Raw genomic sequence first — 67,293 nt, 5'->3', positions numbered from 1 at the left:
CCCTGGTTCCCCTAACTCTGCTGGGTATGTCCTGGCTCCAGTGCTGGGGCAGGGACCCAGGCACATTGTCAGACAGTGCTGAGGCTGCAGCTTCAGGGCACTGGCCTGGAGCAGCTGGGTGCCCCAGATGTCACAGCAACCTCTGTGTCGCCGGCAGGGAAAGGAGGGTTGCCAGATGTCAAATGGCTTCAAATCCCTGCCTGGAGCACACAGGTGGGAGGACGCTCATCTAGCTTGAGCAAAGGGTCCAGAGAGTGCAGGAGGTGTGGGATACAATGACCTAAGCTGGGGGCCCGTCAGGTCTAGGGCTGCCTGGATTCTGCCAATAGTGCAGGTGCTCCTGGGGGCAAGGCTGCAGCCTCTGGCCGCCTCATGCCTCTGCTTGCCGCTCAGCAGAGAGATGCAGCCCTTGCCCCACCCCTGGCGTGGAGTCCCTGCATGGAGGCTGTTTGAGTTTCCCATACATGGTAACATCCCAGCAGAATCACCGCAGCGTGGAGCAGGCGAAGCACTGCAGGTCTGGGAATCAGAGGCCGGAGGTCAACCCCTTCTTTGACACGATTAGCTCTGTGACCTTGGGAAAGCTACTTTTGCTCTCTGTGCCTCATTTCTTTATCTGTATAGTGGCAATAATAATACTAGTTTTGACTCCACAGGGCGGTTGTGAGGATCCAGGGAGATGATGCATGTGAAGGCAGTGTATGAACAACTCTCAGGAGAAAAAGGTCATTGGCAACACGTTGAAATGGTGCTGTCTGAAGCTGCCTCCTGCTGTAGCAACTAGGCCAGCAAAATGCAGCCTAAGGGCAGAGAGGAGGCGGTGGTCAGGAAGTCAGTCTCATGGACCCTTCCCCCAGGCTTTGCAGGCCTCCAGGCCCCTCCCCCTCCAAGGTCTGCACGGGGCAGCGAGAGGGGCTAAGTGATTGTGTAATGGCCACATCTGTCAGCACTGGCCAAATGGTTTTTCCAGGAGTCAGCGAGCTAATGGCCCCACAGCCAGCGGGGAGAGAGCTTCTCCTAAGTGGAGCACTTTATCTACCCGGGAACATAAGAGCTGCATGGCCCCAGGCGGTGGGGACTCAGAGAACAGCTGCTCTGCCCACAGCCTTGAATTAGCGCCCTGTCCCCATTGGCTTGCCTCCCACCTGCTGCCAGAGGCCAGTCTGTTGGTGGCAGCTGAGGTGGCTGGTAGGGAATACAGGAGCCCTGCTGGGTGGTGTCACCAGACCTGGCCGTGAATCCAGGACCCCGTACCACCCACTGGCTGTGGGACCTTGACAAGCCCCTTGCCCTCTCCAAGCCTCAGTTTCCTCATCTATAAAATGGAGGCAATGAGAATTAGGCGGGAAGAGATGATGCAGGGTTAGTGTGCCCGCACACGGCAGCTATTGCTATAGCGGGCCGTGAGCGCTCCCAGGTGATGGTGATGACAGAGGCTCAGACTGCTGAGGGCAGAAGAACCTGTGAGCTGAGGGAGAAGCCCTGTCAGCAGAAGGGATGTGGCACTGTGACGAGCCTGGGCACCGAGCGTGCGATACAGACAGACCTTGTGTTCACCTGGTGCACCTGGGAAGGCGGGAAAGCCCTGTGCACAGAAGTCCAGCTGCAACCGCATCTTATAAAGTGGGTTCTGTCTCCAGAGAGCTACAGATATCACAAATCCTCCATATATTGGGTATATATTTTTTAAAAAATCTTTTTATTTTGAAATAATTTTAGACTCGCACGTAAGTCGCAAAAATAGTAGAGTTCTCTTGTACCTGTCACCCACCCAGTTTCCCCCAAAGATAACATTGACATAACCCTAATCCAATGATCAAAACAAGGAAATTGGCATCAGCACAATACTATTAACTAAGCTACAGACCTTATTTGAATTTCACCAGTTTTTACATATGCTAATTTTGGGGGGGAGAGTGGATATTGAAACCTCATCACATGTATATTTTTCTGTAACTGTACCATAATCAGGATACAGAACTGCTTCCGCACCCAAAGAGACTCTCCCAACCCTAACCCCTGCACCCACTGGTCTGCTCACCTTCTATATACTTTTCTCATTTCAAGACTTAAGATATATGGGGTCATACAGTAGCTACATGCTTTTTACAAAACGAGTGTTAAACATGATGTGCTATTCACGATGATTTAGAACATTGACTATAAAGAGTCAACATTAACTATATACAACATAATTTCTAGGGGGCTCTGCAGATACCATGTGGTGACATTCATGAGAGAGGAAATTTATTTTTATTTGTTTAGTTTTATTGTGGTTAAATACATATAACACAAAATTTACCCTCTTAACAATTGTTATGCAAACAATCTCTAGAAGTTTTTCATTTTGCACAACTGCAACTCTTTACCCATTAAACAATGCCCTGTTTCCTTTCCCTGCCAGGCAACAGCCATCTTACTTTTCTGTTTCTATGAGTTTGACTACTGTAGGTACCTTATGAAGGTGGAATCATACAGTATTTGTCTTTTTGTGCCTGGCTTATTTCAGTTAACATAATGTCATCAAGGTTCATCCATGGCATAGCATGTATCAGAATTGCCTTCCTTTTTGAAACTGGATAATACCTCATTGTAGGAAAGACCACATTTTGTGTGTCCATTCATCCACTGATGGACACTTGGGTCACTTTCACTGTTGGCTATTGTGAATCATGCTGCTATGAACATGGGTGTTCATATATCTCTTCAAGACCCTGCTGTCAATTTTTTGGAGTATATACCTAGAAGTGGGATTGCTGGACCACATGGTGGTAGTTCTAGCTGTGCTTATTTGAGAAGACATCGTTTTCTACAGTGGCCACACTATCTTCCCACCAATAGTGCACGAGGTTTCCAATTTCTCCACATCCTCACCAACACTTGTTCTTCTGTCTCAGCAAAGGTTATCCTGAGGAATGTAATGTGTGTTTCTCTAATGATTAGTGATATTGGTCATCTTTTCATGTGCTCGTTGGAGAAAATTGTCTCTAATGTGAAAGTCTTGCTGATGGAGATTCTGGAAGGAATTGAGTGGATGATGTCGTATTATCTTTCTGGAATAATTTGTCAAGAGGGGATGGAATGCCAGCCAGCTTATCTTGGCCAAGGACTCTGTGGCAAGCTATATGTATACCAAAAGAACGCGTGAATTTCCTCTGTATTTGGATCATTACACTGCAACCTATAAGCATATAGGAAGAAAGAAAGGAAGGTGGTCAATTACATCTTCTCCCCATTGCTGACCTTCCCTGTTCTGTTTCTCTCTCTGGGGATGCTCACGGCAACTGGGTTCTGCATATCTGCCCAGAGATACGCATATGTACGTGTCCCTTTTCCTACATAAATAGCTGCATATCATACACACTATTTAGTCTTGCTTTTTTCTTCTTAAATACATATTTTGGGAAGAGTTCCATATTAATGTGTGTGTATCTGCTTCTGGAATGTTCTTCTGAAGCTAATTCTCAAGCCACATGTCTGCATTTTTAAGGGACTTATCCAGGTTTAAGGGACTTATCCAGGGTCATCAGCCAGTGATTGGTGGAGCCAGAATTTTCACTAGGGGTCATGTGACATTGATAGCCTGGCTCTGTGCTTGCTGCTACTATGCTTCCTTTCCTGTTGTAACTGTCTCATAGTGGAGGCCTGTTCCGTGGTGAGCACTAAACTGTTATGAGCCCTCTCACTTTGTTAGAGGGTGAAGAGTGTCTGCTGTCTGCGTGTTGGTTGGCAGATTGCATGGTGCACCTTCCCCATGGCTTCCAAGCAGAGGCAGGCCCGCAGCCCTGCCCATGCCATGGCACATGGCTTGATTCCCTCTCTGCTGGCACGAGCAGTCAGACACCCCACATCCCATCCCTCCAAGGTTGCTACAGGGATCAGTCCCCTGCCTGTGAGCAGACCGGGTGTCCCAAGCATGGAACTGGGCAGAGCTTCCTGGAGTGTGGGCTGCACTGCACACTGACAGCAGCCTGTGCAGGCAGCTGGGTACCTCTGCACAGCCATCTGATATGCCTGGCGGCTCAGCCTGTGGTCACTGGGGCTTCCTCCTCTTCTGTCCACTGTTACTCCTGCCCTGGCTCCACCAGCTCCCAACTCTGGGCTTATTCCAGCCCATCTCTATCAGTCAGGGCCCAGCAGGTACCTCCCATGGGTGATGGAGGAGAGCTTAAGTGGGCTATTTTCAAGCCCGGAGGTGGGGTGAAGGGAGGCCAACAAGAGGTGGTAAAGCACCAGGGGTTGGCGAGCGAGGAGAGCCATTCCCACCCCTGGGCCCAGTGGGAAGGCACTGACACTTGGAGAAGGCTCCTGGACAGCAGCCTTGCTCCTCAGGAGCGGAACCCAGCCGCTGCCAGCTCGCAGTCTCCCAGTGAGACAGCCAGGGGAATAAATATTCCTGCCACTTTCCTTCTGCTCCTGACTCCCTGCTAGTTCTCCATTGCCCCAACGGAAGCAAGAGGGCAGGGGAGTCCATGGATGCAGCAGAGTGGGCTGGAGAACGTGGAGAGGGGTGCTGGAGGCTGACTGGAAACCAGGCAGCACGCCATGCCTCTGGTGCCTTTGGGACATGGGTCTGATTCAGTCTCCTGGCCTGCCCTGGCTGGTCCTCCCACTGTCCTCTCATGGTGAAGAAAACTTGACCCTAGTCAGCCCTCCCCTGATTTGCTTGGAGGTTCGCAGGTAGGTGGTAAAATGGGGACAAATGTGGCAGTAAGCAGGAGAGCTCTGAGCAGAGTTACAAGGGTCTTTAGGGCGCCTCTATCCCATCTTTGGGGCACTGATGCTGCCTACCACCCTGGCTCTGTTAGTTTCCGGAGCTCTGGCTCCACTTTGCCCTTCCCTCATGGTTTCAGTGCTCATCAATTACTCATGGAAATGAATGGCATGTTCAGTCACTCACTTCCATTAATGTTTGTGTCTCTTTCTCTAGATGTCTGTTCAGAGCTGGCTCCCCAGTGCTGGTCTTGGGCCAAAGGGCCGTGTTCCTTCTGAGCTCTCGCCTCCTAGGAATGAGGCAGAGTGATAGCCGCTCTGGGGTGAACCTGTGTGGGGCCAGGGAGATGGAGACCTGAGGACAGGACAGTCTCATGAGATACCTCCAGCCAGGCACCAGCATTGCCTCGCCTGATTCCTGACTCACGGAACTGCGAGACAATAAATGATTATTGTTTTAGCTGCTAAGTTTTGGGATAATTTGTTATGCAACAGTAGTAGGGGAAACTCATTAAAACATGGAAAGGAGGAGGTGGATCTGGGTGTCAGATGGCAGGAGGAAGTGTGGGAGACCTGCCTGCCCCTCCAGGAGTGGGAGAGAGGGAGAGGACGCCTCCCCAACCTCTGAGCTATTATCAGCTGGAGCTCAATGACAAGGTTGAGTGACAGTGGAAGACTATTGGGGTGGAGGAGGCTGAGGTCCTTTTATTATCGACAGAGCTCAATGTCTATTTTATTAATAATCCCTGCCTGGTGCTGATGTCTGTGAATGAATGTTCGTCTCCCAAGTCTAATTGTTCTGCTGGCCGCCCCCCCCCCGCAGATTTATCATTCTGTTCTTTACTTAGTGGTTTTATTGCCAGGGATTAGTGATGGCATCCGTTGCAGTCCCTCTTTATGGGGAAGATTCATCTCCTCTTACTAGTGGGGTGAATTTGGAATGAGCAGGCTTGTGGGGGCAGGAGACTGTCCTCCCGCTGGCTCCCTTGCCCAGCAGCTCAGGTCCCCTGGTGTCTACACCACCTCAGCTTTCTCCCCTCCTGGCTGGGCCCCTGCAAGCTTGGTTCTGTCTCATTGTCATCCAGAGGCAGAGAGCGTGAACAGTTTCTCGCTTTTCTCTCCCTCTGCCCCAGTTTAGGGCAACTTAGAATCCTAACACCCCTGAGCTTCCCTTCCTGCCCCTCCCCTAGCACCATCTGCATCACACTCTTAGGAGACTTTTGAAGCTGGAAGATGCCCCTGTGGCAGACCTGGGGGTGTGGGCCGTTTGCTGCCAACATGCAATCTAATATTCTCCTCTGCCTGGCCCACTATTGCTGCCTGAGCAGCCTGTGTCCCAGGGATGGAGCTTTCTAACTTTGGGTGGGCCTCAGCTTCTGTTGCAGCATCCCTTGATGACAACTACGCCTCTGGGCATTGCCTGGAACCCATACGACCCAAGGCCAAGGTCTAACATGTGGGGTTCTCATCCCCAGTATAACCGGCCCAGGCATGGTGACTCTTTCCTGATGTACCTGTTTCCTGTCTGATTCCTAAGACCTAAAGGGGCCAGAAGGGGAGCCCTTCCTGTTCTTACGGAGCAAGTGTGTGGAGAGTTGCAGGGGTGAGCAGGTTGGCAGTGAGGGGTTTGTGGGAAGGAGCATGTTCCGTGGGTGGATGGAGGTAAGTCTGCTTGTGGGGGGAGTGGAGGGGCTGCGCAGTAGTTCTTCAGGTTGGCTCCCGGACTGGCTTCCCCTTGCACTTTTAGGCTCCCCCATCCCCCACCCCTCCTGCACTGGTGCAGGCGTGGCTGGGCTGTTCTGTGATCTACAGTGTTGGTGAAGCAGCTTGGGCTTTGCTGTTGGACAAACCTGGGATTCAGTTTCCAGGTCCATTCTGTGTATGCACTGATCGCAGGGTTTTCTTCAGCACAACAGAGATAATAATAGTGTAAGGGGCTCACCAGATTCCTAAAAAGTGAGCCCAGCCCTTTGAGGTCAGGAAGTCTGGCTGGCCAAAGCCCCCGAGGTTTCCCTTGCTGCTCTCTTACTGGTAACCTGCCTCTTCCACGCTGCCCACGAAGGGTGCTTCCCTTTATTCTAAGCATGGACACTATCTTTCCCTGTCCTCTATAGTACAACGGAGCACAGCAGAGACCAGCTGGAATAATCCCTTGTTTTGGCGTCCATGGCCCAAATTTAGTGGCTTAAGATGCTAATACTCGACTCCATGGGTTCATTGGGGCAGGAATTCAGGAACAGCTTGGCTGGTGGCGGTGGCTCTTGTTCTCTCAGGCAGTTGCCCTGGGACAGTCAGTGGCTGGAGCTGACAGGTCAAGGCCTGAGGTGGCGTGGTGGTGGCTGGGCATCCCTATCCTATCACCATGTGGACTCAGGGCCTTTCCATGGGGCCTGTCATGTGAGCTAGTCGGGCTTCCTCACAACACGGTGGCCTCTGGCATCTTACTCGGTGGCCCCGGGCTCCAAAACATCCAGAGAGAGCTGGGTGGAAGCTGCATGACCTTCTGTGACCTGGTCTCTGAGGTCACATAGTCACTTCCACCATCTGTGAGGGGGGCTGTCACAGTGGCCCGATCAGGGCAAGGGGAGGGGCCACAGACTCCCTCTCTTAATGGGAGAACGGCAAGCTTTCAGGGGAGCCTGGGGGATAGGAAATACTTTTGCAACATTTTTGAGAAAATACAATCTGACACTCATCATATAGGGCAATGGACTGCAAAGAGACCTGAAGGGACGTAGGGCCATTAGAGCACAGGATACCACACCTTCTTCAGCTTGGAGGCTGCCATGACTTTCCCTCATCCCTTTGTCCTACCCAATGACCTCCACCATAGGTGCAGCTTGGTAATTCCCACTGGGACAGTCCAAGTCTTCAGGAGGTCTGAGAGCCAGCCAGGCCTTGTCTACCTGTTCCAGGCCTTCCTTTCAGGATCCACTTCCTGTCGGAGGACCTGCCTCTTTCCCCATGATTGACACCAGGAAAACCCCTCCACATAAGAAGACCTGTTCTGACCATAGGCATGTGGACTGACCCTGTGGCCTCCCCCGGCCAGGGAGTGTTGGTCCAGCAGGGCATGCAGCTTCATCCTCAGACCCCACAGAGTGTGCCGGACCTCTCACCTGACCAGTGCACAGCACAAGCAGGGAAAAAAGCTCTTACTCCTCTGTAGTTCTGACAGTTTCCCACAGTGAGGCCCACAGCCTTCTCCCTTCCACCTGGTTCTGACCATGACCTTTCCACCTTGCCCGGGGCCTGAGTGTGTGGTGCTTCTGCTGGCCTATCAAGATGCCCTCTGGTATCTTTCTTCCCTTCTCCTTCTCCTTCTTCTTCTTTTCCTCCCTCCCTCCCTCCCTCCCTCCTTCCTTCCCTCCTTCCCTTCCTTCCTTCCTTCCTTCCTTCCTTCCTTCCTTCCTTCCTTCCTTCCTTCTTCCTTTCTCTTTTTTGCCTCCCTCCTTTCCTTCCTCCCCTTCCTTCTCTCTTCAACACATATTCACTGAGCATCTACTATGTTCTAAGTGCTGTGGGTGAAGCAGAAAACAAAATGATAAAGATCCCTGCTCTGTGGATTATATTATCACAGAGGTGAAAGAGACAATAAATAACAGAAATGATTTAATTCTAAATTACTTCGTGTGTTAGCAGGTGATAAGCACTGGGGAAAGAGTCACAAAGAGGAATAAGGGAAGGAGGCTTGGTGTGGGGTGGCAGTGGGCTGGTTTTGGTGAAAATCAGAGTAGTCAGAGTTGGCCTGGTCCAGAAGGTGTGATAAGAGGGAAGCCTTGAAGGAGGAGAATGAAGGAACCAAGTGGATACCTGGGGAAGAACATTCTTAGCAAAGGAAATAGCTGTAGCAGCCAGTGCAAAGGTCCTGAGGCCACAGCTTCAGAGGAACAACAGGAGGCCACTGTGGCTGGGTATGATCCAGGAATGACTAAAGACAAAGTCAGAGAGTGACCGAGAGGACTGGGGGGCTTCATGGGCGGGCTGTGGGGCCTGGTGGGAGCCTGAATCCCTCTGGCACCTGGTTTTTCTCACACCAGACACTGGGAACTCCAAAGCCTGCTCCGGGAACTTTGGGTGGAGTATTATCCTCCATCTATCAGTGAGTGCGTCTCACAGAGATCTCGAGGCGGTTCTCTGCCCAGAGCCTGAGCTTGGGCCCTGGACATCGTTCCAGGAGCAGGGCTCTGGCCAGGCCACAGACAGATAGGGCAGTGTCTCCAGTTCTGCCCCCGGAGCAAGGCTGCTCCTGGAGGCCGTAGCCACCTGCCATGCTTGCTTCTCAGATTCTGGTCTTAAAGTTGGCACACAGAAGGAGGGAGTAACTTTTTCCAGTTAAGCTGCATTCGCTTTGTCATCTCAATCCAATTCCCCTCTAGTCCCCCAGTCTAGTAGTCGTCCATTATTGAACTTGGCCTTCCCTGTGCGCGTGAGTCTAGGACTGCAGAACTGGGAGTCCCGCAGCACCATGCATCATTGCCTCCTGGAGGTTTTCCTTTTGCAGCTTTTTCCAGCCTGCTTGGTGGGAGGAAGCCAGTGAAAAATGACCTCCTCGACATCCAGGAATGGTAGCTGTTGGTACCCCTGGCCCAGCCTGCAGAGCCCTGTGGGGTTATTTGCCGCCAGGCCACCCCCAGACCGATGGGCCTCTGCTGAGCACTGAGGGGCTATGGTCAAGGGAACCAGATTGATGAGCACTTAAGTGGGTGCTAGGCAATGGGCTAAGTGCTTTACGTGTATCAACTCACCTAATTCTCATTATCATATGAGGCTGGGATTAGAATGGTCTCCATTTTACAGATGAGGATACTGAGGGTCAGAGTGGCCTCTCAATCACTGAGTAAGTGGTCCGATGCAGATGAGAATCCAGGCAGCCTGATTCCAGGTGTGGGCCTTAGCTCCTCACAGGTGGGGCCTCTTTTCAGTAATGTCTGTGAGGTGCCCCTGTGTAGGGGGTGCCTAGTGTATTACCACCATGGTATGCTGTGGTGACAGGTTTTCAGGGCTTCCCTCCTGGGGCAGAGGGTGGGGGAGTGGTCTCTACCTTCTCTCAGACCTCTCTACTGAAGACAATCAGGTGAATATATCCCCAGTGGACATCTTGAATCAGTTTCATAAGAGACATGTGGCTAAGCCACTCCTGCATACTTGGCCCATGATATTGTGAGGAAATAAAGGTTTGTGGTTTTAAACTACTCAGTCTTGTGGCATTTTGTTACACATCAACAAGTACTAATAGCATGTTTGTACTAATTCATATTTTCACAAGCAGTATATGAGAATTTCCATTGTTCTATATCCTTGTCAACACTTGGGATTGTTAGAATTGATAATTTAGCCAATCTGACAGGTAGGTAATGCTGTTTCGCTGTGACTTTAATTTGCTTCAGGAGCGAATGAACGTCCGAGCACTTTAGAGCTCTGTTATTCGGTGCTTACACATTGAGAATTGTTATGTCTTCTGGATTAATTGGCCTCTTTATCATTACGAAATGTTCCTATTTATTCTTTGTTCTAAAATCTACTTTGATTGATGTTAATATGTGATGGCTACTCCAGTTTTCTTTCTTTTAATTTTCTTATTCTTTTGCAACTTGATTTTATTCCTGTGAACCAGTAAGTCATCAGTGCTTCTATGTGTAGTTTGTTTATTCATGCTTCTTGCTATATGATATTCAATTGAGGAATATTCCATATCTCTATTCTTCTATTGATTTATAATTTCATTTTACTTTAATATTTGCAATTACAACCAACTTTTGAAAACAGTTTTTTTACTAAGAGAACATAAAGTCTTAAGCCTGAAATTATTTCTATGGGTATTTATTAATTTAATTTTTTTGTAGTAAAGCATTCATGTGAGACCCAACCAGTACAGAACATGTGGGATGTGGATATGCTGAGGAAAGTGTCTGTAGTGAACAGACTGGCACATATCAGCCACTTCTAATGGGCACAAGTAGTTTGAGGCCATTCAATGAATAAAGTGGCTTAATTAGATATATGCCTAATAATCAGATTTGTTGTATAGCTGCTAACATCTCAAATTTACTAGAAAACATCATCTGCTTCCCAAATTAGTTGTGTCAATTGAATACAAAGAGTGTCAAAATCTCATCTCTACCCCCAATGTTCTCTAAACAAAATGTGAGATGTGTTCAGTTATATACCTCTATGTCCGTATCTATCCATCTAACACCTATCTATCTAACACCTATCTATCTATTATCTATCTATCTATCTATCTATCTATCTGTCTGTCTGTCTGTCTGTCTGTCTGTCTGTCTGTCTGTCTGTCTGTCTGTCTGCCTGCCTGCCTGCCTGCCTGCCTGCCTGCCTGCCTGCCTGCCTGCCTGCCTGCCTGCCTGCCTATCTATCTATCTATCTATCTATCTATCTATCTATCTATCTATCTATCTATCTATCTATCTATCTATCTATCTACCTAACTACCTAGATATCTAGATATTTCACTAAAGCAATGAATATAAACTATTATTTCATTATAGTTGAGAAAACTCTTTAATAATGTATAACACAGCAAAATACTTGACTCAGAAGGTAAAGTTCAATGAATTACCCCAAATGGACTCATCTGTGTAATCAGGGAAAATAAAATTACATTATCACCATGCAGATTCCTTCTTCAATCTCCCCCTCAGGATGACCCCTCCTTCCACTCTCCTAGCTTGTAACTTTATAAGCTGATTCTGAATATTACAGAAGTGGAATTATACATTTTCTTTTAAGTCTGGCTTTTTTCATTCAGGATGGCTGGTGAGGTTCCTCCATTGCATTGGTTGTAGCTATAGTTTGTAGGCTTTCACTGCTTTGTAGGTTTCCAGTGAAGGAATATTTCACAATGTTTTTCCATTCCAATAGTAAATGTCATTTGTATTCTTATCAATTTGAGGTTTTGCAAAGGATGTTGTTAGGAATATTTTTTTACTTGCCTTCTGGCGAATAGTTCTGTTCTGTTAGATATATATCTAGGAATGGAATAACTGGGTTTTAGTTGTGCATGTGACCAACTCTAGTAGATAATGTCAAAGTGGCTGTACAAATTTCCACTCCTACTAGCAGTGCATTCAAGTTTCCTTTGACAATGCTTGGCATTGGTAGTTTTGAAATTTTAGCTTTTATGATGGTATATAACAATTAACTCACACTAAAAATCATCCTTTTTATTGTACACTTCTACAATGTATAGTTGTGTAGCCACTACAGAAATCAAGATATAGATTGATTCCACACTAAATATACACCCAAAAGAAAGCAGTGATAAATTGGACTTCATCAAAAATTTAAAACTTCTACTTTGTGACATGATTAAGAGAATGAAAACTAGAAGGTACGGAATGAGAGAGAATATTTGACTCTGCACATTTCCATTACTCCCCCAAATTCTCTTGTGCCCTGTATAGTCAAATTCTATTTAAACTCCAACTTACGGCAACCATTGATATGTTCTTTGTCCCTATATTTTTGCCTTTTATAGAAAGTCATATAAATGGAATCATGCAGTTTTCCATTTTGAAGGTCATCTGTTGCAATTGGCTTTTTTCTCTTGGCAAAAGTGCATTTGAGATTCATGAATGGCATTCGTATTTTTTTGTTGTTGAGTGGTACTCCTTTGTGCAGATGTACCAAGTTTGTTTATCTACTCATCAGTAGAAGGACATTATGTTGCTTGGAGGTGAATAAAGCTGCTAGAAGCATTCAGGAACAGGTTTTGTGTGAACATAAGTTTTCATTTCTCTTGGGTAAACACCTAGAGGTGGGGTTGTTCATTCATATGGTGTGTGTTTAATGTTATAAGAAACTGCCAAACCATTTTGCACTCATCAGCAATGACTTCATGAATGTTTTGTTCTGTATCCTCGATAGTGCTTAGTTTGTTTTTTGTAATTTAGTCATTCTAATAGATGTGTATGGGTACCTAATTGTTGTCTTAATTTGCATTTTCTCAACGACTAATCAAGTTGAACATCCTTTCATGTGCTTATTTGCCATCCATATGACTTCTTTGGTGAAGTACCTGTTTAAATCCTTTGCCCATTTTTCATTAGATTGTTTGTTTTCTCATTTCTTGGGAAATTGTGGATGCAAGTCATTTGGTAGATACGTGCTTTGCAAATATTTTCTCTTATTCTGTAGCTTCTAGTTTTCATTCTCTTAATCATGTCATAGGGTAGAAGTTTTAAATTTTGATGAAATTAAATTTATGAATGCTTTTTTTTGGATGTGCATTTAGTGTGGAATCTAAGAAATCTTTGCTTAACTCAAGGTCACATAGATTCTTTTCTGTATTTTCTTGTAGAAGTTTTATTAATATGATTTTTGGTTATAAATTTAGGTTATGATCAATTTGAGTTAAGTTTTGCGTGTGGTATAAAGTATGGGTTGAGCTTCCTTTAAAAAACTGATTTTCAACTGTTAAACCAACATTACATTTCTGAAATAAATCCCCCTTGGTCATAATACATTGTCTATAATTATTACACTGGGGGTTCCAAAAAAATGTATACATATAACTTGTATTCATCTTTTATTATCGGTATATACTACTACAATTTTAGTAGTCTTTTCCTTTCTTAAAATGTATATACTTTTTTTGGCATCCTCTGTATTTATAGTTAGATTATATGGTGTTCATATTTATATATTGAATAAATTATATAATTATATGATAATAATATATAACATTATTATTGTATAATATTTTATAACATGATATATTATGTTACATATGTTTATGTAAATAATTTGCTAAAGTTTTGGTAAGAACTTTTGCATTTATACTCATGAAAGATATCAGTCTACGTTTCTCTTTTCTTCTATTGTCTTTGGTTTTACATGAGAATACAAAAAAGAATGACTTGCAAAGTTTTTTTTTACTTTGCATACGTTTAGAGGAGTTTATATAGAGGAGTTTTGTATTATTTCTCCCTTAAATGTTTGGTAGAATTCACCAGTGAAGCTATCTGGGCCTGGGGAACTTCTTGTTGGGAAAGGTTTTAAACTAATTTAATACCTTTAATAGATATAGGGTTTTTAAAGGTTATCTATTTCTTAAGTGAGCTTTGATAATTTGTGTCTTTCTATGAATTTGCCTATTTCATCTAAGTTGTCAAATTTCTTGTCATAAAATTGTTCATAATATTCTCTGTGTATTCTTTTAATTTCTGTAGCATCTGTAGTTATGTTCTCTCATTCCTGATATTGGCAATTTGTATCTTTTTTCTTTTATTCTCATCAGTCTGGCCATCGGTTTATTAACTTTTTGAGCTTCTCTAACAATCAGCTTATAATTTCACTGATTTTCTCAATTTTCATTGATGTTTATTATTTCCTTCCTTCTGCTTGTTTAAGATTTAATTTGTTCTTCCTTTTTTTGTAGTTTCTTAAGGTAGAAGTGGAGGTCCTTGATTTGAGACTTTCTTTTTCCTTAATATCAGCATTTAATGCTATAAATCTCCCTCTAACTATTACTTTAGCTGCATCCCACAATTTTAGTATGTTGTATTTTCATTTTCAGTACGTTCAAATAAATACTTTCCAATTTCACTTTGGATTTCTTCTCTGATCCATGGATTGTTTAAAAGTATGTTAATTAGTTTCCAAATATTTGGACACTTTCAAGATATATTTCTGTTATTAATTTCTAATTTAATTTAATTTTGGTCAGGAAACATACTTTGTATGATTTGAATCCTTTTTAAATTTATCAAGATTTGCTTTATGGCCCAGAATATGCTCTGTCTTGGTAAAGGTTTCATGTGTACTTGGAAAAAATGTTTATTTTGATGTTGCTGGTTGAAGTGCTGTAAGTGTCAATTAGGTCAATTTGGTTGATATTGTTTTTCAAGTCTTTTTATCATTGCCAATTTTCTGTCTACTTGTATGAATTACTAAGAGAAGATGTTGAAATCCTTAATTATAATTAATGTTTTTTTTCTATTTGTCCTTGTCATTTTATAAGTTTTTGCTTTATGTATTTTGAAGCTTTATTTTTAACTGGATCCCTTAATCATTATATATAATCACCTTCTTTTTATTCTTGGTAATATTTACTTCTGCTTTGTTTGATGTTAATGTAAGCATGCTAGCTTTATTTTGATTACCATTAGCATGATATATCTTTTTCCATGCTATTACTTTTATTTTTATATCTAAAGTGAATGTCTATCGACAGGTTATAGTTGGGTCTTGCCTTTGTCTTTTTCTTTTTAAATCCATCTCTGTCTCTTAATTGGCATGTTTAGGTCATTTCTATTTAATATAATTATTATTTTGGGTTTAAATCCACTATCTTGATATTTGTCTTATCTCCCTTTTGCTCTCCTCCGCTTTTTTCTTTCCCTCCTTTCTTTTGAATGAATTATTTTCCATAATATCATTTTATTACATATTGGCTTATTAACTATAACTCACGTTTTATTTTTTAGTTGTTGCTCTAAGGTTTACAATTTAATCTTATAATAAGATTAACTTACTTCTTTTATAAGAACCATACCACAGCATTCTCCCCTTTACTTTCTTTTATTCTTTGTGCTATTGTTGACATATATTTTACTTCTGTTTATGCTATAAACCCCACACCACATTGCCATTACTTTTGTTTTAAGCCATTATTTTTTAAATATATTAAATATAACAAAAAAGTATTTTAAATTTGCTCACGTATTTATCATTGTTAGAGCTTATAATTCCTTAGTGTGAACCCAGATTCCCAGGTTTTCATCTGGAATCATTTTCCTTTTGCCTAAAGACTTATTTCTTGAGGTACAGATCTGGAGATGAGTTCTCTCAACTTTTTGTCTGAAAGTCTTTATAAAACCTCAATTTTTAAAAGATTTTTTTCTGGGCAAAGAATTCTAGTTTAACAGTTTATTTCTTTAGTATTTCAATAGTTTAAAGATGTTGCCTTCATAGTTTCTGGTGATAAATCTGCCATCAAAATTGCTCTTTTTAAAAAGATTTTTATTAAAATATAGCTAACATACAATATTATATTAGTTTCAGGTGTACACCATAGTTATTCAACATTTATAGACCTAAAGAAGGGATCACCATGATAAGTCCAGTAACCATCAGACACCACATGATGCTATCACAATATTATCGACTATATTCCTTATGCTGTACATTACATGAGGTGTACAGTATAATGGTTAGACATTTATATAATTTAAGACATGATCCTCCTGACTAGTCTAGTACCCACCTGACACTGTACATAGTTTTTACCATATTATTGATTATATTCCCTATGCTTTACTTCACATCTGTTGACTATTTTGTAACTTCCAATTTGTATTACTTAGTTCTTTCACCTTTTTCACCCTGCCCCTGACCCTCCTCCCATCTATAACTCTGATCTAGTACCCATCTGACACCATACCTTGTTATTACAATATTATTGCCTATATTCCTTATGCTGTACCCTACAGCCCCCTGATTACTGTGTAACAACCAATTTGTGCTTCTTAGTCCCTTCCTCTTTTTCACCCACTTCTCCATCTCTCTCCCATCTAGCAACCATCAAAGTGTTCTCTGCATCTATGAATTTATTTCTGTTTTGTTTGTTTATTTTGTTCTTTAGATTCCACTTAAAAGTGAAATCACATGACATTTTTCTTTTGTTGTCTGACTTACTACACTCAGCATAATACTCTCTAGGTCTATCCATGCTGTCACAGGTGGCAGGATATCATTCTTTTTAATGGCTGAGTAATATTCCATTGCATATATGTACCACCTCTTCTTTATCCATTCATCCATCCAGGGTTACCCAGGTTGCCTCCATATCATGGCTATTATAAATAATGCTGCAATGAACGTATGGATAAACATGTCCCCTAGAAGTACCATTTGGTTTCTTTGGATAAATAACCAGAGTCAGATTACTGGATCCTGCTTTATCTCTTGTGATAGCCTTTATTTTAAATTCTATTTTGTCTGGTATATGAGGTATGACAATTAAGTTCGCAAACATGCCACTGTGTGCTTACATTGTGAGCGCTGTACAAACAGCTTGGTAAGGTTTCATAACCTTGATATATCAGTGTCTCACAACTGTGTTCGTGTCGATGTGTGGCAGTGTCTTGTTGAGGGACGTTCATTATTGTTCTTGAGTGTTTTCGTGTGCCATCGTAAGATTGTCTGAGCTTGAATTAGAGCAACAAACAAACATTAAATTTCTTGTTAAACTTGGCAAGAGTGGAAGTGAAATCAGGGACAAGTTAGTCCAAGTTTATGGGGATAATGCCATGAAGAAAATGGCAGTGTAGAAATGGATTAAATGTTTTTCTGACAGGAGAGAACGTGTCACTGATGAAGAGAGGTCAGGGTGGCCAGTAATAAGCAGAACTGATGAAAACATTGCAAAAATTCATGAAATTGTGCATCAAAATCATTGGCTAACTGTAAGAAGCATAGCAGACCAAGTAAACATTGATAGAGAACCAGTTAGGAAAATCTTAACTGAAAATCTTGGCATGAGAAAGATGTGTGCAAAAATGGTCCCGAAGGAGCTCACCAATGAACAAAAGCAAAGGAGAATCGAAGTTTGCCAAGACCTTTCGGAGAGACAAGATGATGTTTTGGGCCATGTTATCACTGGTGATGAAACATGGGTGTACCAATATGACCGTGAAACAAAGTATCAAAGTGCACAATGGAAGTCAGCCAATTCTCCACAACCAAAAAAGTTCCATCAGTTCAAATCAAGAGTCAAAACGATGTTGCTAACCTTTCTTTTTTTTTAAGTCAGAGGGATTATTGAATATGAATTTGTACCAACTGGAAAAACAGTTAATCAAGTTTACTATTTGGAAGTGCTGAAAAGGCTGCATGAAAAAGTTAGATGAAAACGACCTGAACTTTTCTCCAACAATTCATGGATCTTGCATCACGACAATGCACCAGCTCACACAGCACTGTCTGTGAGGGAGATTTTAGCCAGTAAACAAATAACTGTATTGGAACATCCTCCCTAATCACTTGATCTGGCCCCCAATGACTTCTTTCTTTACCTGAAGATAAAGGAAATATTGAAAGGAAGACATTTTGATGACATTCAGGACATCAAGGATAATATGATGACAGCTCTGATGGCCATTCCAGAAAAAGAGCTCCAAAGTTGCTTTGAAGCGTGAACTAGGTGCTGGTGTCAGTGCTTAACTTCCCAAGAGGAGTACTGCGAAGGTGACTGTAGTGTTATTCAACAATGAGGTATGTAGCACTTTTTCTTGGATGAGTTCATGAACCTAATTGTCAGATCTCGTATTTTTAAATTTAAATTATTGTATTTTTCATCTTTGGAAGTTCCATTGTGTGTTTTTTTTTAATCTTAAATCTCTGTCCTTATTATGCTCATGTTTTCCTCTACATTCTGGAATATATGGTATATACTTAAAACAGCTGTTTTAATGTCCTTATCTGCTCATTCATTATTTCTTTCATTTTAGGATCTGTTTCTGTTGAATGACTTTCCCCTCTTGGTTTTGAATTATATTTTCCTGCTGTTTTTGGATGCCTGGTAACATTTGATTGGATATTGAACATTGTGATTTTCATATTGTTGGTTGCGTGATTTTGTTGTATTCTTTAAATGGAGATGGGTTATATCTGGTGAGCAGCTAAGTTACTTGGAATCAGTTGGATCCTTTAGAATGTACTATGATGCTGAAATGTTCTTTAATCTGTACTGTTTGAAATGGTAGCCACTACTTATGAGCGGCTCTTGAGCATTTTCTATACTGCTAGTGCTTAGCTTTAAACAGCTACACTTGGGTGTTGGTTACCATATTGGACACTGAAGATTTAGGCTTGTTTTCAAGCTTTTTAAGGGTAGATCTAGTGAGTCTTTATTCTAAGATTTATTTAGTCCCACTACTAAGGTGGTGCCTTCTGAAGATTCTGCATAATACCTTGTATCCTAGGAAGTATTTCTATTCTTATTAGTGGGACATTAACTATTCCCAACTTTCTGTAAGCTCTGGGAATTGTTCTGTCTATGCATTTTTGGTTATTTTTTTCCCTGGCATTGGTGGTTTCTTCTTAAACATATGTGTATCACTACTCAGCAAAAAGACTTGAGGAGATGCCCTCTGCAGATTCCCAGAGCTCTCACTCTGTACGGCCCCCTCCTCTCCAGTACTCCGCCCTGAAAATTCTGGTTTTCTTGGCCTCTCCAAACTCTCATTTCTGTATCCACAAAGCCAGGCTACGCGCTTCTGTTTCGATTCCCCCTTTCTGTACTGCAGCCTGGAAATTGCGTCCAGACAATAAGCTGGTAAATCATAAGGCTTACCCCATTTGTTCCCCTTCTCTTCAGGAACCTAGTCCTATGCTGCCTGTCATTCAATGTCTAAAAACTGTTGTTGAAGGCAGAAGAATCCCTGTTGCCAAGAAGGGAGGCAGAAGAGGCATGCTTTCACAATGTATAATTTAGTTATAGTGGTTAGTTTAAGTGTTTGGTCAATTCAGTTCAAAGCTTATTCATGGAATATGATAAAATTATTCTTAAGCAGATTCTTGTCGATATCAAGTTCCCATTAAAAATTCTAAAGATTCTTGCTTTAAATAAAAATGGCAAAATTGGATGGGCCTACTGGAGTCAACATGGAGGGACGCATCTCTTCTGGTTTGCTAGAGTGGCAGAGAGAAGAGAGTTGTATTGAGAGTTATTTTGGATCTAGTAAATCTCTGGGGCAATCAACAAGGGGTTCAGATTTACTTAGAAAAACCCTTTCTCTTAGCACTTTCTGCCAATAGCCTGGAGGATTCAGATTAGATTCAAATACGTTGTGGACATTTTTGGAGGTGATAGCTTCTTTCTTCCTTCCTCCTGGTTTCTGGAATATTCTACTTGGCCCCCTCCCTCACTGCCATGCAGAGTGTAAAAGGGAAAAGCCTCTTTCAGGGCTGGATGGACCGGCCAGTTCAGCAAAGATAACATGCCCTGGGAATGCAGTGTGGTCAACGTTCCTTTAACAAAAGTGCTTAGCTGGGGTCAACTAGTTTCATGTTTTTGATGCCTCAAGAACATGCTCAAAGGAAGCTGTTGGAACTTTTGGGGACACAAAAAATCTCTTAGTGGCTGATTTGTCTTCCCAAGGCCCTTTGGATTTACCCTATTTCAAAAACTCAGAAAAATTAATTGAGATGTAAAGATGTCAAATAGTGTCTCTTCTAGAATTTTCTAAAGCTCTTCCATGCTTGGTAATATTCAAACCCTACTTACAGAGTTAAACCTGGATGTATGGGCACCTTAGATAGTGATGCTCTGTATCTTTCAGACCCGTTTATTTTTCTGTAATAATACTATTTCTCCATCTATGGAACTAAAATAGATTTTATGAACTAACGGGAAATGAGAAGAGAGATGACCAGCTTAACTTACCTTCCTTGTCCTGAAGGAGAGCACCATGATTTTTTCCCTAGGTGACTTAAGAGTTAAAACCCCATGTGTACTAACCTGGCCTTCCCACTTGGCAGCCACACGTCCTGAAACACTTTAGAAGACTGTGCTCTGAGGCCAACCGCTCCCATTGGCAATAAACACAGAATTCAGGTACACTCACCACTTTCATTTAACTCCATTTGTCTAATGTCCTCATCATTTCATCATCACAAAACCAAATAGTAATTTGGTTCTAATTTGGGTTTTGGATGTTACTGTGAGCGTTGGGCAAGGCTTTTGGCCTCCTTTTGCTGGCAGGTATGGTATGTCTCAGCAAAGAACATTAGTTAAATGTGAATGCTGCCTTATGGGTTCCATTGTGGGACATCTGTTCTTGGGCCATAGGGCCTGAGACCCTATTTGTGGGGCCACAGAGCAGTGCCTGCTTTGGCTTGGACTGGGTGTCAACAACTAGCTGGGAAAGTAAGGAAATAAGAACCAAATGGGCACCGTTTACTCTCCCAAAAGATTTTTACTGGCTTCAACACTTGAATTTAAAATAAGAATTTTGCTGAATTCAGTGATGTTTACCTATTGCCTGTTTTGGACTTGGCACTGTGTTAGCCACTGGGATGCAGCAATAATGTGGACAGGCAAGATTCCTCCCTCCCAAACTGACCGTTGAGTGGACACACAGTTAAACAGGCAATTGCAGTATGTGTGATGGGTGACGGGAGGCGCAGATGTGCTGGTAGACTTGGATAGTGAGGGTCAGGGTCAGGAGTTAGAGCATTGGGAATGGCCTCCTAGAAGTTGTGGTGTCTAAAGTGGGTCACCTTAGGGTACACAGTAGTTAGACAAGAGAGGGTAAAGGTCCAGGGAGAGGGTGAGAGTGGAGAGGGAATGGAGAACGGGAGAAAGAAAGGGCTCTGGTCACCTGCTGCTGTATAATAAATTACTCTGAAACTTAGTGGCTTAGAACAATTACTTTATTATCTCTCATGGTTTTGCGGGTCAGGAATCTGGAACGGCTTGGTGAGGTGGTTCTGGCTCAGGCAGCCATTGGCAGGAGCTGGAACAGGAAGGCTGGGGTCTCTCCCTGTCTTTCCATATTGTCTCAGGGCCTCCCCAGGACATCTGCGCATTGGCCAGTGCTGGCTGCTTTGCAGCAGAGTGCCCAGGGTATGCGGGCTGCTCTGTGGAGGCTGGGGGCTTGAAGAGGGTGCTTTCCAGAAGACTGGTGGGAGGTGCGTGGCGTTTTCTGGCCTGGCCTTGGACTTGTACACCGACTCCATTCTGTTGGGCACAGGCCAGTGGGTGAGGGGACACATTCCCCACTTCCTGTGGAGGGATCGAAGAATGTGCAAAGGGCTGGAAGTGGCCCATTTGGTCAAATCAAAGAAGCTCAGGAGACCTGGAGTCCAAGGAAGCTGTAGGAACAGACCGGTGATGAGGCCACTGAGGACTGAGGACCCAGCGAGTGGCAGCCTTGCACGTCCTCTTCTGGGGCCTGACTCTTCGTAGAGGTGAGCAGGAAACCCTGGAACATTTTGGATCGGGGGGGGGGGCATTATTGTGGGCCTTGGGTTCCCTGTGGGGAGTTGTGGTTTGGAAGGGTGTCGTATTGGAAGTAGAGGCTGTGAGGGGCCCGCAGTCAGGGGGAGGCATGGGGGTGGGATTCAGATGAATTATGCATTGGTAGATTCCTGGAAGTAGAATTGGCAGGTTTGGGGTCTGATTGAATTGGGGGCAAGGGTTTTGGAGCAGTGGGGATGGTGCCAAGGACTGCAGCTTGGGCCCCTAGGGGGTGGGCAGTGCAGCTGCTAAGCATGGAAGCCAGGAAGAGGAAGGCCTGGTCTGGGGGACAGAGCCCTGCAGTGTCCTCTTCCTTCATTTTCCTCTGCTGTCAGGCATAGCTGCTCTGCCATTGCAAGTGTGGATCTGAGCAGGTCCACCCACCTTGCATGCAGCCCACCATCCTGAGTCCTTCCCTATGCTGGTCCCTGCACCTTTATCTCTAGGAGATGGTGGAGCCCAGTCTATGCTCCTCTCAATGACAGGGGCAATGTTTCCTTTAAATGCCAGCGCTGCGCTGGTGCCTCCAGGAGAATGGGATGTTGGTGCTGGTCAAAGCGCTGTGGTTTTTTTTTTTTTCTGTTGTTGTTGTTTCTGTTTTTAAAATTGTGGCAAAATATACGTAGTATCATAAAATTCACCATGTTCATCATTTTTAAGGGTAAATTAAGTACATTCACCACCATACATCTCTAAACCTTTTTCATCTTCCCCAACTGGAACTATACCCATTATAAATCAATTCCTTACCTCCTCCTGCCCCCCCAGCCCCTGTTAACCACCATTCTACTTTCTTTCTCTATAAATTTGACTATTCAAGTACCTCATAAAAGTGGAATCATACAGTATTTGTCCTTTTGTGACTGGCTTATTGAACTTAGTGTAGTGTTCTCAAGGACGATCCATGTTGTAGCATGTGTCAGAATTTCCTTCCTTTTTAAGGCTGAGTAATATTACATTGTATGTCTACACATTTTGTTTAACTACTCTTCTGTTGACTGACAATTGCTTACACCTTTTGACAATTGTGCATAGTGCTACTATGAACATGGGTGTACAAATATCTGAGTTCCTGCTGAGGCAGGGCATGTAGCCTAGGACATTGACACCCCTTCCAGGATACAAGGTGAGGTGCCCCACTGGTTACACAAGTAACAAGCGACTGTATCCAGTACCTGCACCCAGAGAAAAACAAGAACCAGTTTCATCCAGCTAAGCTGATTCCTGTGACCGAGACTTGACCTTTAGCTAAATATAATGTCATTATAATCTAATTTGCATTGTGGTTACTATGACTCTCGTCATGCATCTGACTCCATGACAGTTCTGGAGGAGCCAAATAAGGAAGAAAAAGCGGGAAACAGAGGGTCCCACCCAGGGTAGGAGATGAATGAGCAACGTCAATGGGACGTCACCAATTCCCTCCCCAGGAGGGATAAAAACCTCTGATCTTGACTTCCTCCATGCAAGTCATCCTCTGAGTTCACCCTCACTTTTCTCTCAGCTGTGAACTTTCATTTTCAATAAATCACTTTTGCTTTCCTGCATCTCGCTCTTGAATAATTTTTTGCAGGGAGACAGGAACCCGGTCACCACTGCTCTGGGTTGAGTCCTCTCTCGGGCATCCCGTGAGGCTTGGCGACACTGTTTTCAATTCTTTTGTGTATTTCCCTAGGAGTTGAATTTCTGGATCGTATGGTAATTCTATGTTTAACTGTTTGAGCAACCACCATACTTTTTTTTTTTTTTTTTTTACAGCAGCTGCACCATTTTACATTCCCACCAACAATGCACAAAGATTCCAAATTCTCCACATCCTTGCCAACACTTGTTTTCTATTGTTTAAATAGTAGCCATCCTAGTAGCTGTAAGGTGACACCTCATTGTGGTCTTAATTGTTTGTATTTCCCTTATGACTAGTGATGTTGAACATTGGTTAAAGAGTTTCCATCAGAAGGCTCGTCTTTTGGAAGATCAGCAAAGTTGGCAGTGGAGATGCGGTAAACGTGTGGGTCAGGACAGATGGGGAGGCCCAATGAAATCACATTGCCTCATGCAGTGGATCACCTGGCCAGATGGGGAACTCTCGCATATACCAACACACGACAGGCTACCAGTGCAAGGAAGATCAGAGATGGGGACTCCACTTATGGCAACGTTGGCTGGGAGTCTTTGCTAGTAGACCATTTTGTCATTGGAGACTCACCAGGATTTCCAAGAGAGGACTCAACCCGGAGCAGCGCTGAATGGGTTCTTGTCTCCAAGAAAGAATGCAAGAGCGAGACAGATGCAGGAAAGTGAAGTGATTTATTGAAAATGAAAGTACACTCTTGAGAAGAAAGTGCAGCAAAGTCAGAGGATGATTTGCATGGAGGAATTCACGATCAGGGATAGTTATTCCTCCTGGGGAGGGAATTGGTGATGTCTGTCCCATTGATGCGGTTCATTCATGTCCTCCCCTGGGCGGGACCCTTCATTTGGCTCCTCCTGAACTGTGATGGAATCAGATGCATGATGGGAGTCGTAGTAACCACAGTGCAAATGAGATTCCAATAACATTATAATTAGCTAAAGCTTAGGTCCAGGTCAAGGGGATCAGCTTAGCTGGATGAAACTGGTTCTTGTTTTTCTTTGGGTGCAGGTACTGGATACAGTCACTTGTTACTTGTGTCACCAGTGGGGCACCTCACCTTGTGCCCTGGAGGGGGTGTGAATGTCCTAGGCTACATGCCCTGCCTCAATTTGATTAATTCTTGACTTGGCTGGCTGACACTTTCAATTTTGGTCAGTACTGAAGAATGGGGTGGTGAAAGTACAGGGATATGAGTAACAGCGACCATGTAATCTAATGTTGATAAAAGTGAAAGAAGAGCACATCAGCCTAAAATTTTCTAAATTCAGAGGAAAATAGAGAACTGACCGTAAAAGACAGGAGAGGATCACTAGCAATGTCACCCTAGAGACATTCCTATGAGGGGATGAAAGGGCTCAAAAGAGAGCAGGCAGCACCTATGAGCTCAGGGAGCACTGGGATTAGATGTGGGAGTTGAGACTGGGATTCAACAGGAGCACCGATGGAAAGATGTGGAGAAATGGTGTCAGTGTGGCAGGGCCCAGAATAAGCTGGGACTTGAGAACGATGCTGGAACAGTAAAACGACTTCATTAAGAACTAAACTACATTTGGACGCATGGTGAACATGGAAAGATTGGCTCTTCTTGGGGATGATGGTGGGCATAGCTCCCATATCCTCTAATACCTACCTGTGTGGTCGGAGCACCAGGCTCACTACGTCAGAAGGGAGCCTGCATCCCCATGATGCCCCTCCCCCTTCCTCGTGAGGAAGATCAGTCCACGGCCTCCGTTTGGAGCGTCAGGCAGGCCTGGTGAGGCTGGCGGCCTCACTGCGCAGTCCTAAAGCCTGGCTGTGCTTTTGTTTGTTCACAGCTTTCCACCAGAGAAGGTAGCACCTCTGTGTTCTCTCTGCCCACAGGCAAACTCAGAGGTGCCCTTCCTCCACTGAGGTGTCTCCACTGGGTAGAACTCTGGGTCTGGGCAGTACCTGGTCATGTGGGTTGGGCCCAGGTGTGGGAACTCTGCTCTCTCTGGATGGTGTTTATGAATCTGGGTGATCAGAGTCTCTGGAGAACTTTTCTATCTACAGCTACCATTTCCCCACACGTGGAGAATTTGATGAAGACAATTCTACGAGAGGCCTGGACTGTCTTATTAACAAGTGCCCAGGTGATTGTAAAGCCCAGACAGGCTTGGGCATCCTGTCGGGAGCTGTCAGGTGAGGGAGAGAACCACCACCGGAGCGATCCACCCAGAGTCCCCATGCAAGGAAGAGCCTGTGGCTCAGGTGGCTCTGCCGGATGACATTGAGGACCCATAAGCAGGTGGTGACAGGCTCCGGTGACATGGCCCGGAGCTCTATCTGCTCACCTTGGACTTTATATCTGAATAATGTGGAAGGTCCACACAAGACAATTGTGTCCAATGTCATGGTGTGATCTGGGCCAAAATGCTTTCTGCATGCGTAGAATTTAGGTTTTACCTAGAACTCCTCATTTATAGGCAAATGTTTCACTCAGGTTGTTCACTCGTGTGGCCATGCCCTGTTTAGATTTTGGATCCATGACATTGGCATACTAGAGCCCCACATGTAGTCTAGGGTCTCAAAAGATGACATCAGAATCCATCCCGGTCTTAGGAAATGGGTCATCAACTTCTACTGTACCTCCCTGGTGAAGGGGAGCTTAGTTCTCCTAGGCCTCTCCCCATGTGGAGACAGTGGCAGTCCTTAGAGAGGCCTCTTATAGTGAGTGTGACTCTCCCATCCAGACATGTAAGTCTCTCTTCCCTCACCCATGGTGATGCTGTAGACACGTGAGGACATGGCTGCATCTCCCCTAAATCTCTTCCTTTCAGGCCAAAGAGAGGCTCCTAGCATTTTCAAAGTTTAATGTACAAATGAACCACTGGAGAATCTGTGGAAATGCAGTTGAGATTCTGTGTTTCCAACAAGATCCCTGCTGCTGTGGAGTCTGCTGGTCCATGGAGCACAATTACAGAAGCCCGAGCAGGGGGTGACGTGTGTCTACCTGGAAGTGAGAGGAGCCTGAGTTCTTAGCTTGGCCCCTCACTTGGTGACTGTGTGACCAGGGGATGCCACTCCACACCTTCATGCCTCTGCTTCCTTTACAGTAAAATGAGGCTGATGAGGGCACCTCCCATAGTGTTGTTGTGGGGACAGAGGCCAGGGTCAAAGCTCCCCACTCACCCACTCAGGGGGTAGCACAGGCCATGTGTTGTCAATGTCAGTTCTTGGTCATTTCCTGCTGAACAGCCCCAGGACCTTTGCTTGTCCCCTGGAGGGACTCTGTGTTTATGTGTTTATGTTCCCTCTACAGGAGATATTTAGAGGGGCCATAACACAATGGTACAAATAGTGGTTTTCCTGGGCAACTCAGATGAGTGAAATATTAATTCAGAAGCAAAAGGACATAGGAACAAAGGTCTATCCTGGGAGGCTGCACTGCTTCCATTCTTGTGCTGATTAGAAATGCTCAAGGACAATTAGCTAAACCAGTATACTTTGAGATGGTAAGACAACCTATTAGTATTTAACAAATATCATTGTTGTTTGATAGACAGATTAAAGCTGGGGAAATTCTGGTGTCTTTATAGGCTGATGCATTACTTTGTGTTTCCTGACTCAGCTTTTATTCCATCTCCTTCAGGAAGCCTCTTTCCTTCCAGGCTGAGTTAGCTGCTCCTCAGACCACCCTATTAAATGACTTACCACATGGGACTATAATGCTCTTTTAGATTTTAATTCCCTAGGTGCAGAAGCCAGATCTTATTATCATGGTGCATTTTCAGAGCCTAGTGAAGTGCCTTTCAGAGCAGGGACTCTGAAAATGTTTGTAATAGGGAGGAGGGAGGGAGGCAGGGAGGGAGGGAGGGAGGAAAAAGAGAGAGGGAGGTAGAAAGGAGGCATAAATAATCCCTTACACAAACATAGAGAAAGAGGAGAGCATCATTTGGAAATGAGTTGGTCTTCACTGACTTTTCCCCCAGAGGCAAAATTATCTGCTTCTAAGGCACATAGGGACATAGCACTTTGCTGTAAGTCGCAGAGGTCTTCTGTCTGTCGGACTTGGTGTCCCTACTCTGACATGAGCAGGTGTTGCATTCTGCTGGATGCCCTGTTCCTTTGCATCCACAGGGGTGAAGAGGGCTGGGAAGCTGACCTTGGTCTTCAAATGTCTACCTTTATGTTTTCAGTTCTATCAATGGTCCTCCTCATATTGCTTCTAAGACAGAAGATGACTGCTTTCCCAAACATAAGCTCCCCTTATGTAAAGTATCTCTTTCCTTGTGGGGATATGGTTACTGTAACTATGGTTATTTTTAACTGAGGGATATTTCTTTTGTTAGGCACTTCCTGGGCCTTGAGAATTTCAAATGAGATATTACTTTTCCCACTTGAGTAAGATGAAAACAGGTGGAGAGGATGGTTGGCGATTTGGTGGCAGAGCCAAGGTCACGACTTTATTCACTTCACTTGAACTTGGGGATGAGTGACTTGGGGGAGCCAGACTTCATGGACGATGACCTGCACTCCTGGCTCATCGTCCAGCTGACTCACCAGCTGCAGACAAACCTAATGGCATCGGGTTGGGGGATTTGTGCGGTGTTTTCACAATGAACTTCAGGTGTGGCTGCACTTGTTGGGAAAAGAAACTGGTGTGAAATCCTGAATCCAAACCAAAACTCGGAATATGCTCAAAGCTCCTGTGTTTGTGTGAGTCTGGGACTTGCTGAGCTGGGTGCCTCCCCGTCTTCCCAGCCTAAGAACCCCACCCACCCCACCCCCCAAAAAAACACCCCAAGGACAATGCATTTTGTGTGATCCCCTCTACAGCTGCCCTTCTAAACAAGGGGGGAGGTGGTTTTGCCCCCGTTTCCCCCACATCGCGAGAATGAAGAGGCTAAAGCGGAGGCCCCACAGGAAGCCCATGTGGACGGGCCTGGCCCCCCCCTAGCACGGTTGCCCACGTGGGCATCCACTCACAGAGCCACACTACTCCCAGAGGTGCAGAGGAGGTTCCTGATTCTGCTCCCTTGAGTTGATTCAGATACTTTCCTCCAAATCCCAAAGGCCAGGGACTTGGGGAAAATACGATTTCCTTTTGAGCATGAGCACAGCTGCTGATCTCTACATGGGACAGTCAGGGCCTGACTCAGGTTCCAGGTCGTCCTTGATGGGAGGTTTGGGTCCTCCTCATCTTTGCCCCAGGACTAGTGGGGGCCCTGGCCCCAGGAGGCATGGACAGGTGTGGAAGGATCGAGGAGGGACACAGGGAGGAGGAGACGCTGTGACTGCTGTTCTGCTCAGACTTGAAGACCCTGAGTGGCCTGCAGGCCAAGGTACAAGGCCTGGAGGGCACGTGGCCCTTGACCCACCACTGCCCACAGAAGAGACAGAGTCCAGTGACAGAACCACATCTGCAAACTTCTTTCACTTCTTAAAAGGCAGCATTTTCTTTATCAGAAAATAGCTCTCAGAGCAAAGTTTTCTCAGTAAAGAAAACCATTCTATTGGAATAAACATTTCTGTAAGATTGCCTTGGGTGGGTCCTCAGCCATTTCCGTCTGAGGTGACCTGGAAATGGCTGCTGTGTCTGAGTGATGGGGTGGCTTGACCTGGTGCTGTGGGACCTAGAGGGGTGTGTGCTGGGTGGTCTGCTTGCCTGTAGGACTCAGCGCAGCCTTTCTGGGGGCCTCAGGGGCTTGCTTACTGTGTGAGCCTGTCCTAGAGAAGGAGTGGGGCTGGCGCTGGAGCAGAACAGCCCTGAGAAATCAGGGTGGACCCACCCTAGTGGCAGGGCCAGAACAGAAGGACGGAGAGGAAAGGAGGGGAAGAGAAAAGGACTGGAGTGGATCTGGGGTCTGGGAAGGGGCTCAGAAGGGACCCAGTCATGCAGTTAGTGACCTTCCAGGAAGGGGAGCCCTGGGGAGCCCTTCAGGTGAAATTTTCTCAGGATCCGCACTTCCTTTGAGACTTTAGGAATCTCTAATGGCTAAGTATGGTGTGTGTGTAAGCGACTGATTGATCGTTCTGGGGGAAGGGGGAGTAAGGTCTTCTGGGTTTATTGGGGCGGGGCGTTAGTCTGCTGTAATTCTCAAGAAACACCTTCTGTGGCGAAGTCCTCCAGGTCACTGGTGGAGATGATGCCCAGGCTGGGCGTGCCTCCCCCCTCCTCCCCTGGGCTCCGGGGGCACCCATCGGAGCGCTGGTCTGTAGAGTGTTGGTTGGGGACACCATGAGGCCCAGGGGCTGGCTGCAGGTCAGCAGCACGGGAGCTCTGGGGCCCAGGGCCAATTGCCTCGGTGGTGCCAGGGCCCTGCCTTAGGAAGGTGGGGGCAGAGAGCTGAGAGGAGCAGCGCAGTGGCATCAAGGTGGTCGTGGGCAGGGGCCGGATGCTGGGGTATAGCATGTAGGGCGCAGCAAGCATGTCTGGCAGCGGGGGCTCAGGGGAAGCCCCCTCAGAAAATGGGATGGAGACCTTGACGTATTTGCCTGTCTCCGGGTCATAGAAGGTCTTGATTTTCACCTGGAGTGGCAGGTCGAAGATAAAGTACTCTCCAGATTGAGGGTCTTGGAGGACCTTCTGGGTGGCCCTGTAAGGGGGCAGGGGCACGAAGGACTGGGGTCCCCCAGGCTGCCTCCTGACTGGCTCTGAGAAGGTGGACACTGAGTGGCGGTGCACAGGAGCGGGCAGGGAACGGACCAGGGGGAACCTGGGCCGGGGCCCCTCTTGGGGGGACAGGGGCCGGTGCTCTGAGTCCTCCAGGCAGGGCTTTTCCTCACGGGGTTCGCCATGCATTTCCTGTGTCTGGTCAGGCTTTTTCCTCTTGCTTGCCAGCTTCTTCGCCCTCCGCAGGGCCTTCTCTGTTTTGGGCGGGACTGCAGGTGGCTTGGTGGCCGCCCTCTCCAGGTGAGCAGGGGGCTCCGGTTTTTCAGGGAAGCTTGCTGAGCTGGGGGCCACGTCCACCAATGAGCCTCTTGGAGAGAGTGTCCTGAGGTCTGCTGATGGCTCAAATTGGGGATCGGAGCTGGCCTCCCATGAGAAGGCATGTGTCAGGTCCTCCCTCCGGGAGACCCTGGCAGGGCCAGGGCTGGCCCAGGGACTGGCACGGGAAGGTGATCCTGGCATCAGGCCCAGTTCACTGGGGTTCTGAGAAGCATCGTCCCAAATGCTGCTGGTGGCAGGGGGACATGCATTACTTTCCCCTAGAGAGCTGGTGTTGGGGAAATTTTCCATCTCACCAGGGGCCAATCTTCTCCCTGGGGGCCCTGCTCTAGGTGTAGACAAAAAGTGACTTCTGAAATCTTGTGTCTCCGCTTCCCAAGAGGTTTTACGCTGCTGTGGGGGTGGCTGGTCTTCTAAGTCGCTTTCAGGGAAAGCGATCAGGGGGATGCGCCTTGGAGACTCCAGCTTCCCCTGGTCTGTGGAATAGCTCTTGCCATCGTTCGCCACAGCCCTCCATGAGGCATCTGGGGGTGGCTTCAGCCCGTTGCCCTCTCCTATGAGGGTAGGAGATGAGACATTCCCATTTGTCTCCGTCCTGGCCACACTGGGCACCCACACGTGGTCCTCCATGCCCTTGTGGACCACATGCTCTAAGTGTGTACCTTGCATGCCCGTGGGTGTTGGGATGCTGGGCACTTCTTGACTCTGGGGGGCACAAAGACCAGCATCCTTGCCCCAGTGTTGCCTTGGCAGTTCTTCCTCTTTGTGGCCACTGCCCAGTGGGTTCTCCGAGGACAAGGTCCTCAGGAGGGGCAGCATGATGGGTTTTATCACGGGGGTGGCCCTGAGCGTGTTGTCTTTAATTGCAAACAGTATGTGCTTGTTCGAAGTGGAAGATGGTGAGGGAGTAAGGTCTTTGGCCTGTGAAAGAGCCACGTCCTTACTTCCGCTGATCCAAGTGCCTCCGACATTAGCTTCCTCCCTCGATGCCTTCCTGGGTCTCCCTCCAGATACACTTTCCCCTTCTCTGTGCAACGCTCCCCTCTTGCTGTGCTCCTCCACGCACGTGTGCCTGCTACTGGAGGCATGGTGCAGCAGCTCGTCTTTCCCTATCGCGTTCTCCTTCTCATCTTTCTGACTGTCACCTGCACGCATGTCGTCCTTCCTGTCTTCCCGCTGGCTCTCGATGGACCATGTCTTCTGCTGGTCTTCAAATGAGGCAAAGGACTGATCTGAAGAGCTGGTGCTGGATTTGGCCTTACTCTTGAGGCCTGGCATAAAATCAGACTGGCTGTCGCTATAAAACACATCTTCCTCCTCAGGAGAAAGGGGCCCTGGGGAGAATTTCTGGTTGAAGTTTGGATTCTGAAGTCCTGCCTCTCTCTCAGGTTCTGTCTCTTGAGAGATGGATCTCAAAATCCCATTCTCTAAGCTGGGGTTCTTTGGTTGCTCCACAGCCCTCCCCACCTCAGGCTCTCTGCTGCAAAGCTTCAGGGACAGGTGCTTCCTGGGGCAGCGTTCCTTGGAGTCTGGACACCAACTGGACCTGGCAGGGCCCAAATCTGAATCTCCGTTGGCAACATCCTTCTCATAGCTGTTCCTGTCGGCAACCTCCCCGTTGACACAGGAGGGGGCTGTGGCGATAGCTGGAGGTGAGCTGAGCGTTATATAGTTGTCTGTAGAGGTTGCACCGGGATCAGAATTAGGGTCTTTCTGGGTACTGACCTGTGTCAGAGGAGTGTCTGCTGGTCTCTCCTTAGAAAGCTCATTTGGGGGACTTTCCTCAAGCCCGTTGGAAAGGACGATGCCATTGCTTACGGGTTCTTGCTTGCCTCTGGTTTTCTCATCGAGGCCTTTCAAGAGAGGTGAGGGACTGTATGTGCTCTTAACACATTTCCGCACATCCTTCAGGTTGAACAGCAGGCTGGGCGCTTTGGATTTGTAGCTTTCTTGAGACGGACACTCACTGGGCTCCTTCTCTTGGTATCCATTCAGCTGTGCCTGGGGTGATGGCTGGCTGTCAGATGAATCCAGGACATGCTTGGTGGGTATGACGGGGGTCAGAAGCTTACTGATGTTAAAAGGAGAATTATAATGCTCATTGTCATCCATGCCATTGTCAAGAGCATCATTTTCTGGAAACTGCCCCTGAGGATTGTGCTTTGTATACAAGGCTGGGCCTTGCCTGTCGGTCTGTTTCTTCTCTTCCGAAGCATCTGGTACACTTTCTGTCCCTCCTTTGCGAGTCTTTGATTTCCTCCACGGGGGCTGGATCGACTTCACCTGAGGGTCAGGCTGTGAGCTGGAAGCTTTTTCCTCCACAGGGAATACTTGGACTCCTGGGTCCCTAGATCTCCAGGGTTCTGATGTGGAGAGAGCACCTACTGCCAGCCTGTTCTCTTCTTGACCGCAGCTGGACCGGACTTGGCAGGGAGAGACTTTGCATTCAACAGGGGCCCTGGGCTCTCTTAACAAGGGTGCGTCCTCATACTGTTTGGGAGATTTGCTTTCAAGTACAGCTTCAGCAGGGTCCTTCCTGTCGGGCAGCCGTGGTTGGTGGGTGCTCCACGATTCAAAAGCACTGTTTTCACTATGAAGGAAAGTGCCTTTGCGAGCCCACTCCTTGCTTCTCTCAGGTTCACTCACAGCTGGGTTGTGGGGTGGGGAGGAGAACTTACACTCCAATGAGTTGGCCATGTTTGCAGATGTTGGGAGGAAGCCGCTGGAGCCTTGACACACCATTTCGGGACTCTTGGGGGACTCCTGCTCACCATGCTTCCTGCCAGGCTGGAGGCTATTCTGATGGGTGCTGGAGACTTCGGCGGGCACTCTCCTGACAGTCAAAAAGGCAGAATCGAAGCAGAAGTTGACACCACTGTCTGGGAGAGGAGCAAATTTGGGGGGCGTTTTGAGAGCCGGAGGCTTGCTGGCAGGAGGCCTGCTATCACAATGTTGGCTCTCGGGCCTGTCGAAAGATTTAATGAGGGAGGACACTTTGGAAATAGGCTTGCTGCTGCTCCTCAGGCCAGAAATTGGCACCTCCAGTCTCCCCTGGGCTGGTGTCAGTGGGGGGCTGCTTTTGGGATACTTTTCCTCTCCTTGAACGTACTTCGGTAGCTGTTGGAAAGTGGCGGCCCAGCCTGCATGTTCTGTGCCTTGTGACGGTAACTGGCTCCAAAGGCCGCTTTTCCTGTGGGTGTGGCTCACCGTTCCCTGGTGAAAACTCCCAAACACCTGGCGGGTGATATCTGGGGACAGGGACAGGTCGGCATCGTTGAAGGACGTGTCTTCTGAGACACACAGACTCCGGAATGCCCTGTCCGTGAGGCTGCTCACCTCCCGGTCGGCGTCATCCAGCACACTGCCGATGCTCGAGGAGTCGCTGAGCCCGTCCGTGCATTTCTTATTCCCCTGCATCGTCTGCTGCCTAGGAAGCCTGTCCCCAGGCAGCCAGTGGGCACCTCTGCCTGATGCTTCCGGGAGGGTTAGACGTAGCCCTCTTCCCGCAAAATTAGAGCTTCCTGTAGATCAGATGTGATTGCAAAGTGGGAATTTTTTTCTCTGCAAAAGGAAGAAGAGCAGGGTATGAACAGGATGTCAGACTTGGTGGCTCCATACAAGAACTACACACTGGTCCAGATGGGTAATGGTTCCTGTGATGGTTAATTTTAGGTGTCAGCTTGGCTGGGCCTGGTGCCCAGTTTTTGGTCAAATGTCAGTCTAGATGTTGCTTTGAAAATATATTTTTAGATGTAATTAATATTTAAATCAATAGACTTTGAGTAATGCAGGTTGCCCTCCGTAATATGGGTGGGCCACAACCGAAAGACTGAGAAGCCCCGAGGAAGAGAGACTTCTACCTGCAGACTTTGGACTGGAGCTGTGACATCAGCTCCTCTGTGGTGTCCGCCTGCTGGCCTGGCCTGCAGAGGTTGGGCTTGCCAGCCCCCACAATTGTATGAGCCAGTTCCTTAAAATGAATCTCTCTCTGTACAGTCATGGGCCAACGACATTTTGGTCCACGACAGACTGCATACATGATGCTGGTCCCACAAGATTATAATGGAGCTGGAAAACTCCTGTCACTTAGTGACATCGTAACCATTGTAATGTCATAGCACAACGCATTCCTCACGTGTTTGTGGTGATGCTGGGTAACCAGACTTGCTCTGCCAGCTTTATGGAAGTACAGCACATACAATTATGTGCAGTATATAACACTTGATAATGATACTAAACAACTATGTTACTGGTTTAAGTATTTACGATACTATAATTTTTATCATTATTTTATTTAGAGTGTACTCCTTCTATTTATATATAAAAAACTTGCCGTAAAACAGTATGCCATGTTAGGCCGGCAGCAGCCTCACACATCTTCTGTTTAATGCATCTCTTGAGCACATCAATTTCTCTTGTGCTGATTTAATCTCGTGTAGTTTGTACAGTAACATGCTGTGCAGGCTTGTAGCCTCAGAGCAATAGGCTACACCACACAGCCAGGTGTGCAGTGGGCAGTGCCATCGAGGTCTGTGTAAGTGCACTCTGCGATGTTCCCACAGTGAGGACACTGCATAACGTGCATTTCTCAGGACGTATCCCCATGGTTAGTTGGCACATGACAGTGTATGTATACATCCTATTGGTTCTTTTCCTCTGGAGAACCCTGGCGAATACAGTGCCTAAAGTTCAGATGTGTCATTTGTGCAGAGAGATCTTCCCTGGCATTTCATGGGGTGTCCCCTCCTCATTCTCTCACAGTGGCTGGTTTATTTTCTTTGTTGTACTGAGCATAGTCTAAAATTAAATTTACTTCTTAGGAGCTTAGGATCCAGTAAGCTGTCTGTTCGCTGATTGTCCTTGTCCCAGAGCCACCCCAAGAAGGCTCAGTCACTGCCTTGCCCTTGGGTGTGGCCAATGGAAGGTGCCAGTAGGAGCCTGGTGAGGGAGTGGGGGCATGCTTGCCCTTGTCCCTGGGGCTGTAGGGGGATGGCTCCACTCTTCGAGTGATTCCACATCCTGGGGTCTCCCTAATTCTGCCTATATCTCTGCTATAGCCCTTTCATTACATTCTCTCTCTTTTATTTTAAATCGAGGTGAAATATACATGACATAAAATTTACCATCTTAACCATTTTTAAGTGTAAAGTTCACTAGTGTTAAGTACATTCACATTGTTGTGCAAACATTATCACCATCCATCTCCAGAACTTTTTCATCCTGCAAAACTAAACTCTGTACCCAATAAACAATAACTCCCTGTTCTCTCTTCCAGCAAGCCCCTACAACCACTACTCTACTTTCTGTCTCTATGAATTTGACAACTGTAGGTATCTCGTCTGAGTGGAATCATACATTATTTGTCTTTTTGTGACTGGCTTGTTTCACTTAACGTAATGTTCTCAAGGTTCATCCATGTTGTAGCCCATGTCAGTATTGCCTTCCTTTTTAAGACTGAACAATATTCCATTGTGTATAAATACCACATTTTGTGTATCCATTAATCCATCAATGGACACTTAGGTTGCTTCCACCTCTTGGCTATTGGGAATAGTGCTGCTATAAACATGGGTGTCCAAATATTTGTTCCAGATCCTGTTTTCAATTCTTTTGGGCTCCTACCCAGAGGTGGAATTGCTGGTTCATATGGTAGTTCTATTTTTAATTTTTGAAGGAACTGCCATACTCTTTCCCACAGCAGCTGTACCATTTTACATTGTGACCAATAGTGCACAAGAATTCCAATTTCTCCACATCCTTGACAGTGCTTATCATTTTCTGTTTTGGTTTTTTTTTTTTTTTTTTTTTTATAGTAGCCATCCTAAAGGGTTTGAGATGGCACATAAATTCCCTTCTGGATCCTGTGTGAGGACGTTGCTTCAGGCTGGGACCCTGACCACCACCATACCTCCAATACATAGGACAGGCCTGGCCTGGGCAGGGGATAAGTAAATGAGTACATAAAAAGTTAGATAAAATAGCAAGCTTAGGCCCTAGAGATGGCCCAAGTGGTGGCCATTTGGGACCGCAATCATCTGGCGAGCTGCTGTGAAACCTCAGCTGACAGCAGGAGCATTGTCACACAGCGGCTATTCACATCAGTAGCAGGCCCGCCAGAACAATGACACAGTCAGGGCTTTAGGGGCTGGGGGGTGAAGGTGCTCCCATCGGGAGTCCTGATCCCATCTTCGCTCCATATGTGGGAAAGCACACGGGGCGTCTGCAAAGGCCCACGCTGCTGTGCTTACACACTGTGTGTCGGTCCTGGAGGCTAGCCTTCTTTGGGTTTATTGTTTTCTGTCTCTGGTGAGTTTCCAGTGCTGATTTGTTGGCAGGTCGACAGAGTGGACACTGCTGGAGAAAGAAAAGGGCCCTGAGACCTAGCACACTGAATGAGATAAGAAGGAACCACGGACCCACTCTGGAAAAACCTCATTACATGCTCTGCAGGCCACCCAACCATCAGGGCTGCTTGCTCCCCAGAAAGCACATGATGCGTCCTTTAGAAGGCTGCAGGAAAAGTGAGTGTCTGCCTCAGACCTTGCTGGCAGCCTCACAACTTCCTCACCCTCCTTCGCCTCATGCACTTCTTCTCTAAAAGCTGCAGAAGATAATAGGCACGTTCTCAGACTCCCACACAGCCAGTGTGGCCAGGCTGTAACACAGTTCTTGTCACAGGAATGAAAACATTTGGATGTCTGGGAGAATTCATGCCTTTCTGATCAGAAGAGCGATCTCTATGGTCTGCACTCTGTTGGTGACTTTCTTCCTGCTTTGAATGCAGACACGAAGTCTGAATTGAGTGTATTCGTTTGCTAGGCCTACTGTAAGGAAGCAGGACACACTGGGTGATGTAAGCAACAAATTGATAGTTTCACAGTCCTGGAGGCTACAAGTCCCAAATCCAGGTGTCGGCAGGGTGGGTTCCTTCTGAGGGTGATGAAGGGGGGTCTGCTCCAGGCCTCTCTCCTTGGCTCGCAGATGTACCACCTTCTCCCTGTGTCTCTGCACGTGATCTTTCTTTCTTCTGTACTTGTTTCGGTGTCCAAATTCCCCACCCCCCTTTTAAAAAGATTTTTATTAAAATATAGCTAACATACAATGTTATATTAGTTTCAGGGGTACACCACAGTTATTCAACATTTATATGCCTAAAGAAGTGCTCACCATGATAAGTCCCGCAACCATGTGATACAGTACCACATTATCATTACGTTATTGACGATGTTCCCTATGCTGTACATTACATCCCCACGACTTATTTGTTTATACGTGGAAATTTGGACCTCTTATTCCCCTTCATCTTTTTCGCTCATTTAAAAAATTTTCAGTTACAGTTGATACTCAATATTATTTTATATTACTTTCAGGTGTACAACATAGAGGTGAGACATTTATATAATTGAAGACATAATCCGCCTGACTATCTAGTACCCACCTGACACTATACATAGTTATTACCATATTATTGACTATATTCCCTGTGCTTTACTTTACATCCCCATGACTATTTTGTAACTACCAATTTGTACTCCTTAATGCTTTCCCCTTTTTCATCTAACCCCCAACCCCTTCCCATCTGGCAACCATCAAAGAATTCTCTGTATTTATGAGTTTGTTTCTGTTGTGTTTGTTTCTTTTGTTCTTTAGAGTCTACATATAAGTGAAATCACACTGTATCTATCTTTCTCTATCTGACAGAGCCACTCAGCACAATACCCTCCAGGTCCACCCATGCCACCCCAGATGGCAAGAACCCATTCCCTTTCATGGCCGAGCACCTCTTCTTTATCCTTTTTTCCATCAAGGGACACCCAGGCTGCCTCCATATCTTGTCCATTGTAAACAACGCTGTAATAAACATATGAAGTAGGGTTTTGGGTTTCTTTGGATAAATAACCAGAAGTGGGATTACTGGGTCCTTTTTTGTCTCTTGTTATAGCCTTTATTTTAAAGTCTATTTTGTCTGATGCAAGTATTGCTACTCCAGATTTTTTTGTTGTTTGCATTTTCATGAAATATCTTTTTCCATCCCTTTACTTTCAGTCTGTATGTCTTTCAATCTGAAGAGTCTCTTATAGGCAACATATGTAAGGGTCTTGTTTTCTTATCCAATTCAACCACCCTATCTTTTAATTGGAGCATTTAATCCATTTACATTTAAAGTAATTATTGATAGATATGTAGTTATTGCCATTTTATTATTCCTATTTTTTGTCTTTTTCTTTTTTTGTCTTAAAGAAGTCCCTCTCACTTTCCTTGTAACACTGGTTTGGTGTTGATGATCTCTTTTGCTTTTTCTTGTCTGGGAAGCTCTTTATTTGTCCTTTGATTCTAATTGATAGCTTTGCTGTGTAGCGTGAACTTGGTTGTAGGTCATTGATTTTCATTACTTTGAATATTTTGTGCCAATCCCGTCTGCAAAGTTTCTGTTGAGAAATCACCCAACAGTCTTATGGGAGCTCCCTTATAGGTAACTAACTGCTTTTCTCTTGCTGCTTTTAGGACTCTCTCTTTGTCTTTAATCCGTGGCATTTTAATTATGATGTGTCTGGGTGTGGGCCTCTTCGGATTCATTTTGTTTGTGACTTTCTGTGCTTTCTGAGTTTGTATGTCTATTTCCTTTGCCAGGTTAAGGAAGTTTTCCATCATTATTTCTTTAAATAAGTTTTTAATACCTTGTTCTCTCTCTTCTCCTTATGGTACCAGAGGCCCCTTAAACTATCCTTATTTTTTTGGATTCTTTTTTCGTTTTGTTTTTCTGATTGGGTGTTTTTCTGCTACCTGATCTTCTGCATCAGTGATTCAATCCTCTGCTTCATCTAATCTACTGTTGGTTCCCTCTAATGTGTTCTTCATTTGTTATTGTATTCTTCATTTCTCACTAGTTCTTTTTTATGTTTTCTATCTCCAGTTTTATGTTTTTTATCTTTTTTGAAGTTCTTACTGAAATCATTGAACATCCTTTTAACCATTATTTTGAATTTTGTATCTGGTAGGTTGCTTGCCTCCATTTAGTTCCTTTACTGGAGTTTTCTCTTGTTCTTTCATTTGGGACATATTTCTTTCTTTCTTCATTTTGGCTGCCCCACTGTATTTGTTTCTATGTATTAGGGTTTCTATATCTCCTGGTCTTAGTAGAGTGGCCTTATGTAGTAGGTGTCTTGTGGAGCCCAGTAGTACAATCTTTCTGGTCACCTGAGCCGGGTGCTCCAGGTATGTCCCTTGTGTGGATTGTGTGTGCCCTCCTGTTTTACTGTTTGCGCATCAATGGAAGGGATTGACCCTCAGGATGATTAGTTGTAAGGACCGGCCATGTGTCACCTGCGGAGGCAGCAGGATGGAGCTCTGGCTCAGTGCCAGTCCTGGGGCCTTCTGGGAGGGGCTCCGCCACAGGCCAAGTTCAGCAGCAGCCTGTGTCCTGTCTGGGGCCACACAGCATAAGCCACATAGCAATCCACAGATGGTCACCACCCACACTGGGATTGGAGGTGTCTCAAGATACCAACTTGCAAATCAAGGCTAGATACCACTCATGCCAGGCTTGGAGTTTCTCAGCAAGAGGTATAGGACATGCCAAAGCCAGATGTTGCTGGTTTGTGTTTTGTGAACCTTTGAGAGATTTTAACAAAATCCATAGCATAAACTAAGACAGGCCATTTGTATGGAAAAACCACTGGAAGTGGCTTGGGTGTGCCCAAAAGTTGAGTGGGATGGAGTCTCAGGAAATCACCAGGACAGGGTGGATAAATGGCACTAGCCAGGTTGATGGAGACTCAATATGGTGGCCACCTGCATCTGCATGTCAAGAGCGGGAAGGGCTCAACAAAGAAACAATGGGTTCTGCCAGCACTTCTTTCTGGGAGAAAGGTGCCCCTCCAGCCTCCTGAAGCCCAACAACTCAGTTCCTCCCCATATGTCCCTGGTGCCTTTTGAGCTACTGCCCCAGAACTGGAGCTCAGAGTGAGTGAGTCATCAGGGAGTAAATCTGTGAGTAGATCCTTTAAGAGGGACACCTGGGACTCTCACCGTCCTCTGTCTCACCCAGCCATAATGTCCGCTGGCTTTCACAGACAGAAGTTGTGGGGACTTCTCTCCCTGGTACTGGAACTCTGGGCTGGGGGACATGGTGTGGGGCTGAGACCCTTTGCTTCTCTGGGGGAACCTCTGCAACCAAGATATCCCTCCCTATTTTTGCAGGTGTGGGACCAGCCCATTCCAGTTCTCTGTCCCTTCTACCAATCTCAAGGTGGCTTCTTTATAACCTTAGTTATAGGACTTCAGCTCAGCTAGACTTCAGGAATTTCTCAATGATGGTTGTTCTGTAATTTAGTTGTAATTTTGATGTGGTCAAAATTACAGAGAGGAGGCAAGCTCAGCATTTACCTACTCCACCATCTTCACTGTAAAATCCAAATTTCCCCTTTTTATAAGGAAACAAGTCCTATTGGATTAGAGCACATCATCATGACCTCATCTTAACTAATTACATCTACACTGACCCTATTTCCAAAGATCACATTCTGAATTCTTGGAGGGTAGGATTTCAAAATATGAATTTCATATGAATTTCAATTCAACTCATGACACTGAAGCATTCACTTTGCATCCATGAGGGAAGAGCAAGGACGACTAAGGCCAATTTGTTGAAGATGGCAGGGTGGACAGTGAAGAACAGTCCTGGGTCCTTGATGTCACTGCTGAGCCATGAGACTGTGCCAGAACCACCTCCTTCCAGAATTTGTGTTACTGGGGTGGGTGGGGGACTTTAATGTCTTCAGCCACTGTAACTCCGATTTGCAATCCCTTGAGGTCCAACTAATATAACCAGGGTATCTTCTGGTGTCCTGAATGCTGGGGTTTTGATCTTGGACAGTAGTTGAACTCAGTAATACTTCTATATTAAGATGAAAATAGGATAGTTGGAGATCTAAATTTAGAACCTTAGAGTTAAGTAACTGCACTCCTCCCCCAGTCAATTAAATACACCTTACTATTAGCAGATATTTGTTATTTCTTTTGAACACTCAGCTTCTATCCCTTTCCTCTGAATAAAAACAAGTGACACATTTTGGGGAAATTTCTCTTTCCATGGTGTTTAGTCTTGGTAGGGCTGAAAGTCAAAGTGTCTGCAGAGACCACGCTGGGCCAAGTGCAGATGTGAGACCCAGGTCAAGTCCATTGTACATTTGTACTGGAATGACACAAGGATGGAAATGTGTTTGGGCATCCTTTGCAGCAACAGAGCTCTCTGTTCATCTTTTCTCCGCTTGGAACTTGGCCTTCGCCTTCAGTCTACAAGGGCTCCAATTTCCTTTGAATACTTACCCATTTTTGCTTGATTTGTCCAGTGTCTGTTTCTGTTGTGTGTGTCCAAGGAACTCGAGCTGATCTTGGGTTTGAGTCATAATTCCTGACAGTAATGTAGTATGCTCACTGATATTTAGAGTACTCAGAAAATAACCACATTCCCTCTGCCTCAGGAAATAGAGACCACTCCCTCTTGCTAGCTTCATGCAGATGATTTCTTCAATTCTGATTTGATTTACTTGGGTTCAGATGGGACAGTCATAAAGTTGGCCTCATCCCCCCACCCCCACTCCCTAGTCCCCTACTACCCAGTGAAATTCTTCAGCACAGTAGCTAACAACCAAAGGTGTTACCAGATGCTGGCTCCTGAGTTGGTGGTTCCATACCTTTTACAGCAGTGGGGGCTCCCAGTGCCTGCCTTGCTGAGTTTTAGGATATGTAGTTTTAATACTTCTTTTCATGCTTATGTTTGCTGTCATCACTGCCCATCTAGAAAGAAGAGGAAAAATAATTTCAGTGGAACCCAACTGACCAAAGGGCCAAGCACATTTTCCGGGCAAAAGGTATCTTTAAATGTCAGTAATACACTTGGCCTTCATTTTTTTTTGTAATCCACAGTTGAACTCAAGAAAATTCCAAGCATAGGCATTTTTGGTGAAAAACAATATAGGGCCAATTTATATCCCTTCCAATATTCATTAATTTGTCTATGTCCAAGAAATCTTCAGGAAACTATTTTAAGCCTTTGGGATTTCTAATATGATTGGCCCAGTTGCAAATTATTTTCTACTAGTCAAATCTGACCAGAGGCCCTTTTCCCATGTGAATTAATAACTCAGGTTTCATAGGAAGGAGAATCAGAGTGGCCGAACTTAAATCTGCTCGGCAAGCTGAGCACAGTGTTCGATTTATTGTTGGCAGGAAGCTTGATTATCTATTTTGACAGCTCAAAGAACCAAAAAGCTGCCCAGGAGAATTTTAAGAGTGCTTAGAATGAAGTGTAAACTAATTAAATCCACGATGCAAATTTTAAATGCAGACCATCAGGGCTTCCACGAGACCTTCCTCATCTCAGCTCCGGGATAGTCATCTGGTCCGCGATAGTTTATTAACAATATTAATAATCATAATGACTCAAATTTGTGGAGCACATTCTGTTGGAGACTCACAGAGGTGCTCGGGGTCACCACCACCCAGTTGGCCTGTCCCTGATTCCCAGGCTCTCCTTCATGCCCCCACAGCAGTCTATGACCTTCAAAATAGTTTGTTCTCTTAAATGCTTCCTATCTCCTCCTTAGCTCTCATTATTTCCTTAACTCATTTTGCTCTCCCTTTGGTCCCCCACCCCTACTAGATCCCCCAACAGGTGATCTTTGCCCTTCATCTGACTTAGCTTCTAAGCTGCAATCAAGACTGTTGATATCTATCTTGCTGAGACGCAATCCCCCCTTGACTTGTAGGATGCACAGTTCTCCTTGCCCCACCTGCATGTTCAGTCTCTTATCTTCTTCTGGATGGTTGGATTTCCTCCACTCCCAGCCCTGGGGCCTCTTCTCTTCCCCCTCTATGGTCTCAATAAGGATAATTTTCCTCCCACATGTGCTCACAGCCAGCAGCCACGCACTGACACCATGGCCAGCCAGGCTGCCTGTCTGGGCTCCAGCCCTGATCTCGGTGCCCACTGGAGAGCTCCACACATATGTCTCACAGCTGCACAAACTCACACGTTTAGAAGGGAAGCCATGACTTTGCCACAAGTCAGTTCTTCCACAGGATCTTAGGACTGTGAGAGTCCCCTGTGACTTCTCCCTCCTCCTCCTCTCCATTCCTCTTCTAATCTGATCGATCTGTCTTCTGCTCACTGCCAGGGTCATCTTGTGGATCAGAATATGTCAAACAAACCAAATCTGAGCAAGCATCCCCATGAATAATCTTTTTCTCACGATGAGCAACGAGATGTCTTTGCATGGTCACCACTAAATTCTAACCCTTCCAAAATGTTTTCTCACATGATACTTTTTTTGGTATTGTGTTGCATGATGCTGTTGAATTATAATGGACTGAAATATGCTGCTCTTTGCAGAAACAATGTTCTCTTTCTCCTGGTCCCTTACAAATGCCGCTGCCTGACCCTCAAGGTCTCCTGATGGGGGAGCTAGAGCTCTCCCCATGCTCCCGGTCCCTGTGGCTTACAGTGTCCTGGAAGAGGGAACTGCAGGCCCAGATGGGTACTGGTGTGGCTCCTTGGAGGGGTTGTCCCTCTGCCTGAAAGTTCTCTGTTCTGCAGTCACCAACTGATGACCACTTCCTCCTCAGTTCTCCTAATCCTTGTAGCATTAAAAGAAAAAAAATAGCTTGCACTGCTTTACTGCATTTTGTCTGCTGTGAATTCACCTTTCCAACAAAGCTTTGAACTCCTGGGAGTGAGGTCTCCAGCCTGCTTGTCTATGACTGACAGGATGCCTGGTGTGTGGTGGTCACTCCTCAATGTTTTCAGCTGCCCTTGCTGAGTGCACTTCTTGGGCCCCAAGGATGTGATGACAGAGGTTTGCTGCAAGTGCTCAGTGTGCAAATGGGGGCCTAAAGCTCTGCTGCCCATGTTTTCCTTGTCTCCGTGGGGCCCCTGACCAGCAGCCAGCCCAGGCCAGAAAGGTCACACAGCTTGAGCTCTGAGGGTTTGCCTCAGGCTGTGAGGACAGAGTGGCTGGGGAGGGGACTTGTTCGTGTCACCCCCTGCAGGCCCTGATCCTAGTCTCCACACACGCCATTCATCTGAGCCTCACCACAGAGGAAATGACAGGCCCAGAGAACCAGGGCCCTGATTCATCCACATGGTGGTTATTATCAACTTCATTTCTGAGATGACATACGGAGCCTCAGAAAGGTGAGGAGAAGGTTCCGTCTCACAATCACTTGTTTAGTATACGTCCCATGCAATATCTGGAACATAATTTTATTAGTCAGTTATCTATAAAATTAATCATCACATACTTACACTAAAAATAGGTATTCATTGTTCATCTGAAATTCAAATTTCATGGGACATCCTGTTTTTTATCTGGCAACCTGAGGTCCTCACCCACCGACTTTTACGACCCAAGGTGGATCACAGCCAGAGGAGGCCAATGCAGCGAGTCCACACTGGAATGACTCATGTCTGCACATCACCCTGCAGTTCAGGACTCACTTCCACATCCATTATCTTGTTTAATTCTCCTGCCTCCTAGGAGGTGAGGTGATGAGGCCTTATTGTCACCATGTTCTGGGTGGAGAAATGAAAGCACAGAGAGGTGCAGAACATTGCTCAGTGTTACACAGCATGAAAAGAAGAGAGCTGGGACTGGGATTCAGTTGACCAACTTGCATGGATGAAACCCTGACACTCTGTCCATGGGCTCAGGTGCACAAGGTGCGCCTTGGGCTCATGGACTGGAGTTCAAGGGACAATTGAGGGTGTCCATTTCTATTCACATCCCAACAATCTTCTCAACTCAGTTTTTAATGACAGACACAGGAATGGAATCGATGACTCAGCCAGTAAGCCCAGGTTCCCACTTGTTTGGAGAGGTGGGTGTGCAGGAAGCCCAGGTGACCGGTACAGAGCTGGGAGGGACACTCCTGAGCTGTGAAGGAGGTGGTTTGAGTCTCCTCTTGGCCTGCCGTCCCTGCACAGGAAGCCACTGGGGTTTGCTTTGCTGCTGGGTTTGACCACTTGCCTGTAGTGTGGTTTTTGAACCCAGGCTCTTTGGGTGGATTTAATTACCTTAATTGAATGGTGTTTTCACTTCTCAGTAAAGGGGAAGCAGGAAGTCAGTGAAGATGACAGGGGTTGGCTTTATCACACCCAGAAGGCCCTAACAAGTTGGAATTGATTTTTCCCGCTCCTCTGTCTAGGTGGTTTTTTGAGACATTGACTCAGGCATGCCTTGAGAAGTGGTTTGGTGTAGTGAATAGTGACAGATGGTGAGCGTTCCGGCCGGTGAATGTGCAGAGGTCCTACATGCAGCCTCCACCACCCGCCCCACATTGGTACTTGCCCTGAGTCCACGCCCTGATGGTCAGTCTTGGGCCAAGCTCTTGACCTCTTTGTGCAATTGCAAACAGCCCTCCTGCTTGCTGCTTCAGAAGGGATGTACTTGTCTATGTCCGACATTTTACGAGGTGAATAATGAGATGGCAAATCGACTTCCTCTGTTGGGATCCTTCAGGAGAAGGGAGCAGATGTGTGTCGGGTGTCTGTGGGGTGGCAGGTGTCAGGCCCTCTGCTGCACGTGCCTGTACTCATTCTTTGATAAAACTCAGCAGGGCAGGCCCCACTCCCCCCTTACAGCTGAGGACACTGAGGCTACCTGGGTTGGAGGCTACTTGTACAGGGGACCTCCAAGCCCTTGGACATGTAGGAGTCCAGCTCATCCCAGGGAATGTGGCTGAACAAACTAGCTTGCCTGGGCTTGCCGGGCTCACGGTGTTGGCTGTGAGCAGTAGTTATAGCTGCTGCGGGTGTTTTGCTGTCTTTGGGAGAGAGTTCAGGAGCAGAGAATCTTTCTCCTTGGGGCCCAGCCCAGCTTCCCACTACCATGTCTGGCCTGAGTTGCTAGTCTGGTCTGCAGTGTCTGGACGGGATGTTTCCTCAGGAGACTCTGAGCACTGCTCAGACCTGGGCCGTGTCCGCAGTTAGAGGCCAGGAAGCCAGCACAAGAAAGGCCAGGTCCGGTCCAATTTAGTGCTCCACAGGACAAGAGGGTCATGGCACCTGGCATCACACATCTGGGGGCACCTCAGTTGTAGGAGGAAAGGGAAAAGCAAGGCATAGAGGCACGTGGGGCTGGGGGCTGAGCAGTTCAATGACCGCCTCTCTGGGGCAAAAGCCCTGCTTTGTAGCACTGGTTGATTTCCTGCTGCTGACCCGGCGTCTAGGCAGAGTTGGGAGGAGCGTGCACAGAGGGCCCTCACGCCGTGGGTGCAGAGCAGTTGCTCAGATCAGGCTACCCGGGCAATGGCTTCACTGCACAGAGGCTCTCAGCAGCACATCTGCATGCTGCCTCTGACACTTCTGCTGGCCAAGCATTGTGGGGTCACTTCCTGGTGCCCCTGGTGACCAATGGACTGGACTCAGCCCGCACTGTCTCTGGACGCTCCCCCTCCACCAGGAGGCGCTCAGGCTTGGTGCTGCCCATTTCTCAGCCCTGCTGCACTAGGAGCCTCAGTGGGTGCCAAGATGCCCCTGGGCAAGGGCCCCTAATCCTCCTCGTGGTCTCAGAGGTGCCTGATTTACCTTTATGGGAACAACTACGCTGACATCAAAGGTCAAAGTAGGGACACAAAAGAGCTGACCCCCAAACAGGCCTGTCCTCACCTCCCTTGGGACCCCAGAGCTGGGTGAGTGCCATTCGCATGCTACTGCCCAGGAAGGTCGGAGGGGAATTGTCTCAGAGGCAAAAAGCTGGGGAACAAGAAGGGAACAGCCTGGCAGAAGGGTTTTGCTGCTCAGCTCTTTGAGGCTTTGGTCTTTTTAGACCCAACCCAAACCCTAGGGGCCACATCCACTGTGGGCCAGCCGCCGGAAGGGAGACACCAACTCTTTCAGATACACAGGGGCTACCAGCACGGAGGGGCCAGCTGGAATCTAGGCCAAGTCGCAGTGCTGCTCTATACCTACCGAGCAGAGCTTGGCTAGGTTACCGCACATCTGTGAGCCTCAGGTTTCTGTCTATAAAATGGAGCTAATGATCCATACCTTCCCATTAATAACAGGGTTTCTCAACCTCAGTGCTAATGACCTTGCCAAGGTCCCCCGGGAGAAAATCGCCCCTGGTTGTGAGAACTGCTGCTATAGAATCAAGGGGAGAGCATTAGCCCAGCCTCTGGAACGTCGTTTGTTCATTCATTCTTTTATGCCTTCCACATTTCCCAGAATATCTTGCCCTGCATTCTGGAAATGGTAGGAAGTGACATGAGACAGGAATCGAATGGGCAGTTCTGGGCAGTAGAAAGGGCTGGAGACCTGGGTGGAGATAGTGTCATGTGGGCAAGTCACTGAAACTCTACTTACACCTGTAAAACGGACAATAAAAATAGCCCTGGCTCTTCCCCCATCCCCAGGGGTGGGGCTGCTCTCCACACTGGAGAGGGCTGAGGAAAAGAATTGTCATGAAATTGGTCCCAGGGCAGCCAATGCTTGAGAGTCTCCCGTTGCTCAGAGCCTCCTGACTCAACTAGTCCTGGATCCTTCCCTACCCCGGGGGACGCCTGTGCCAGAGGGAGGCATAGTGAGTGCTGGCCACTCAGCCCTGCGATTTAACTGCAGGCCAAAGGGCAGCAAGAGAAATAAATACGTCGCACCCTTTCTCTACATGTCTCCCCAGTGCAGAGTCTGCACACTTGTTTAGTTTTCCCTCAACAAACAGTAAGAAATATATTTACATCATGGAGACACACACACACACACACACACACACACCCCAAACCAAAGAAAATTCATGAAACAAAACTTACCCTGTTTATATGTACTGTCTGATATTTCCATTCCATTCCATTCCATTCCATTCCATTCCATTCCATTCCATTCCATTCCATTCCATTCCATTCCATTCCATTCCATTCCATTCTATTCTATTCTTTAATTAAAAAAACCCCATTTGTAATTCAGTAAGTGATTTCAGGACTCAATGATGAGTTATGATCTGCAATGGTTTAAAAAAAAAAAAAAAAAACGTTCTGGACCAGTAATCCCAGGTATTCGTGATTAGTTTCAGTTGCTGCCCTGTCCATAGTGATGCTGGGTTTTAATCTGGATGGAGAAATGGAGACCCGATGCCCAAACACAGTGACTGGCAGGGTCAGACCAGATTCACGTGGGGGAGGGGAGGGGACACCTGAGTGGTGGATCTACAGGCCAAGCCCTGACTTTCTGCTTCAGTGTTGTGTCCCCAGTCCCCACACAGAGCCTGGGCCTACCACAGGGCCATTCATTTGTTAAACAAATGAATGAATGAATAAAAGAAATCCCCATTTATCTAGTGTAAGGTAGGCATTTTATATACTCCAATATTATTGATTCATATTTATTATTATGTAATGATTCTTGCAACCTGTGAAGTAGATATTGCTGTTGTTCCTTACAGAGGAGGAAACTGAGGTCCACCAAAGTTTAATACCTGGTGGTATGGGGTTTGAACCTGAGACTGCTGGAGAGGGAGAGGGTCCCTGCAACCTGCATTTACGGAGGCTCCTTCAGGGGCCTGCTGCATGTTGAGAACCTCTGCTCAGCACCACCATCGCACCCCTGGCCACCCTGCTGCCCCCCCATCAGGTCTCTTTGGTGCTCATCTTAAGACCACAGGATGTCCTTCTATTCCCTGCACCCCATTACACCTGGGAGTCCACAAACGGGCTGCAAAGGCCTTGAAAGCCTGCCCTGCCCCTTACTGACAGGCACACAGCTCTCTAGCTAATAGCTGTGGCATCAGACAGCCTTCGGACAAGTCACTCAATTTGTCCAAGCCTTAGTCTTGTTTTTGTAAACTGGGGCTGATAGGAAGGCAAACCCAGCAGCCTGGTTCTCATGGAAGCCCCTATGGATTGTAAAGTGGGTGTTTCAGGGATGAGTGTGACCTATGGCCCAGACTCCACCTTGGAGAGCCTTGTCCAGAGAGGAGGCCCCTTCAGAGGCTCCCAGAAGAAGAGGCACATGGGTTTGCTGGGAGTGGGGTGTCTCTCAGCAACCATCCTCTCTCCAGCCACTAGGGAGGGACACCCCTTGAAAGCAGCCCTGGGGTGTCCTCAGGCTTGGGCAGGGAAAGGAGTTCCAGGCAGGGCTCCTAGAACCACCAGAGGGCTGGGGTGCTGCAGAGTTCTCCTCACCATCTGTGAACCCAATTTCCCCATCTGTGAACTGGTGCCATAAGGCTGGTGACAAAGGCAGAGAAGCGCTGGAAGAGCCATCACTGAGCATTGGGAGTCTGCTGGGCACTTCCAGAGGCACATCCTGTTTGCCCAGCTCCCACGACCTGCTATGCTCTTATACCCGCAAACTCCAGGCCAGTTGGTGTGTTTTGTGCTAAGGAAATCTGATGCAGAGAAATTGAGGACCAGAGAGGTCGAGGAACTTGCTCAAGGTCACACAGCCAGGGAACAGGAGAGTTGGGATTCTGACCCAGGTCTCTGTGCTACATACCTCTGCCCTTCCTATATGGCCAAGGGGCATCAGGTGTATGTGTGTAGGTGGGGGGTGGCGGGAGATCACCCTCTGCAATAGTGCTCCTGCAGGGCAAAGACGTGGGCAGCCTTTCTTTTAGCACCTTCTCTTCCATCTCCTGTGGCCCACTGCTTCCTACGAGGGAGCATTTGCTTTAGTAAAGCCAGAGAAGGCATCTTTTGGACCTGGCTGTCATGGGGGAGCATCCGGGAGGGTGCCATCTTCCTTGTCCCTGATGGCCAGGAAGGTGAGAGTAGCTGGTATGGGGGAGAGCTACTGGGAATTTCTAATCCTCCCCCACACATCAGAAACCAGCTGTCCCTGGCCATCTCACTTCCTGCTGGTGGCTGGTAAGTAGATGGGAGATGGCTGGTTGGTAGATGACAACTGTCCTTTCTCTGACAAGTGTGGTCGCGGTGAGTCTGGCTTTGCCAGGGAAGGAAAGAGAGAGAACTTCGCTGCCATGGGGATACAGTCACAACACTGACAAACATCCCACCTGCTTCATGGAATGCTTTACAGAGTCAAGAAAAATAATTCAGACGTAGCTACCCAGGTTATTCTTCTGAAAATTAAAACTGAAAAATGCTCTTCCAACAGGCAAGGCTAGTTAAAACAATGGCTCAAGTTGATGTGAAAAGATCAGCTTCTTGGAGCTTCCACTGTGTCTGAGAACAAGGAGGGAATCTGTCCCTGTCTCCTTCCCTAAGGCAGTGTCCTAACTTCTCAGAAGGCCACAGGGTGGGGTGGGGGTGGGGGGTTATTACACTGCATGCTGGGCCATACCCAGGAGGGGCCATCTCAGGAGGACAGGGTGGGGAAGAGTGGGGGTGGGCATGCTGCTGTCTGGGACCACCTGGAGTACCACCACCCGGGCCCCTTCTGGGAGGCTTTACCCATAGGTCATAGGCTCTTGGGCCATTTGGGTCTCAGGGCTGTCACCCACTGTGGTTTGGGCTGTGTTTGCCTTGCTCTAGGCCTGGCCCTGGGCAGGCCGTGTGTGTGCAGGGTGCAGAGATGAATCAGAAATGTGGCTCTGTCCATGGGATGGTCACCTATGAAGGGATACCAGACAGCGGTGAGTACGAGCTGCATGGTCAGGAGATGGAAAGAGAGGTGGGCTTGCTTGAAGGCAGCTGTGGGAGAGCTTTGGCTGCCAGTCCATACACCAACAGCCAGCAGGGTCCAGCCTGGGCACCAAGCAGAGAGTGGTGGAAAGAGCAGGAAGCTTAGAGTCAGACCAGCACCCCCGTTCCTAGCCCTGTGCCAGGCGACAAGTTACCTCACCTTTCTGAGCCTCTGCGCATTCATCTGCAACAATACCTACTTCCTCGGTGACTGTGAAGGGTGGGGGTAAAGAACTGTTAAGAGCCCATTAGAGACAGACATATACAGAGTAAGGACTTGATGAATGGAAGCTTCCACCACTAGAGACCTTGGATCTTTGAAGCAGACAGTGCAGGGAAGACATCCTATATCTACAACAATAGGATTACCTTGTGCCTTAAATGAGCTCATGTATGGAAAGCACATAGTAGGTGCTCAGTAAATGCCCACATGCATCATTTCAAATCTCCAGACTGGGCACTATAACATCATGAAAAGGACCTGGACAGAAGTCAGACCCCCTTGGGCATGGTCCCTAGCTGTACTGGCTGTGACTGGCCCTTGGCTCATTACGAAACCTCTCTGTGCTTTGGTTTCCTTGTCTGTGAAGTGGAACTACTAATCGTACCTGCCTCGTGGGGTCATGGTGAGGACTCCGTGATTGGTGTCTGTGAGGTGGTCGGCACCTGGTGACCATCCATAAATGTGACTGTTGTCCCCACCACACAACCTGTTTAATCCAGGGCCGGGGACCTGAGGGTCACTTTCCCCAACATAAATGGGGGAGAGAAACGAGGCAGCGACTGACTAGAGCACCCAGAGGGCTCCCCTGTCCTTGGTCCCACCCGTGTTTGCCCTCTCTGCTGGTTTCCTAGCCTTAGCAAAGCACTCAGGTCTCATTCTTAGAATGGATTGTGGCTGCCCCACAGTAGCATGAGTGCTTGTATGGCATTGCTCTTGAACGATGGGTCTGCATCTCCTAGGCAGTCATCCAAAGCCATCCGGGGAAATCTTGCACCTCAGTTACAGTTCAGACTCTTGCCCTCCCTTGCCCTTGAGGTTTAAGATTAAAGTTAGGTAAATTAGGTCAAATTAGGTAAAGTTTTAACTGCCTGTCTATTCCTCAGGAGGGGCTGGGAGGCAGAGCAGGGTGTCCTGGCTGACATTGGTGTGTGCTGAGGTCACCAGATACTGCCACATTGCCGTGTGTCGGCAATATCACTTCCTCTCCAGGGCTGCGTCCTCCACTCCAAGCACTAAAGGTGTCAAGATCCATGAGTCTCTTTGGCATAAGAGGGGAGGCAATAATGATGTGTGAATGTTCAGAGGCCACTGTGAAGACGGAGTAAGTTCTCTGTGGTGCCAGTTGCTCTCCCCCAGAGCAATGAGCATGATCAGCTAAACCCTGAAGCATTGGAATTTCTCTTTAGTGGCCTCTGGGAAAAAATGCCTCAGGTTGGAGTTTAGCAGGAGAGAAAATAATGGACAAATAGGATGGTTGAAGGAAGCAAGCAGTTCTTGTATTTCTGTCACAGGCTTGATGCTTTTCATGTTTGCTCATTTAATTCATGAAGGACCCTTTGAGATAGAATTCCCACTGGTTGGCATTCAACACTGTTGGTATCCCCATTTTGCAGAGGGGGAAGTTGAGGCCCAGGGGCTTGCTGAGGAGGGTGGAGCTGGCCAGTTCTGCTATGTCCTGACGCCCCTGCTGAGTGCTCCAGCAGCCTCCCGGGAGCAGGGTGGACTGTCTGAAGCTCTGAGGGGACCGACTTGCCTGGGCACTTGTGGCCTTTCTAAGGGAGGTTTTGACTTGTGGTGAATGGAACAGCCTCCTTTGTAGAGACTCCTTTGGAGGCTGATGTGAGCTATAGGTCTAGTGAGCAGTTAGGAAAAGATGTGGACTTTGGACTCAGGCTCCAAGTTTACATCTCTGCCCCTTGGTAGCTGTGCATACTGGGGCAAATTACTCAACCTCTCTAAGCTGCAGTGCCTACTCTGTGAAGGGGATCCTAAAACCTATCACACTGGAATAGGACCAGGAAATGTACATAAGCACCTTTCATATGGGAGTAGTGCAGCCAGCAATTGCCCTAATGAAAATGGTGGGCACACTGAGGGCAAGAAATGACTCAGTTCTGATCTGTTGACCTCCGTGGCCTTTGGGTTTAACCTGTCTCCGAGAGGAGCAGACAAGGCCAGGTGAGGTGATGAGCTGGTGGTGCTGCATGTGGCTAGGCTGCCCTAGGACCAGGCAAGCCAAGGGGCAGCTCCAAAGTGACCCAGCTGTCACAGGCAGGGCTCAGAGGCGGGAAGCCTGAAACCAGCCTCCAGACTTGGCAGGGAGTGGGGGAAGCACTGGTCACTCAAGCAAATCTCAGAGTTTCCTCTCCTTCTGGCCTTCCCTAAGCTGCAGGCGAAGGCTTTAAGATGGGAGGTGGCTGAGATGAAATCCATCCCTTAGCTCAGCCCTGCAGTCCCTCAGAGGCTCAGCTTCTCCTTTGAAGAGGCCCCTCAGGGACAGAAGAGACCACCTAGGGCCAGGGAGCAGTGTGCAGGCTGCACAGGTCCCTAGGAGGCCCCAAGTTCACGCTGAGGCCATATGCTGGCACCTCCTGGGGATTTGGAAGCCCTTCTGGGCCTGGCCGCGTGGGCTGTGCTCATGTTCTCTCTGGGCACAGCCTTGAGGGAGGTCACATGGAAGAACTCTTCCCAACCTTCATGTGATGTGGTCCAAAGGGGTCCGTTTCCCCTTCCTACCAAGAAAAGGAGGTCTGTCTGTCAGGCGCTGGGAAGAAAGCTATTACTGGTTGATTGGCTCTTTGAATGCCCAAGCTGTTGGGTTCCTTCTCTGCTTTCAAGCTCCATGAGGCTGACTGACACAGTCTCCAAAGGGAATGCACTTGAACCAAGCAGTCTTCAGTCTTGCACTTGACAGCTGAGGTCAGCTGAGAATCTGCTTTGCTTCCATCTTGACTTGGGAGGTTATGCGTTACACAAGCAGCCCCCTCCAAGGAATGTTCTAGAATGATATTGATGACATACAGTGGGGGTGACACATCAGCAGTGCTTCATATACTCCATTTCTGGGTCTTGATACATGTACCTTGACCTTGTCATTCCCTTTCCATCCACCCTCACTAGCTTGAGTCATGTAACTCCTGGGAACCAAGTCAAAACTAAGAGATGTTTGGGGTTTTCCCAACTAACTAAATGAAATATAAGATTGAGTTGTAGGGCCGTGGATTGGCTGGATTTGGTGAAATGTGGTTTAAACCCTCAAATGGCATAAAACCAAGACCCACAGTAGCCTGTTGGGAAGTGTCAGCACTGTGTGTCTGCATGAGGGCTGCCTTCTCTTAAAGACCTTTGTGTCTCTGTAGTAACCCTGGGCAGATGGAATGAAATCTCAGGAGACAACGAAGAAGATGGCCCAGCCCCAGCTCCACTGGCCGGTAGATTTCTGTACTGAGATTTCTGGCCTAAGTTGGGGGGACAGGGCTATTTCCAACCATGGGACTTCCCCATTCTGTAAGTGTCTCTAGGGCTTCCTTAGGCTCAGGAGTAAAGAAGTGCAAAACAATAAGACACTTGCTCGTGAAAAGACGTTGGGGTGAGTGCATACTTCTTCTGAGGACTTGTAGCCCTCTCTGGTCTTCCCTGTCTCCTCCACACACTTGTGTCTCCCTGGTTTCCAGGGCATCCAAGCCCCTCTGTTACCAGGACCCAGCATTCCACCAGTCCCCTTTCCTTCCAGCAGGCACAGTTGCTCCCATCCCAACGAGCTGCTGGTCACCAGAGAGCAGGCACAATTGTTCTCCTCCCACAGACCCAGGGGCAGACGCACGCTGGACTCAGGTCACCCGGAGATGTCTATTTATAAACCATCCTGATAAGCACAATCTGCCCTGCTCAGCTCAGGCCACACTCCACAGCAAAGCTAACTCTCCCAGTGGTGAACTGAACACTTCCTGTACCAGCCAGACTACAAAAACCGGCCCATGGAAAAGGCAGGGGGTTCCAGAGCCAGCCACTGGCCCTGAAGGGTCCAGCTCACAGGCTGTTTTAACTGCCAGAACTCTTACTGTGGTGTGTGTGTGACTCTGTGTGTGTGTGTGTGGGTGTGTGTGTCTGTGTGTGTACAAAATTGACTCATCTCAGGGAGCATTGACGTACAGTACTTTTTCTGTAAAGGGTTGAATAATAAATGTTTTTGTTTTTGCCAGCCCTATGACCTTGGCTGCTGTAGCCATAGACAATATGTAAATGAACGAGTGTGGCTGTGTGCTAGTAAAACTTTATTTACAAAACTAGGCACTCAGTCCACAGCCATGGTTTACCAACCACTGCTGTAAAGGGAACTCAAATGCTGGAAAATTGGACATGAAATTTATGTAACTTTACCAACAATTGTCACCCCAATAAACTTTAATTTTTTAAAAAAATTGGACCTCATTTAACACAAAAATTTATTTAATCTGCACTGCAGGATCCCTATACTTGTGGGTTTTAAAAATATTACTTCAAGTAGACTTTATTAGAATGGGGCTAGATGTGTTGAAAGAAGTGGCCCATAATTTAGTTTTTAAGAAAATCACCTTTATTTTCTAGAGCAGTTTTAGGTTCACAGCAAAATCGAGCGACTGAGTGAAAGACACAGAAGTTTCCCACAGACTCCCTATCCCTCACACGCATGGTCTCCTCCATTATTAACACCCATGGGGGGGGGGGTTAAAGTCCCTAAATACTAATTGTTTAAGGTTATCTAGCTTTCCACATTTATTCAATATTGTTCTTCTCAATTATCAATTCTTCTCCATGAGAAAAAATAAAGATATGATTTTAGATTTGGTGAAGCCTGCCCTGCGGGAGTCTGGTTGGAGATCCCAAAGGTATGGGGGGAACACACAGCCTGGTGGGGGGGCCTCTGCGTTGAATACACTCATGCTCTCAGTGTCCATGGTCAGAATGTCTCGATGACCAATTACCCTCTTCGTTACAGCTGGTCGGATCCTGCCTGTCCCAGTGCTGGGGGACACAACACAGCCAGTCTCCTGCCATAGAGCGTGTGACCCTGGGGTCGCCCACATTTGGCAGCACAGCAACCTGGGCACATCCACAGGCCTGTGACCACTCAGCTGTGTGGGAGTAGGGTGCCCTGACAAATGCACATAAGGACAAAGTCACACATGTCTACACCACGTATTCTGTACATGGACCCCCCATGGTCCACACAGCAGTCCTGCACCCATGGCACACCCAGCAGGCTGAGAAACAGCCTCTCGCCACTCACCCGCCCCGCACAGTGCCCTGGCCCAGAGCTCCTTCCCCAACCCCGCTGGCCCAGAGCGAAAGTCCCTGCCGCGAGGGGAGCTTGTGCTTCCTTGCCTATGCTGAGAAACCAAAGCCGGCACCCTACCTTTCTCTCTCCGAGTTTCTGCTGCTTGATCTTCAGGCCTCCACGGGAATGGATGAAAAGCCTGACTTGTAGCAGCCCAGCTCTCCAGCAGCCAGACTTCTTCCCTTGTTCGCTAGGCTGCCCAAAGATGAGAAGGGAATGGATTTGAGACCCAAACCTCTTCTTCTCCACCTGAGGAACCCTGCCCACCTGAGGGAAATCAGTGACCAGAAGCTGGCCAGACACTGGAAGTTTGGGAAGCGTACCTAAATAGAGACCCAGCCGGGGAAATCAAATGGTGTTCTTGGTGGGGAAGAGGCAAACAGTGCGTACTGCAACACCCGCGTGGTGTCAAGTAACAGTCAGATTAAACAAACAGCCTCAGCAGCTATTTTTACATCCAGAACGGCCAAGCGGTAATAGATAACTTGGGGAGTGCGAAATTGCTGGCTGGTTAGCTGGACCCTAAGCATGATTCCAACTTCAACCCAGAACCATTTCTAAAGCTATTCCAGCACCTACATTCAAATCACAATATCCCAAGGTGCAAAGGCAAACATTTGTTTAGGGAAACAGTAAAAACATGACAGTGTGTGCTGGGAGCCAGTGCCCGGAGGCCTACTGATGTCCCTGGGGCAGAAATAGCCCCTTTCATCATCGGCTCTGAGGACCGCAGGCTGCATTCCTCGAGTAAGGAGCTATACTCTGCTGTGCTTTGGGAGCAAAATAACATGCCCAGCTGCAGGCTGGGGGAAGGCCAGGCTGGGGTTTCGGGGAGAGGGTTGCAGAAAGATGTGAAATAATCAGGGAAGAGGCAAGGTAAGTGCCCCTGGGAGCCTAGCCATGCAAGGTCCAAGTGCCAGTAGACAGGTCCCGTTCTGCCAGGTGAAAGCCCCCTCTCCGTCTCTGGGAGGGGCTGGCCCAATGGTCCTTTTCTGTCTGGCCCTGGGGTCACCTGCTCCCCAAACTGCCTACAGACTCCCAGACATTCTCCAACCCCTATGCCTTTTCTCATGTGGTGCCAGCTCCTGGGTGACCTCACCCTCCCAAGTTGGTCCCGTGAGAGTCCACTCACTGCCAGGATTTAAAGCCAGAACTTGTTTTCTTTCTTTCCAAGAGCTTTTCTCACACTCCTTGCCCCATAGCCTGGAAAAGCTGAGGTGCCCACTCCCCGCTGGTTGCCTTGCTCTGTGTGGTCCTCAACACCCAGGGAAATCTGCATCGCACTGTATCTCTGTATCTGTTTGCAGACTACCCCTCCTGCCCCCTCATGGCTCCTCATGACCAGCAACCTCTGTCCCAGTCCCAAAGCGGGGCCTGGCACCACTTCCAGCCTTGAACCCGCTGGTGGCACATCAGTTAGAACTGAGTCAGAAAGAGGAGCTAGGTCCTCGGCACCCCACAGCTGGAGGGGTCAGATTCCAACAAGCAGGAGCATCCAGCCCTCCTTCTCCTGGGGCCTCGTACCTTGCCGTTTGCCCTGAGAACTTAGGACCTGGTTGTGGGGACACCTGCTCACTGATCAGCACTCAGAGATGGTTTGAGGGGGGCCCAAAGTGAACACTTTGATTTTACCGACCCCATCCTCCTCCTCTGCTTGTCAAAACTAATGTTAGCCAACCTAGCAGATGAAAAGAATCAACTTGAGATATGAACCAGCATGAAAAAAACAAAACAAAGCATAGGATTTGGAGCCTTGGCCCATTGTACTTTTCAGCTATTTGACACCAGCCAAATCATTTAAGCTCTCTGTGCCTCAGTGTACTCATCTCTAAGATGGACAGATTGCCTATGCTCCGTGGGGTTGAAGAGCAGAGTTCATGTACACGGATATGCTTGTATATTGCAAAGCTTCTCAAATCTCAGTCTTTGCTATGGTTTTCATGATTTTTGCCACATCTTCAACTCTCTGTACCATTGCTTACTTACTATATTTCCTTAAAGAGATCTTAAAAATAGAGCTTTATGATAAACAACAATACCTCTGAAATCGTGGATTTGATGTTCTAGTTAATTTTTTTCCGTTTTACACGTGGAAACAAATTTATAGCCAGTACATATCTTATCTGTGTTTGACTCAGTCCTTTTGTTCCAGATTTTAGGAAAGATTGCATCACTAAATCTCATCTTTGTGGAGCAGTTTGCTTTGGGGCTCAAATAACGTCAGCTGAACTGATTCAGCAGGCCCTGGATTTTCCTGACTTGCTTTCCTCCCACCCCTCAGTACATTTCTTCCCAGCTTACTTTTCATTCTTCACAGGTGGAGAACATGACCTCATGTCTGGTTTCGGATCCTAGAAGTGGTGAGCTTTGCTGTGCTGCAGGAGCTGATGGAGAAAAGAACCATGAGGATGACCCGGGTAAACTTCAGAGGGCGGGGCAGTGGCCAGCAGGTTGTCAACAGGAGAGATCGGAGAGAAAACAATAAACATAGTCGACAAGGCAAGAGGTCTGTCCTGGGAGCAGGAGACCTCAGAGTGCAGCCTGGGGCCCCATCTAGCTAGCCTGACCACAGCTGGCTGCTGCAGAATCTGCAGAATGTGCTTCCTCCTCCCTCGTGCCCTGGGCCCCACCTCTGGTTTGGTCATGGTGGGCACACTAGTGCCTATTACCCCAGCACCAAGCACAGCCCAAGCTCTAGACCAGGAGCTTAGGATCTGCATGAGCCGGAGTTGACATCTTTCCAGGGGACCGGCCCAGGCAAAGTGACCACTCTCTTCCAGTCCAGGAGCCATGAGCTGCGTGGAAAGAATGTGAATGAAGACACAATTCTAAATGTAGAATCACGGACGCTATGTGAGCCGCCTCTCTAATCGTCCAGAAAAACAAGACCCGCTTGTACATTCTGCAAGAGCGTAAATAAAGCTGTCCTCAGAAGGCAGGCTACAGCGTCCCAGCCTTGCAGTGACTTCTCTGGCCCCGACTCCCAGCAGAACCTCTGGAACGTTGTGGGAGCTGCCCACCTGTCTGTGTGGGTGAAAATAGCCCAGCTCTTGCCTGGACGTGCATGATGCTTGCTAACTTAATTTTGCAGCAAATTTACTCTGTTCTGCATCTGTGTTAGATAGAAAAGTTCAAAAGCTGGTAATGAAGGCAATGTGGAATGGGTCCATCAGGCCAGTTTCTGGTTCTGGGTGTTTAATGCTCACATGTCCGCAAAAACCATGAGGCATCTCTCTGATTCTTCCACCTTGTGATGTGGTTACTTGCACAGGAGGCTTACTTGTCAGGAGGCTTCAGGAGACTTTTCTTCACTAGTGCTCAGCCTTCTTTAGGAGTCTTTTCCATAAACTTATTCAGGACGTTGGTGCATTTCCCTAGCTTAATAATAATAATAACAACGATAATAGTAATAACATAATAATAAAGCTAGCTAACACATGGAACTCTACGCTGCACCCTGCACTGTTCTCAGCCTTTATGTGAATTAACCTACACACTGTACACTCTTTATCTTGGGCCTGGCACCATTTTGTTCCATCCCTACAGATCACTGCCTACCTGTCAGGGAGCCAGGAAAAGATGAGGTAGGGAACCGGTATTTCCCAAGCTCCTATTGTGTGCCAGGCTCCATCTGTGCTCTGTCACTCCATCCTCACAATGTCCCTGTGTGATGGCTATGCATGCCCCCTCTTACAGATGAGTAAACTGAGGCTTGTAGAAGTCACACAGGCTCAGTTGTGTGACTTCTGGATGCCACACAGCTAGCAGTGGCACTGAGGATGTGGACAAGGGTTCAGTCTGCCTGCCTGTCCAGCTGGCACGTCTCTGTTGCACCCCCAGCTAACCGCTCTTCCAGCCCAAGTCCAGCAACACGGCCTCCTTTCACCCACCTGTTCTCTTTGCCTCTCTCTGGTGAGAGAGTGGAGTCAGACAAGGGTGCCTCCTTAGCTACTGATTTGTTATGGGAACTGAGTGGATTCTGTATGTTAGATTTGGAACAGTAAAAGTGTGTCCTCAGGGCTGATGGCAGGATGGGTCATCACACAGTAAAAGTGTGTCCTCAGGGCTGATGGTAGGATGGGTCGTCACTACAGGATGGTGCTTCTGGAGCTCAGGCCCCACTGGGCTGCTCATCTGCTCAGAACACTCTTTCAGATGGATTTTCTTACTAGCAACTCTGGGTTGGTCCCTTGGTTGCATGATAACGCATATCAAGTGCCTAGCTCAGAGGTGCTGCATTTGTGGGGGTAGCGGGCCTCTCTGTTTGCAGCTCATGCTAAAAAACAACCTACCAGCCTAGGTCACTGAGGCCCTTTCCCTGGCTGCTGTCTTCCCAACTCACCCACCTGGTGCCAGGGGGCTCTCCTGAAGGTTTTTCTTCAGGATTCTTTGATTAGAACTTTACAATGAAAGATCTATTTATTTATTTATTTATTCTCTTTATTTAAAGTTAAAACATTTCCACAATTAACAGCCAACATACTAATTACTCTTTTTTAATTAACTTATTTTTTCAGTTACAGTTGACATTCAATATTATTTTATATTAATTTCAGGTATACAATATAGTGATTAGACATTTATAGAATTTAAGATATGATTCCCTGACTAGTCTAGAACCCACCTGGCACCATACATAGTTATTACCATATTATCGACTATATTCCCTGTGCTTTACTTGACATTTCCATGACTATTTTGTAAATACCAGTTGTACTTCTTAATTCCTTCACCTTTTTCTCCCTGTCCTTCAACACCCCTCTCATCTATCAACCAACAGATCTAGTACCCATCTGATACTATACATAATTATTACAATATTATTGACTATATTACTTATGCTGTACCCTACACCCCCATGATTACTGTGTAACAACCAATCTGTTCTTTTTAATTCCTTCTCCTTTTATGCTCACCCCCAAACTCCCTTCCATCTGACAACTATCAATATGTTCTCCGTATCTATGAGTTTCTTTCTGTTTTGTTTGTTAATTTTCTTCTTTAGATTCCACATATAAGTGAAATCACATTGCATTTGTCTTTCTCTGTCTGACACTCCACTCAGCACAATACCCCCCAGGTCTATTTGTGCCACTGCAGATGGCAAGAACCCAATCCCTTTCCTGGTTGAGCAATATTCCATTGTATATATGTACCACATTCTTTTTATCAGTTTTTCCATCGACAGACACCCAGGCTGCCTCCACATCTTGGCCATTGTAAACAATGCTGCAATAATCATAGAGATGAGCATGTCCCCTCAAAGTAACGTTTGGGTTTCTTCAGATAAATACCCTGAAGTGGGATTACTGGGTCCTTCTTTGTCTCTTATTATATATAGCCTTTGTTCTAAAGTCTATTTTGTCTCATATAAATATCGTTACCCCAGCTTTTTTTGTTTGTTTGTTTCCATTTTCATGAAATATCTTTTTCCATCCCTTTACTTTCAGTCTGTTAGTCTTTCAAACTGAAGTGAGTCTCTTGTAGGTAACATATGTAAGGGTTTTGTTTTCTTATTCATTCAGCCCTCCTATGTCACTTGATTGGAGCAGTTAATCCATTTACATTGAAAGTAATTGTTGATAAATATGTAGTTACTTTCATTTTATTATTCATAATTTTGATCTTTTTGTCCCCCATCTTAAAGAAGTCCCTCTAAGAGTCCTTGTAATACTGGTTTGGTGGTGATGAACTTCTTTAGCTCTTTCTTGTCTGGGAAGCTCCTTATCTGTCCTTCAATTCTAAGTGATAGCTTTGCTGGGGAGAGTCAGTTTGGTTGTAGGTCTTTGCTTTTTATCACGTTGAATATTTTATGCCAATCCCTTCTGGCCTGCAAAGTTTCTGTTGAGAAATCAGCTGACAATCTTATGGGAGCTCCCTTATAACCTACTAGTTGCCTTTCTTTTGATGATTTTAGGATTCTCTTTTTGTCTTTAACTTTTGCCATTCTAATTATAATGTGTCTTGATGTGGGCCTGTTTGAGTTCATCTTGTTTGGGAAGCTCCACAAAAAGCCAGGGAAACCCGAGGCCTGCTGTACTGGTTTCTATGTCTTTTTTTAATGCTTGCTATCGCCTTGTGGAAGTTCTCACTAAGTTCCTTGAGCATCCTTACAACCAGTGTTTTGAACTCTGTATCTGGTAGGCTGCTTGCTTTCATTTTGTTTAGTTCTTTTTCTGGAGTTTCCTCCTGGTCTTTTATTTGAGATGTATTTCTTTGTATCTCATTTTCACTGTCTCTCTTTTTGTTTCTATGTATTAGGTAGGTCTGCTATGTCTCCCACTCTTGGCCAGGCAGCCTTACGTAGTAGCTGCCCTATAGGGCCCTGGCACAGTCTCCCTAATCACCTGCTCTGGGTGTTCCAGGAGTGTCCCTTGTGTGCGTTGTGTGCCCACCTGTTATAGTTGAGTTTTGATTGCTATTGGCATGTCAGAGGGTGGGATTGACCCTCAGCCTGATTGGCTGTTGGGTTTGGCCATGTCCACAACTTACAGGCTGCTGTGGAGGGACTTACCCCACTGAGTGGGATTTTCCCCAGTGGGCTCTGGGCCCTTTGGGTGTGTCACTTGTGGGCCTAATTGGGTGGTTTTCTGCTGTGGTCTGAAGCCAACCTCCAAGCATGTTGGTTCTGGGGCCTTTTGCGAGGGGCTCTGGTGCAGGCTCAGGTCCCTCTGGCCTGTGACCAGCCTGGGACTACCTGGTAGGTGCTATACAGTGATCTGCAGTTTTTGCTGTCTGTATTAACCCTGGAGGCATGTGGTTGAGGCCACACTAGGAACTGAGGACAGCTGCAACCATACTAGGCCTGGTGTAGCTCTGCAAAAAGTCAGGGCACCCTGAGGCTTGTTGCCACCTGCCTGCTCTGTTAAGCTTGAGCCCCTGATAAAGCCTTGTGCGGTACATGAGTTGAAGAGGGCAGGGTCTCAGAGAGTCACTAGTGTGGAAAGAATTGTGGTCAACAGGTTAATGTAGATTCTGGTTTGGTATCAGTACTGAGCTTGGAGCTACTCAGCAAAAGTCTCAGAGCACACTGAGGCCAGCTGCCACCTACCTGAGTCCTGCAGACTCTGATAGTTTTCCAAGAAAGTGCAATTTTTCTTGGATGGGGCTGGCTGCTCTTGGAGAAAGTGCCTCTGGTGTTGGGCAAGTTGGGTGGGGTGGGGTGTCAGGGAATCAGCTGGATGGAGGGAGTGGAGCTCACCAGGCCAGTCAGATTCAGATTTGGCCTGTGGGGGAGGGGTCAACACAGGAAAGATGGTGCTCACCTCCTGGCTGCATGGGAGGAGGAACCCACCCAGATGGTTGGAATTTCCACTGTTTTTCACAGCCAGATGTTGTGGGGGCTCCTCTTCCCAGTACTCTGGGCTGGGGAGGCTGGTGTGGAGCTAGGGTCTCTTGCTTCTTGGGGGGAGAGGGGAACCTTTGTTGCAGAGATATCCCTCCTGATTCTCAACCACCACATGGAGGCTTGGGGTCAGCCTGTTTTCTATCTCCATCCCTCCTACAGTTTCGATTTGGCTTCTTCTTTATATCCTTAGTTATAAAACTTCTGTTCAGCCAGACTTCAGATGGTTCTCCAGGTTGATTGTTCTACAATTTAGTTGTAATTTATTTGTTCATGGAAGGAAGCAGGCACAGTATTTATCTACTCCACTACCTTGGATCTCTATACCTGGCTGTGTTTTCATTTTGTTGGTGGTTTCCTTTGCTGTACAAACAATTTTTAATTTGATGTAGTCCCATTTGTTTATTTTTTCTTTTGTTTTCCTTTCCCGAGGAGATAGATCAGAAAAAATATCACTAAGGGTACTGTCTGAGAGTTTACTGCCTATGTTTTCTTCTAGGAGTTTTATGGTTTTGAGTTTTACATTTAAATCTTTAATCCATTTTGAGTTTATTCTTGTATATGGTATAAGAAGGTGGTCCAGTTGCATTTTTTCCATGTATCTGTTCAGTTTTCCCAACACCATTTATTGAATAGACTGTCTTTACTCCACTGTATGCCCTTGCCTCATAGATTAAATGACCATATAGGTGTGGCTTTATTTTTGGGCTCGCTATTCTGTTCCATTGATCTATGTGTCTTTTTTTTTTTTTTTTTTTTTTGCCAGTACAATGCTGCTTTGATTACTATAGACTGTAGTATAGTTTGATGTCAAGTAGCAGGATACCTCCAGTTTTGTGTTTTTTTTCTCAAGATTGCTGTGACTATTTGAGGTCTTTTGTGGTTCATTACAAATTTTAAGATTATTTGTTCTATTCTGGGAAAAATGCCATTGGTAATTTGATGGGGATTGCACTAAAGCTATAGATTGCTTTGGGTTGTATGGACATTTTAACAATGTTAATTCTTCCTGTCCATGAACGTGGTATATTATTTGTATCTCCTTCAATTTCTTTCTTCAGTGTCTTACAGTTTTCTGAGTACAGGTCTTTTACCTCCTTGGTTAAATTTATTCATATATATATATATATATATATATATATATATATGCACAATTGTAAGTAGGATTGTTTTCTTAATTTCTCTTTCTGATAATTTGTTATTGGTGTATAATATGCAACCAATTCCTGAATATTAGTTTTGTATACTGTTACTTTACTGAACTCATTTATCAGTTCTAATAGTCTTTTGGTGAAATCTTTGGGGTTCTCTATATATGGTATCGTGTCATCTGCAAATAATAATGACTGTTTTAGTTCTTTCTTTCCAATTTGGATGCCTTTTATTTCTTTTATTTGTCTGATTGCTGTGGCTAGGACTTCCAATACTACGTCGAGTAAAAGTGGTGAAAGTCGCATGCTTGTCTTGTTCCTGATCTCAAAGAAAAACACTTTTAGCTTTTCTCTGTTGAGTATGATGTTAGCTGTTTGTTTGTCATATACGGCCTTTATTATGCTGAGGTATGTTCCCTCTGTGCCCACTTTGCTGGGAATTTTTATCATAATAGGGTGCTGGATTTTGTCAAATGCTTTTTCTGTATCTATTGATATGCTCATATGACTTTAATCTTTCTTTCTTTCTTTTTTTTTGTAGTGTATCATGTTAATTGATTTGCAGATATTGAACCAAATTTGCACCCCAGGAATAAATCCCACTTAACCATGGTGTATGATCTTTTCAATGTATTGCTGGATTTAGTTTGCTAATATTCTGTTGAGGATTTTTCATCTATCAGGGATATTGACCTATAATTTTCATTTTTTATAATGTCTTTGTCTGGTTTTGTAATCATGATAATGTTAGCCTTGTAAAATGAGTTTGAGAGCTCTCTCTCTTTTTGAATAGTCTGAGAAGGATAGGTGTAATCCTTCTTTGAATATTTGGTAAAATTCATCTATGAAGCCATCTGGTCCAGGACTTTTGTTTGTTGGCTGGTTTTGATTGCTGATTTGATTTCATTGGTAGTAATCTGTCTGTTCAGATTTTCTGTTTTGTCTTGATTTAATCTTGGGAGATAGTATGCTTCTAGGATTTTATCTATTTCTTCCAGAATTTTAGATTTGTTGGCATATAATTTTTCATAATATTTTATTATAATTCCTTGTATTTGTGTCACTCTCCTCTTTCATTTCTGATATTATTTATTTGGGTCATCTCTTTTTTTTTCTTGTTGAGTCTGGTTAAAGGTTTGTCAATTTTGTTTATCTTTTCAAAGAACTAGCTCTGTTTCATTGATCTTATGTATTTATTTTATTTTTTTTTAGACTCTATTTTGTGTAGTGCTGCTCTGATCTTTATTATTTCCTTCCTTCTACTCACTTTTGGGTTTGTTTGCTTGGTTTTTTGTTTGTTTGTTTTTTAGTTCCTTTAAGTGTAAGGTTAGATTGTTTGAAATTTTTCTTGTTTCTTGATGTAGGCCTATATTGCTATGAATTCCCTTCTTAGGACTGCTTTTGCTGTGTCCCGTAATTTTGGGTCACTGTGTTTTCATTTTCATTTGTGTGAAGATATCTTTGATTTCTTCTTTGATCTCATTGTTGATGCATTCATTATATAGTTATTTAGTTTCCATGTGTGGGTGTGTTTTTCAGTTTTTTTCTTGTGATTGATTTCTAGTTTCATACCATTGTGATCAGAGAAGATGCTTGGTATGACTTCAATCTTCTTAAATTTACTGAGATTTGTTTTGTAGCTTAACATATGGTCTATCTTGGAAAATGTTCATGTACAATTGAAAAAAATGTATATTCTGTTGCTTCAGGGTGAAATACTCTAAAAATATCAATTAAATACATCTGGTCTAGTGTGTCATTTAAAGTCGTTGTTTCCTGTTCATTTTATGTCTGGTAAATCTGTCCATTTGTGTCAGTGGGGTGTTAAAGTTCCCTACTATCATTGTATTACTGTTGATCTCTCCCTTTATGCCAGTCAATATTTGCTCTATATATTTTAGTGCCACTGTGTTGGGTGCATAAATGTTTACAAGGATTATATCCTCTTGTTGGATTGATCCCTTTATCATTATTTAATGTCCCTCTTTGTCTTTTATTGTAGCTTTTATTTTGAAATCTATTTTGTCTAATATAAGAATTGCTACTCCAGTTTTCTTTTTCCATTTCCATTTGCATGAAATTTCTTTTCCATCCCTTTACATTTAGACTACGTGTGTCTTTTGATCTGAGGTGGGTTTCTTGTAGAGAGCATATGTGTGAGTCTTGTTTTCTTATCCATTCATCTACCCTATGTCTTTTGATTGGAGCATTTAATCCATTTCCATTTAAAGTCATTATTGATAGGTACATAGTTATTGCCATTTTATTATTCAGTTTCATGTTCTTTCACCACCCCCCCCTTTTTTCTTCTAATTAATGAAGTCTCTGTAACATTTCTTATAATACTGATTTGGTGGTGATAAACTCCTTTAGCTTTTTCCTGTCTGTGAAGCTGTTTATCTCTCCTTCAGTTTTGAATGATAGCCTGCTAGGTAGAGTAGTCTTTGTTGTAGGTCCTGGCTTTTCATAACTTTGAATATTTTGTGCCAATCCCTTCTTGCCAGCAAAGTTTCTGTTGGTAAATCAGTTGACAATCTTATGAGATCTCCCTTGTAAGTAAGTAGTTGCCTTTCTCTTGCTGCTTTTAGGAATCTGTCTTTCT

The 67,293-nt window shown here is 46.1% G+C and overlaps 1 protein-coding gene across 10 annotated transcripts; it reads right to left on the bottom strand.

The window, feature by feature from the left end:
* Positions 1-28,722: 28,722 nt before the first annotated feature.
* On the bottom strand, positions 28,723-58,635 carry LG07H10orf71 (linkage group 07 C10orf71 homolog). 10 transcript variants are annotated; one of them, XM_019730121.2, is made up of 5 exons: positions 58,497-58,635; positions 56,274-56,390; positions 48,046-48,233; positions 41,937-42,039; positions 28,723-33,801 (listed from the first exon to the last, which is right to left on the bottom strand). In XM_019730121.2, exon 5 carries the CDS (start codon positions 33,655-33,657, stop codon positions 29,389-29,391), a length of 4,269 nt encoding a protein of 1,422 aa, XP_019585680.2. In that variant the 5' UTR covers positions 33,658-33,801; positions 41,937-42,039; positions 48,046-48,233; positions 56,274-56,390; positions 58,497-58,635; the 3' UTR covers positions 28,723-29,388. The 10 variants fall into 10 exon arrangements, 8 of the variants coding, with proteins under 8 accessions (XP_019585680.2, XP_019585679.2, XP_019585676.2 ...); XM_019730120.2 differs by lacking the exon at positions 58,497-58,635 and adding an exon at positions 56,519-56,617; XM_019730117.2 differs by lacking the exon at positions 58,497-58,635 and adding an exon at positions 44,546-44,812 and having other exon boundaries at positions 56,274-56,592.
* Between the last annotated feature and the right edge of the window lie 8,658 nt (positions 58,636-67,293).

Source organism: Rhinolophus sinicus, linkage group LG07 (genome assembly GCF_036562045.2).
Source record: "Rhinolophus sinicus isolate RSC01 linkage group LG07, ASM3656204v1, whole genome shotgun sequence".
Classification (NCBI taxonomy): domain Eukaryota; kingdom Metazoa; phylum Chordata; class Mammalia; order Chiroptera; family Rhinolophidae; genus Rhinolophus; species Rhinolophus sinicus.
This window is presented reverse-complemented; position numbering and strand designations above follow the sequence as displayed.

Excerpts from the sequence above, each read along its gene's own strand:
- LG07H10orf71 (XM_019730121.2), bottom strand. The coding sequence starts at position 33,657 with ATGCAGGGGAATAAGAAATGCACGGACGGGCTCAGCGACTCCTCGAGC.